Source organism: Salvelinus namaycush, chromosome 28 (assembly GCF_016432855.1).
Source record: "Salvelinus namaycush isolate Seneca chromosome 28, SaNama_1.0, whole genome shotgun sequence".
Taxonomy (NCBI): Eukaryota; Metazoa; Chordata; class Actinopteri; order Salmoniformes; family Salmonidae; genus Salvelinus; species Salvelinus namaycush.
This window is the reverse complement of record NC_052334.1, coordinates 22,278,418-22,350,506: the sequence shown is the minus strand read 5'-3', so window position 1 is coordinate 22,350,506 and position 72,089 is coordinate 22,278,418. Positions and strand designations below refer to the sequence as shown.

At 44.2% G+C, this 72,089-nt stretch overlaps 1 protein-coding gene and 1 long non-coding RNA gene across 5 annotated transcripts; both read left to right on the top strand.

Moving 5' to 3' along the window:
* Positions 1-40,170: 40,170 nt before the first annotated feature.
* Positions 40,171-47,418, top strand: LOC120023471 (zinc finger protein 770-like). 2 transcript variants are annotated; one of them, XM_038967497.1, is made up of 2 exons: positions 40,171-40,282; positions 43,525-47,418. In XM_038967497.1, the coding sequence occupies exon 2, from the start codon at positions 43,588-43,590 to the stop codon at positions 47,104-47,106; it is 3,519 nt and encodes a 1,172-aa protein (XP_038823425.1). In that variant the 5' UTR covers positions 40,171-40,282; positions 43,525-43,587; the 3' UTR covers positions 47,107-47,418. The 2 variants fall into 2 exon arrangements, with proteins under 2 accessions (XP_038823425.1, XP_038823423.1); XM_038967495.1 differs by lacking the exon at positions 40,171-40,282 and adding an exon at positions 42,894-43,083.
* A 9,364-nt stretch (positions 47,419-56,782) lies between these two features.
* On the top strand, positions 56,783-71,864 carry LOC120023774. 3 transcript variants are annotated; one of them, XR_005472747.1, is made up of 6 exons: positions 56,783-57,262; positions 63,520-63,576; positions 63,947-63,987; positions 64,101-64,222; positions 64,501-64,618; positions 71,823-71,864. It is a non-coding gene; the product is annotated as an uncharacterized LOC120023774 (long non-coding RNA). The 3 variants fall into 3 exon arrangements; XR_005472746.1 differs by lacking the exon at positions 71,823-71,864 and adding an exon at positions 71,772-71,820; XR_005472748.1 differs by lacking the exon at positions 71,823-71,864 and adding an exon at positions 66,694-66,736.
* Positions 71,865-72,089: the final 225 nt, after the last annotated feature.

Below are 72,089 nucleotides of genomic sequence, written 5' to 3'. Positions count from 1 at the left end.
CTCACAGGCATGACTTGCCTCCATGATGGAGATAGTAGACTAGATACCCTATTAAAGCATATATGCTCCACAGAAGAGTCTAGTGAAGTCTCATTGATAGAGTTGGGACATAGTGACAAAGTGGGGACTCATAACTATTGTGAGGAATGTTGTAAGAATTAATTAAAACTGCTCCCTGGCCCAAAACTGGCCTCCCAACATGAGTGAAATAAACTTTCCCAATTACAAAACAGTGAATGATAGGAAGTAGCATGTTTTAAGTTTAAAGTTGTAATGTCATGTGCACAAGTACAGTAAAATGTCTTGCAATCTCTAAACCCAACAATGCAGTTATCAATATCAATGTAGTACTAAAAATAAGGTCTTCTGACTGGCACTTGAATTAACCCCTCCACAGATTGACAGTTCTGTGTGTTTCCCCCTTGAACAGGCTATTTAATTATTTCTCAGCTCTTAGTGGCTACTACAGGGGGCTAGGTGGTAAAGGTTACTAAACTCCCACCTTCCCCTGTGAGGAATCTTCTGAGGAGCTATAGATCTTAGTTAGTTCCCAGCTATTCCATATCTCCTCCCCTCCCTCCCCTTTCTCAGCACAGCTAGGGAGGGAAGAGAGGAGATGATCCAGGGGAGAGGGAGAGACTGTGGCAGGGGCCTGCCTGCGTTTCATTCTGGGCCAGGTGAAACGGCTCTGTCCCTGGGGTGGGGATTAGACAAAGCGCCGGTGCTCATTTGAAGTGATTGTAATGAGAATATTTAACACAGGTCAAATACAGATAACACAGCTCCTGCAGAGACTGAGGAATAACTCACCCTCTCCTTCACTCACTTTACTCAGTCAGGGCTCAGAACTGGCTAAGGTCACCGGCTAGATACGGGATCTTTATGTTCTTGGCTACTGTATTTTACTGTGTATTTTTTTACCTGGATTAATTTAGAAATTCCACTTAGAAATTCCATGGTAAAGTGGTAATTATAGACATCTTTGCAACATAATGTCGTAAACTAGAAACTGTAAATCTCCAGGTCCTGTTTTTAGATGTGGATCGTCTTCTTGATTGTCTTTGTCAGTAGCTATTGATCTACACTAGAAACACCTGGTGAGGTGGCTCTTCACAGAAACAACATCTTCAACCATGTAATTAGCTACATAGGAAACCAAATAGACCCTGAATCCCTGAATAAAACCAGGCTCACTTTGAATAAATGTGTCTTCTCTTGTTAGTTCTAACAACTTGACTACCAGGACTCACTCACTCTTACCCGGCTAGCTCCTGCAAGCAACACTAAAACCTTCTTGTTATTTATTTTTGGCTCCACGAATAATAACGGACAAAAATATTTATCACGTTCACCACCAGTGCCGCTAACAAACATAACCAGCAATCAGAGCTGTGTTGAGGTGGGAGATATCAGACTGCTGAGGCAGAAGGAAACAATGGTGCGTGGCTCCTCTCCTCAGATACGCCGAGTGGCCATGTTGTTGTTGTGCGTTGATAATTTCTCTAATCAGGTGGACGGGGAAGCTTGCAGGGTTAATTGGGAGCATGCCGGAGCCGCCTCGCGTGTGAAATCGTATTTATGGGGCGTCGAACCGTGAGGTCAGCGTGTGTGTGGGAGGAATAAGGAGGTGTTCATGCAATACGTCAATAATTGTTAGCCAGAATTCTCTGTCACTAGAGACAAAAGCTCTGCAAAACATGGCAACGTCTTTGTGTTGATGCCAATGATTTTCTCCTAGTTATTAGTTAGGCTAAATGTTTTGTATTCATTAATGCACATTATGTGATGTGTGATCCAATGGCAATTTCCATGATAAGAAGTTACACAGGATCGCAATGCAAAGTCAAGTGCCATGCTATGGTCGTTTTCTGTGTTTACCTGAATCCCGGCTTGAGTGTTCTGTAGTAGTCCCTCTTTATGGTATCCATCAACCTCCACACACCTAAACATATAGGCCTTTATATAAGAAGGGTTCCTCTCACTCCCTCCTGTATATCCCCTCTCCTCCCTTTAACCCTGTTCTGTCCCCAGGAGGGAGCTGTTAGTGTTAGCTAACCTAACGCACCTCCAGAACCACAGCTGCAGTAGACTGGCTTTGGTTTACACACGTGGCCCCAGGGCTACAGCTAGCCAGCCTGCAGAGGAAACAGAGAGAGGAGAGGGGGGATATTGTAGGGACTGGAGGCCCACTGCTACACCCAGCCTGTAAAGGAAACAAAGAGAGATAGAGGGGGATATTGTAGGGACTGGCTGCCCACTGCTACACCCAGCCTGTAAAGGAAACAGAGAGAGGGGGGATACTGTAGGGACTGGAGGCCCACTGCTACACCCAGCCTGTAAAGGAAACAGAGAGAGGGGGGATACTGTAGGGACTGGAGGCCCACTGCTACACCCAGCCTGTAAAGGAAACAAAGAGAGATAGAGGGGGATATTGTAGGGACTGGCTGCCCACTGCTACACCCAGCCTGTAAAGGAAACAGAGAGAGGGGGGATACTGTAGGGACTGGAGGCCCACTGCTACACCCAGCCTGTAAAGGAAACAGAGAGAGGGGGGATACTGTAGGGACTGGAGGCCCACTGCTACACCCAGCCTGTAAAGGCAACAAAGAGAGATAGACGGGGGATATTGTAGGGACTGGCGGCCCACTGCTACACCCAGCCTGTAAAGGAAACAGAGAGAGAGAGAGGAGAGGGCGAATAATGTGGGGACTGGTGGGCCAAGTATCTTAGGCAGCCACACAGAGGAGAGGAGAACCAGGCAGCCCCAGCCCCACACTGAAGGACCCCCGCTGGGCAGGAAATGTACGGGAACTGCCTAAGCGGCCAGGCCCCATCAGCTCCCCGCTGCTCGCCGGCTTTACACCACTTCCTTATTACGGTGTTTACCGTTCGCCTTTCACGCCTCTCGGGTCCCCAGCCTCGGCCCAGCCCTGCGCCAAGCGTTTATGAGAGAATGGAGAGGGGGAAGGGAAGGGGGTGGAAAGAAAATAAACATGGTGTAAAGCAGGTCACACCCTCCCTCCGACAGTGGCTGAGAGAGTTCTAGATTTCACTTGTTTGCCTGCTGGCCTGTAGAGGGAGAGTTAGTTAGTGAGCCAACTGAATGAAGGGATGAAGTTACGTGGTGCATGGCATTAAGGAGCACCCACTATCAAAGAGCAGGACCCTCCAATCTCACACACACTCTCTCACACACACACACACACACACACACACACACACACACACACACACACACACACACACACACACACACACACACACACACACACACACACACACACACACACACACACACACACACCCTCTACTGCAGGCACTCAGCAAAGCCATAATATCAGAATGTGTCACCTCTTTATTTTATTGCATTCATTAAATAAATGATTTCTCGCCAGGAGGGCAGAGTGCTTTCACTCCCGACAACAGGGAGACACACTACATACATGAAGTACTGACTGACTACAGACACAGTCTGAAATCACAGGAAAGGAAAAAATAAAATCAGACCAAATGTACATTTGGAGAGATAAATAAATAAAAGGAGTTGTTTAATGACCTCAGACAAGTTTGGCAGGAAAAACAAAGTATGGAAGTTTAGGTTTGTCAGAATATCTGCAGTAACCTGCCAGAGGCTAGTGTACCGTAGCTTAGCGTAGCATTAACATCGAGGGTCTCTGTCGTCTCGTTGGGTACGGAACGGTACCTCAGCCCCATGGGCCAGCAGGATGGCCTTTAAGCTTGGTTAAGCAGGGCTCTTGTCCCCTTCACCACCCCATCCCTCCCCCTCCCAGAGCATAGAGTATTGACAAGTGTAGGCCTAGGCCCCTCCAGGAGAATACTTAGCCGTGCGCTAAATACTAATCTAACATTTATCAAAGCAGAGGCCACGTATTTGTATTCTGTCACACCACTCAACACCACACAGGTCTGCCCTGTCTGATACACTCTTCTGTTGTCTGCTGCTGTTGTTATTATACACCATCACCACTAGCTAGGCCACTCTCCAAGGCGAGAGGTTGGTTGTTGATACACAATCAGGCCTTAGCTAAAGTTTAATCTGGAGGTAAGTGGGGCGGGCGTTTGTGTAGCTGGCGGATTGGGTTCCGGCGGGTTCGTCCGTCGGGTGGACAAAGAGGCCGCTCATCTGCACTCGTCAAAGATTTTTGTGTGAGTGAATTTCAAAATAAAGTGTATGTAACCTGTTATTATTCTGCACTTACGAAGTGGGGTGTAAGTGCATGAAAATTGATCCAGCAAATTGAAAAGGGGGTTAAGTGTTTTTGCCCTATCGACTCCAGCCAAAATGAATGTTGTATAAAACACTCATTTCTCACCCATTAGCAGATGAGGGTCGCAGCCAAGTATTATCAGAGGGCTACATTGAGCTGGCAGAAGACATTTTGTAGCTGATAATGGCACACTGACACCGTCTGGAGGGGGAAAACAGATTTTAACTCTGAAGATTTAATCATTTGTAGCCATCATGGCAGTTTTCTGCTAAATGTGTGTGGGGTGATTGGTGAAAGTGTGAAATCGCCACAACATGTCTGGAATCATGATATTCTTTGAAACTGTGAAAAAGGATTCTCTGAAAGAAGCGGTCATGTGATCAGATAAACATCAAACATTTTATACAGTATGTGCTATTGTTGATGGACTGCTGTGTAGGCAGCATTTATTTATTTGGACAGTGAAGCTAAAACGTTTCATTTGGCTCTATACTCCACCATTTTGGATTTGAGATCAAATGTTTTATAGGAGGCGAATGTACAGAATGTCACCTTTTATTTGAGGGTATTTTCATACATATCTGTTTTACCATTTAGAAATGTATGCACATAAAATATCTATATATACACTTATAGTGTATAACATTTTGTAAAAAGATTAGTATTTGGTCCCATATTCCCAACACAATGACTACATCATGTTTGTGACCCTACAAACTTGGATACAGTTGCAGTTTATTTTAGTTGTGTTTCAGATTGTTTTGTGTCCAATAGAAATGAATGGCAAATAATGTATTGTGTCATTTTGGAGTCACTGTTATTGTAAATAAAGTGCATCCATGGCAATTCCCCTCCATACCTCAAAGAACTGCTCATATCCCATAACCCCACCTGCAACCTCAGATCGAGCAACAGTCTGCTCCTCCATGTCCCCAGGACCAAGCTTTGCTCCATGGGGGATCAGGCTATCTGACATGCCATACTCTTTTTGGCGAGACATCATCAGATACATGGATTACACATACATGTCCTCTGCCTCGACGACGATGGCAGTATTATCAGCAGCACCTGTCTTTTTACTGAAGAAATGCGTTAACTTAGGTATTTTCTCTGCTCAGCTGAAAGCACCTCATTGCTGCAGTTTGCAATTATATCATGTCAAACAATGCACGGTAACTCTGTCAGGGTGGAATGGTCCATTATTATGAACCAGTCCATGGGGGATTAATGACACTTGTTGCCAATATTATGAAAAAACATATATCAGGGGGAGCATATTTTGTATATATTTTTTATCCAGTCGAATAAACACTCCAAACAGCCTACCCGACCGCTCGGAGGCGTCCACATGGTCCTAAAGCACACCGTTGCCTCGTTTTATATCACATTCCAATGATAAAACTGGGGGGGACAAAGACGCAATTTCAGAATGTGAAAGTTGCGCCCCTGGATTATATTACTATTCATATTAGTGTACAAAACATTAGGAACACCTGCTCTTTCCATGACATATACTGACCAGGTGAATCCAGATGAAATCTATGATCCCTTATTGATGCCACCTGGTAAATCCACTTCAATCAGTGTAGATGAAGGGGAGGAGACAGGTTAAAGGAGGATTTTTAAGCCTTGATACAATTGAGACATGGATTGTGTGTGTGTGTCATTCAGAGGGTGAATGGGCAAGACCAAATATTTAAGTGCCTTTGAACAGAGTATGGTAGTAGGTACCAGGCGCACCAGTTTGAGTGTGTCAATAACTGCAACGCTGCTGGGTTTTTTATGCTTAACAGTTTCCCATGTGTATCAAGAATGGTCCACCACCAAAGGACATCCAGCCAACTTGACACAAATGTTGGAAGTATTGTAGTCAACATGGCGCCGGCATCCCTTTAGAATGCTTTCAACACGTTTTAGGAAGGTGTTCCTAATGTTTTGTACACTCAGTGTATGTAGATGTTTTATGAATTGTATTCGGCTGTAAGGGTATGGGGTTGGGGGTGGGGGCTTCGAGCAGAGCATAGGAGGGTCTCAAGCTGAGAAATTATAAAAAACAAATTACTAGTATTATTATTTTGAATTATGCCCAGCTCACGAGGCTCCTTGATGGTATGATGCCTGAGACAATGGCCTCTTCTGCCTTATGGTAAGCCCGACGCTGATTCTGTACTGTCGCCTCATATGAAACATTTGATCTCAAATCCAAAATGCTGTAGTATAGAGCCAAATGTTTATATTTTGCTTTAACTGTCCAAATAAATACAGTTGAAGTCGGAAGTTTACATACACCTTAGCCAAATACATTTAAACTCAATTTTTCACAATTCCTGACATTTAATCCTAGTAAAAATTCCCTGTCTTAGGTCAGTAAGGATCACCACTTTATTTTAAGAATGTGAAAGGTCAGAATAATAGTAGAGAGAAGGATTTATTATTCATTTCAGCTTTTATGTCTTTCATCACATTCTCAGTGGGTCAGAAGTTTACATACACTTAATTAGTATTTGGTAGCATTGCCTTTAAATTGTTTACCTTGGGACAAACATTTCGGGTAGCCTTCCACAAGCTTCCGACAATAAGTTGGGTGAATTTTGGCCCATTCCTCCTGACAGAGCTGGTGTAACTGAGTCAGGTTTGTAGGCCTCCTTCCTCGCACACGCTTTTTCAGATCTGCTCACAAATTTTCTATAGGATTGAGGTCAGGACTTTGTGATGGCCACTTCAATACCTTGACTTTGTTGTCCTTAGGGCATTTTGCCACAACTTTGGAAGTATGCGTGGGGTCATTGTCCATTTGGAAGACCCATTTGCGACCAAGCTTTAACTTCCTGACTGATGTCTTGAAATGTTGCTTCAATATATCCACATAATTTTCCATCCTCATGACGCCATCTATTTTCTGAAGTGCACCAGTCCCTCCTGCAGCAAAGCACCCCCACATAATGATGCTGCCACCCCCCTGCTTTGCGGTTGGGATGGTGTTCTTCGGCTTGCAAGCCTCCCCCTTTTTCCTCCAAACATAACGATGGTCATTATGGCCAAACAGTTCTATTTTTGTTTCATCAGACCAGAGGACATTGCTCCAAAAAGTACGATCTTTGTCCCCATGTGCAGTTGCAAACCGTAGTCTGGCTTTTTTATGGCAGTTTTGGAGCAGTGGCTTCTTCCTTGCTGAGCGGCCTTTCAGGTTATGTCGATATAGGACTCGTTTTACTGTGGATATAGATACCTTTGCACCTGTTTCCTCCAGGTACTTCACAAGGTCTTTTGCTGTTGTTCTGGAATTGATATGCACTTTTCGCACCAAAGTATGTTCATCTCTAGGAGACAGAACGCATCTCCTTCCTGAGCGGTATGATGGCTGCATGGTCCTATGGTGTTTATACTTGCGTACTATTGTTTGTACAGATGAACGTTGTACCTTCAGGCGTTTGGAAATTGCTCCCAAGGATGAACCAGACTTGTGGAGGTCTTGGCTGATTTCTTTTGATTTTCCCACGATGCCAAGCATAGAGGCACTGAGTTTGAAGGTAGGCCTTGAAATACATCCACAGGTACACCTCCAACTGACCCTATCAGAAGCTTCTAAAGCCATGACATAATTTTCTGGAATTTTCCAAGCTGTTTAAAGGCACAGTCAACTTAGTGTATGTAAACTTCTGACCCACTGGAATTGTGATACAGTGAATTATAAGGGAAATAATCTGTGTGTAAACAATTGTTGGGAAAATGACTTGTGTCACGCACAAAGTAGATGTCCTACCCAACTTGCCAAAACTATAGTTTGTTAACAAGAAATTTGTGGAGTGGTTGAAAAACGAGTTTTAATGACTCCAACCTAAGTGTATGTAAACTTCAGAATTCAACTGTATACTGCGTGCCACCCTCCAGCATGCCATGCTGATGATGGGGGATGGTGCTGGGCTCTCTCCACTGTGTGCCAGGGTGTTCTACAAGTGTGACAACGCTCTGGCTGGACAGCTTGTAACAGGTAGATTTAACCACACACTTGCACGCTCCTGGTACACTCATAAAAATGTTGTAACTTTTTTAAATTCAAATTACATTTATTTGGTATAAAAGGGAAAGGGGGATACCTATTCAGTTGTACAACTGAATACATTCAACTGAAATGTGTCTTTTGCATTTAACCCAACCCCTCTGAATCAGAGAGGTGCAGGGGGCTGCTTTAATCGACGTCCACATCATCGGTGCCCGGGGAGCAGTTGTTGTTGGTGATTAACTGCCTTGCAAGTGATCTTTACCAAGAATTTACATGAAGTAACCAAGATTGGATAACTGCGTCCCTTAGAGCAGGGTTTCCCAAAACCGGACCTGGGGTTCCCCCCTGGGTGCACGTTTTGTTTTTTGTCCTAGCACTACACAGCGGATTCAAATAATCAAAGCTTGGTGATGAGCTGGTTATTTGAACCAGCTGTGTAGTGCTATGGCAAAAACCAACATGTGCACCCATGGGGGGCCCCAGGACCGAGTTTGGGGAAACCCTGCCCTAGATGAACTTTGGGGTGACATTGGTTAAGACATTACCATACATCAAGTTGTGAGATCAATGGTCTAGTAACCAATCTGTGAAGGGAATCTCATCTTCCTCTGTGTTTAATTATTGGGGAGACATTTGCTTCCTGTTGTAAAGAACAGCACTGGGACTGGCAGCATCCTCTGTCATCATTATACAGTTATATGCCACCATCTTCTTCTCTCAGCATTCTGGTTCCTTATCAAGACAAATATGGAATGGTATTTATGTTACCCTGCAAGACTTTTTCTCTCTTAAGAAAAGTGCTGACCAACACATTCATCAACCAGACACATTTGTCGCGTCCTCTGCAAAGCAATCAGTTAGCGTTTTGAATCCACGCCATACCCAAAACTTTTACTGTAATATCTCTGCCTTGACATAAATTGTTTTAATTGGGGAGTATGAAAGTATGATCACAAGTGATGAATAGGAATATACATAGTCAATTCACTTAACAAAAATATAAACATAACATGTAAAGTGTTGGTCCCATGCTTCATGAGCTGATTTTAAAGATCCCATAAATGTTCCATATGCACAAAAATCGTATTTCTCTCATATTTTGTGCACAAATTTGTTTACATCCCTGCTAGTGAGCATTTCTTCTTTGCCAAGATAATCCATCCACCTGACATGTGTGGCATACCAAGAAGCTGATTAAACAGCATGATCATTACAGGTGCAACTTGTGCTGAGGACAATAAAATGTGCAGTTTTGTCACAACACAATGCCACAGATGTCTCAAGTTGAGGGAGCGTGCAATTGGCATGCTGATTGCAGGACTGTCCACCAGAGCAGTTACCAGATAATTGAACATTATTTCTCTACCTTAAGCTGCCTCCAACGTCGTTTTTGAGAATTTGGCAGTACGTGTGGGCAATCGGTTTGCTGATGTCAACGTTGTGAACAGAGTACCCCATGGTGGCGATGGGGTTATGGTATGGGCAGGCATAACCTACGGACAAAGAACACAATTGCATTTTATCGATGCCAATTTGAATGCACAGAGATATCATGACGAGATTTTTTTTAAGGTATCTGTGACCAACAGATGCATATCTGTATTCCCAGTCATGTGAAATCCATAGATCCGGGCTTAATGAATTCATTTCAATTGACTGATTTCCTTATATGAACTGTAACTCAGTAACATCGTTGAAATTGTTGCATATTGCGTTTATATTTTTGTTCAGTATAGAACACGTGTCTGGAAAAAACATGGGTGTTTGTTTTGTCACAATTATATGATGATAATTCATGAAATGTCCTCTGCTCTTTTTCTGAACATCTTAGAGTAGTTTATTGCCGTGTTCATGTCACAAAATGTTCAACTTGCTAACCTAGGTGGAAGATTCGGATCCTGAGTTTCCCACTTGGGACGTATCAGAATCAACCAATTGGAAGCTCTACGTAAATAACTTACGTTCATTTTAACTCTATAGTCCAGAGTTTCCGACATGATGTGAACGTGGCATGAAACTACTCTGTTCACACAAAGTAGGGCTGAAATTAAAGGATGCTCTGACATTTTAGTACTCCATTTACGTTTGATGTGAATGTGGGCATTTAACACAATGTTGTGTTTAAAATTGCTGAATTTTAATCACCTTATTATTGAATCTCAAATATGTGAAATAACACAACACCCTTTTGGTATTTTATTGGTATATACTGTTTCACCAGAGCAGTTATAACAGAAGAACTGGGGGGAAAGTATTTTCACATAAAAATTCACTTTCACTTAAAAATACAACTAAAAAAGTCCACAGCTTACCACTCATTTCATATTTCTATGGTATGTGCTCAGACACTTTCCTGAAAGCCAGTTATCGACTCATCATTGAACTGGAATCTGTTACCTTTCTTCAGCACGCACAGCCCCAGCCATGCCCTAGGAGAGGGCCTGTGGCCAGGCAGCCTTCATTGGTCACAGCCCTAGCTCCCCTCCTTATGCCTCCTAAAAGTCAAAGGAGGAAAAGTAGCACCTCTGGCACTATCTGTCACAGCCACAAACTGCCACTGTCGGAGCGCAGTGCAAAGCCAGTGAAGAATTTGACTGCACACTTCCCACCAAGAGTCACTAGCATTGAGCTTCATGCTGATAGACAGACATATGCTCCAGATGGAACCTTTTACATGTTGTCTCAAGGTATTACTTACATTAGGCAGACTCAACAACTCCACATATGCCCTACTTTTGTCAGATGATTTGCACTTGTAATGAAATGACTTGTCTACTATTTCAGAATATTTTAGTTCTGCAAAAAATAGGAAAAGAAAAACAATTCCATTATTCCCCCCAAAAATTATGACGAAAGACATGAATTGTTTTATTTTGAAAATAATAATAAAAAAGAAAGAAATCCCCTTTTCAATCAAACACCCAAAATGGCCACCGTCTGACTGGGACTGGGTGACACTGCTATACGGGACACTGTTTGTAGACTAGAGCCCCTCTTCCCTCTCATCTTAGTGGGACATCTTCCCTTCACTAAAGAGGAGCCTGGCTGCACCCGCTTGCCCTCTCGGCCACGTTGTTCACTCACCTCAGCCTAAAATAACAGTTTTTATGAGCCGATGCCTGCTAATTACGTCCTCGTTTAGCGGTTAATTTGAATCATTTTGGGATGCAGTGTAGCACATCTAAAAACCATGGACGCAGCTTTGAGCTGTCTCTCTCCCCTGCTTAAAAGCCCTGCAAGTCCAGCAGGCATTGGCAATTTCACACAAAACACCCCTCTTTTCTCTCTCTCTCGCTGTGTCCCACCATAACTCTAATAATCTCCCAGCTATCCACGCATGTATATATGCATGATTTACGTATTGATTGTTAAAACTAAGAAAGGTGATGCTAATCGTTAATATGGTTGGCATTAATGATGGACCATTTTTGCTTTTGAAAACAGAGATTTAATGTAAGCACACAGGTGTTTGTTTTTTTACCCCATGTGTTGGATGTGAAGCAGAATAATGGCCGGTACCCTGGGGTAGATGGTTTAGTTCCAACCCATTGCTAATGTGATTGCTTTTAGGATCCTGCTTAATGGCCTCCATCCACTGTGCCTCGCAACCAGGCTCCTCACTTTGCTGGGGGGGTGGGTGGGTTCATAACACGAGAACTGCTGGACCTCAAGGGACCCCCCGTCAAGCTAATGAGCAGTCATTCTGACTGCAACACCTAACAGTGTAATTAATAAATTTTATCGCAAAAATAATCATTTGGTTGTGTTTATGAAAGTCTTAGAATACAATTATTATATTTTTTTTTATAACTCGATTGCATTTTCATTAGTTTATGTTACTGTAGGCTCAGTGGCGACCCGTCATTCAGGGCAGGTGGGGCTTGCTTATTTTGGCATTAATACGTGTCACATATCAATTTGCCAACAATGTAAAAAAAAATATATACATATCATTGAGTTAATAAAGTAGCATACAAACATGGTCTTTTTTTTGTTTTCTTGAGTAAGGCAGCGCCAAAATGCAGGTGTTTCAGCCTAGCTCAGTGCTTTCTGTGGTGGTGGGGCAAGCCAGCAGAAAATACGGAGCGTTGCGCCGTGATTGGCTAAGTGTTCTGTCACTTATGGGGACACTACGTCACTGCCAAGTCTAAGGGTAGACTTAGAAAATTCTAGCCCCTTGGGTGCTGCCATAGAGTTACATTAGAAGTGCCCATCCAAGAAGGCTCAAGGTCATTGGCCACAGATAAAATGACGTCAAAACATGTTATATGTACAGTAGCTTTGATTGGACTGATCATATCAACATCATACTTTCAAAATCTTAGCTAGCAGTCATCATCATCAATCAAGTCGACAATCTACTGGCAAATCCTTTTTAATCTTTCTCATATGAAGAGAAATACTAAAGAGAAATTATAGATAAAACGTATCGGTGCTCATCGGCCATTGGACATAAACATTACACAACAAGTTGGAAATCTCAAATTCAACAATGAGTGGTTTGGAATGAATCAGTGAGAGTGGCTTTGTGGTCCAAAATCTGGAATTAAGGGTCTATTTTCCAAGTTTAAAATTATAAACATTCAACATTAGCCATGATGTCAATGAAGCATGATTTGTGCCATGCTCAAAACAACTGGAAACTCGGGAACTGTGAAAACTTGACTTCACTGAGTTCAAGACAACTGGTAAGTAGGGAATAAATGAGCTCTGACTCGGAAAATACGTTTTGAACGGTCATCCAAACTTGGAATTGTAAATCCGGCCTCTTTCTAGAGCTACGACCTGAAGATGAATGACGTCATCATGATTCGACCTTGTTTTTTTCCGAGTTCCCAGTGGTTTTGAAGGCCCCATAAATCCAGATAATGCCAGATTTTGATGACAAAATTTGCCCACTAAGGACCGCCGTGCCACCTTCCTGTTCAAGTGAGCATGCACAACAAGGTCCAAAAATATATTGTATGCTGCTGCATAAATTATGTAATATGCCAAGGAGATAAGTATACCGTAGCTAAGAAAGTAATACTAAGTGTATGCTGTGTAGTAAGATGTTAGTAGCCCATATGCCTCACCCTAATAATTTGGTCTATTTACCCCTCTTAATTTCGCCTACTGTTCTGACTTGGTGGTAAACATGTAGCCTATAACCTGTTTTAGAGAAATGTCATCATCGAATATTGTCTGCTTACATGCCCCCTTTATTTATCCTACGATTCTGACTTGGTTTACACTGTAAGAACGGCCCATGTTCTGAATTCTGTCGCTGTACCTTTCAAAAGTGCTGAACAAATAGTTATATCGACTATGTCCGTCCTAGCTCGCTCATTAATGTCTGAATCGAAATTACAGATTGCTTGTCGTCCCCTTATGCCATTGTTTTTACATCTCAATTGTCATTAGAAACCACATTTGTTTAAGCAAGTCAGCCATATCAGCTAAGTTTTTTCAAAAGGCAGTAGATGAAGCTTAATTAACTGTTTTGCTGCCAGACAAGGCTCAGCTGATAGCCAGGTGTAGCAGTGGTAAGATATTGGGACTCTGCTGTTGGGACAGCTTTATGTAGGCCCTAACAGTTTGTGGGCACCATTTGTCACCGTTATAGTGCAATTAATGTATTGTTTAGTGTTGTGTAGTGGCTTTGCTGGCATGCATCACACGTATTTAATTTTTCCCCACCAAGATGTACATGCTAAAATTGCGACTGTGTAGGAAATATGTAAAAACAAAACAATCAAGTGTTCAATCAAACATTTTTGTGGAGTGCATTGGTTACAACTATGACACATATTTATCTGTTTTTAAAACAACATTTTGTTTTGTTTAATACCCCAACCACCAAGACACACGGTCAGCAAGATGTGCGGTCAAATTATGAAAACAGTAGCCTAAATCAATCAAGTTTATTTTATATAGCCCTTCGTACATCAGCTAATATCTCGAAGTGCTGTACAGAAACCCAGCCTAAAACCCCAAACAGCAAGCAATGCAGGTGTAGAAGCACGGTGGCTAGGAAAAACTCCCTAGAAAGGCCAAAACCTAGGAAGAAACCTAGAGAGGAACCAGGCTATGAGGGGTGGCCAGTCCTCTTCTGGCTGTGCCGGGTGGAGATTATAACAGAACTATGCCAAGATGTTCAAAATGTTCATAAGTGACAAGCATGGTCAAATAATAATCATGAATAATTTTCAGTTGGCTTCTCATTAAGAGTTGAAAACAGCAGGTCTGGGACAGGTGGCGGTTCCATAACCGCAGGCAGAACAGTTGAAACTGGAATAGCAGCAAGGCCAGGTGGACTGGGGACAGCAAGGAGTCATCATGCCCGGTAGTCCTGAAGTATGGTCCTAGGGCTCAGGTCCTCCGAGAGAGAGAAAGAAAGAGAGAAGGAGAAAATTAGAGAGAGCCAAGATTTTCAAAATGTTCATAAATGACAAGCATGGTCAAATAATAATCAGGAATAAATGTCAGTTGGCTTTTCATAGCCGATCATTAAGAGTTGAAAACAGCAGGTCTGGGACAGGTAGGGGTTCCGTAACCGCAGGCAGAACAGTTGAAACTGGAATAGGAGCAAGGCCAGGCGGACTGGGGACAGCAAGGAGTCATCATGCCCGGTAGTCCTGACGTATGCTCCTAGGGCTCAGGTCCTCCGAGAGAGAGAAAGAAAGAGAGAACGAGAGAATTAGAGAGAGCATACTTAAATTCACACAGGACACTGGATAAGACAGGAGAAGTACTCCAGGTATAACCAACTGACCCTAGCCCCCCGACACATAAACTACTGCAGCATAAATACTGGAGGCTGAGACAGGAGCGGTCAGGAGACATTGTGGCCCCATCCGAAGATACCCCCGGACAGGGCCAAACAGGAAGGATATAACCCCACCCACTTTGCCAAAGCACAGCCCCCGCACCACTAGAGGGATATCTTCAACCACCAACTTACAATCCTGAGACAAGGCCGAGTATAGCCCACAAAGATCTCCACCACAGCACAAACCAAGGGGGGGCGCCAACCCAGACAGGAAGATCACGTCAGTAACTCAACCCACTCAAGTGACGCACCCCTCCTAGGGACGGCATGAAAGAGCACCAGTAAGCCAGTGACTCAGCCCCTGTAATAGGGTTAGAGGCAGAGAATCCCAGTGGAGAGAGGGGAACCGGCCAGGCAGAGACAGCAAGGGCGGTTCGTTGCTCCAGAGCCTTTCCGTTCACCTTCACACTCCTGGGCCAGACTACACTCAATCATATGACCTACTGAAGAGATAAGTCTTCAGTAAAGACTTAAAGGTTGAGACCGAGTCTGCGTCTCTCACATGGGTAGGCAGACCGTTCCATAAAAATGGAGCTCTATAGGAGAAAGCCCTGCCTCCCGCTGTTTGCTTAGAAATTCTAGGGACAATTAGGAGGCCTGCGTCTTGTGACCGTAGCGTACGTATAGGTATGTACGGCAGGACCAACTCGGAAAGATAGGTAGGAGCAAGCCCATGTAACGCTTTATAGGTTAACAGTAAAACCTTGAAATCAGCCCTTGCCTTAACAGGAAGCCAGTGTAGGGAAGCTAGCACTGGAGTAATATGATCAAATTTCTTGGTTCTAGTCAGGATTCTAGCAGCCGTATTTAGCACTAACTGAAGTTTATTTAGTGCTTTATCCGGATAGCCGGAAAGTAGAGCATTGCAGTAGTCTAACCTAGAAGTAACAAATGCATGGATTAATTTTTATGCATCATTTTTGGACAGAAAATTTCAGATTTTTGCAATGTTACGTAGATGGAAAAAAGCTGTCCTTGAAACAGTCTTGATATGTTCGTCAAAAGAGAGATCAGGGTCAAGAGTAACGCCGAGGTCCTTCACAGTTTTATTTGAGACGACTTTACAACCATCAAGATTAATTGTCAGATATAACAGAAGATCTCTTTGTTTCTTGGGACCTAGAACAAGCATCTCTGTTTTGTCCGAGTTTAAAAGTAGAACGTTTTCAGCCATCCACTTCCTTATGTCTGAAACACAGGCTTCTAGCGAGGGCAATTTTGGGGCTTCACCATGTTTCATTGAAATGTACAGCTGTGTGTCATCCACATAGCAGTGAAAGTTAACATTATGTTTTCGAATAACATCCCCAAGAGGTAAAATATATAGTGAAAACAATAGTGGTCCTAAAACGGAACCTTGAGGAACACCGAAATGTACAGTTGATTTGTCAGAGGACAAACCATTCACAGAGACAAACTGATATCTTTCCGACAGGTAAGATCTAAACCAGGCCAGAACTTGTCCGTGTAGACCAATTTGGGTTTCCAGTCTCTCCAAAAGAATGTGGTGATCGATGGTGTCAAAGGCAGCACTAAGGTCTAGTAGCACGAGGACAGATGCAGAGCCTCGGTCTGACGCCATTAAAAGGTCATTTACCACCTTCACAAGTGCAGTCTCAGTGCTATGATGGGGTCTAAAACCAGACTGAAGCATTTCGTATACATTGTTTGTCTTCAGGAAGGCAGTGAGTTGCTGCGCAACAGATTTTTCTAAAATTTTTGAGAGGAATGGAAGATTCGATATAGGCCGATAGTTTTTTATATTTTCCGGGTCAAGGTTTGGCTTTTTCAAGAGAGGCTTTATTACTGCCACTTTTAGTGAGTTTGGTACACATCCGGTGGATAGAGAGCTGTTTATTATGTTCAACATAGGAGGGCCAAGCACAGGAAGCAGCTCTTTCAGTAGTTTAGTAGGAATAGGATCCAGTATGCAGCTTGAAGGTTTAGAGGCCATGATTATTTTCATCATTGTGTCAAGAGATATAGTACTAAAACACTTAAGTGTCTCTCCCGATCCCAGGCCCTGGCAGAGCTGTGCAGATCCAGGACAGCTAAGCCCTGGAGGAATACGCAGATTCAAAGAGGAGTCCGTAATTTGCTTTCTAATGGTCATGATCTTTTCCTCAAAGAAGTTCATGAATTTATTACTGCTGAAGTGAAAGCCATCCTCTCTTGGGGAATGCTGCTTTTTAGTTAGCTTTGCAACAGTATCAAAAAGACATTTTGGATTGTTCTTATTTTCCTCGATTAAGTTGGAAAAGTAGGATGATCGAGCAGCAGTGAGGGCTCTTCGGTACTGCACGGTACTGTCTTTCCAAGCTAGTCGGAAGACTTCCAGTTTGGTGTGGTGCCATTTCCGTTCCAATTTTCTGGAAGCTTGCTTCAAAGCTCGGGTATTTTCTGTATACCAGGGAGCTAGTTTCTTATGACAAATGTTTTTCGTTTTTAGGGGTGCAACTGCATCTAGGGTATTGCGCAAGGTTAAATTGAGTTCCTCAGTTAGGTGGTTAACTGATTTTTGTCCTCTGACGTCCTTGGGTAGGCAGAAGGAGTCTGGAAGGGCATCAAGGAATTTTTGTGTTGTCTGAGAATTTATAGCACGACTTTTGATGCTCCTTGGTTGGGGTCTGAGCAGATTATTTGTTGCGATTGCAAACGTAATAAAATGGTGGTCCGATAGTCCAGGATTATGTGGAAAAACATTAAGATCTACAACATTTATTCCATGGGACAAAACTAGGTCCAGAGTATGACTGTGGCAGTGAGTAGGTCCAGAGACATGTTGGACAAAACCCACTGAGTCGATGATGGCTCCGAAAGACTTTTGGAGTGGGTCTGTGGACTTCTCCATATGAATATTAAAATCACCAAAAATTTGAATATTATCTGCTATGACTACAAGGTCTGATAGGAATTCAGGGAACTCAGAGAGGAACGCTGTATATGGCCCAGGAGGCCTGTAAACAGTAGCTATAAAAAGTGATTGAGTAGGCTGCATAGATTTCATGACTAGAAGCTCAAAAGACAAAAACGTCTTTTTTTTTTTTGTAAATTGAAATTTGCTATCGTAAATGTTAGCAACACCTCCGCCTTTGCGGGATGCACGGGGGATATGGTCACTAGTGTAACCAGGATGTGAGGCCTCATTTAACACAGTAAATTCATCAGGCTTAAGCCATGTTTCAGTCAGGCCAATCACATCAAGATTATGATCAGTGATTAGTTCATTGACTATGACTGCTTTTGAAGTGAGGGATCTAACATTAAGTAACCCTATTTTGAGATGTGAGGTATCACGATCTCTTTCAATAATGGCAGGAATGGAGGAGGTCTTTATCCTAATGAGATTGCTAAGGCGAACACCGCCATGTTTAGTTTTGCCCAACCTAGGTCGAGGCACAGACACAGTCTCAATGGGGATGGCTGAGCTGACTACACTGACTGTGCTATTGGCAGACTCCACTAAGCTGGCAGGTTGGCTAACAGCCTGCTGCCTGGCCTGCACCCTATTTCATTGTGGAGCTAGAGGAGTTAGAGCCCTATCTATGTTAGTAGATAAGATGAGAGCACCCCTCCAGCTAGGATGGAGTCCGTCACTCCTCAGCAGGTCAGGCTTGGTCCTGTTTGTGGGTGAGTCCCAGAAAGAGGGCCAATTATCTACAAATTCTATCTTTTGGGAGGGGCAGAAAACAGTTTTCAACCAGCGATTGAGTTGTGAGACTCTGCTGTAGAGCTCGTCACTCCCCCTAACTGGGAGGGGGCCAGAGACAATTACTCGATGCCGACACATCTTTCTAGCTGATTTACACACTGAAGCTATGTTGCACTTGGTGACCTCTGACTGTTTCATCCTAACATCGTTGGTGCCGACGTGGATAACAATATCTCTATACTCTCTACACTCGCCAGATTTAGCTTTAGCCAGCACCATCTTTAGATTAGCCTTAACGTCGGTAGCCCTGCCCCCTGGTAAACAGTGTATGATCGCTGGGTGATTCGTTTTAAGTCTAATACTGCGTGTAATGGAGTCGCCAATGACTAGGGTTTTCAATTTGTCAGAGCTAATGGTTGGAGCCTTCGGCGTCTCAGACCCCGTAACGGGAGGAGTAGAGACAAGAGAAGACTCAGCCTCAGACTCCGACTCGCTACATAATGGGGAAAACCGGTTGAAAGTTTCTGTCGGCTGAATGAGCGACACCAGTTGAGCATTCCAACAGCATTTCCCTCCAGAAGCCATGAGAAAGTTGTCCGGCTGCGGGGACTGTGCGGGGGGTTTATACTAACGTTACTATCTGTACTTACTGGTGGCACAGACGCTGTTTCTTCCTTTCCTACACTGAAATTACCCTTGCCTAACGATTGCGTCTGAAGCTGGGCTTGCAGCACAGCTATCCTCGCCATAAGGCGATCGTTCTCCTGTATATTATGAGTACAGCGACTGCAATTAGAAGACATCATGTTAATGTTACTACTTAGCTTCGGCTGTTGAAGGTGCTGACGAACCATGTCCAGATAAAGCGTCCGGAGTGAAAAAGTTGAATGAGGGAAAAAAGTTGCGATGGAAAAACTAAAAATATAAACGGTAATTAAAAAGGAAAAAAAAAAAAAACGTAAAGTTGTCAGCTAGCAAAGTAAAGTTGGCAACAAAACGCACAGCAACAAAACGCACAGCAACACGTCTGCAAATTCAAGAGGAAGTGACGTTACTCAAATGATCTAACAGGTGTCATTATGCCTAAACATCATTAAAAGCGCCAACTGTGCTTGATAAGTAGTAGAAATCAGCACAAAAGCAATAATGGCATTATAATGAATGTGTCGCTATGACAGCAGTCAACAATAGTCAATTACTGTCAGCTTGTGCTACATGGTATGGCTTTTTGTGCTTAGGCCTAGGAGGAGGTGAGGTGTAGGTTCAGGCTGAGGCTCCGAATCAGAAGAATAATCATGAAAGATGTCATGATTAATTTCTTTCCCACCATCTGATTAACGCAGGATGTGCATCCATTCATCTTGGTCTTTTTGCCATTGTAAATTACACACGCTCTCACTGTGTACTCCAAGTAGGCCTAGTGTAGACTGAAAAGACAGCTTGGATTCAGTGGACTGATATAGGGTACACTGTTTTGAGATTATAATTAGAATAGATTAATACAATACAATGGCCCACCCTGTTCTTCATTCACAATTTATTCCCCTCACTCATCAACTCACCCATTCTCCCCATCATACTATTCTTCATGTATTTAATCTGTTGTCATATGTGTGAAATTAGTTTCGGTATAGTTTAGGTTCAGTTTCAAGGCAATTATCAGGGGGATTATGAACTGAGCATGGCATCTTCAACTGCCGGTATATTTTTCTGTAAAAGAATGTATGAGCAGTCCAAACGACTGCTTTAGCAGTTCTCGTGTTAAGGGTCTCTGAGGTTGAGAGACAGCAGCATCTGGCAAAGGGATTTCTTACAGCACGCACAGACACACAAATGGATGGTCACTCCATATCACATTCATCCCTCTCCCTGGTCCCAGTCATACAAAGATGAAGATGCCTGCCCTGTGAGCTCAAAGACTAAAACGTCCTGACATGAAACAGGCCTTGTTTCAGAGGTGTGATGAAGGCTGCGTCTCTTCTCCCCAAATATCAAAAGCAACATGTAACAATTTAAAATATTCTGCTTAGTTACTGTTCATCTAAGGAAATCCGTCAATTGAAATAAATAAATTAGGCACTAAAGGATTTCACATGACTAGGAATACAGATATGCATCTGTTGGTCACAGATACACTACATGACCAAAAGTATGTGGACACCTGCTTGTCGAACATCTCATTCCAGAAGCATGGGAATTAATATGGAGTTGGTCCCACTTTGCTGCTATAACAGCCTCCACTCTTCTAGGAAGGCTTTCCACTAGATGTTGGAATATTGCTGCGGGGACTTGCTTCCATTCAGCCACAAGAGCATTAGCAAGGTCAGGCACCACATGTTGGGCGATTAGGCCTGGCTCTGTCTGCGTTTCAATTCATCCCAAAGGAGGTCAGGGCTCTGTGCAGGCTAGTCAAGTTCTTCCACACCGATGTCAACAAACCATTTCGGTATGGACCTCGCTTTGTGTACGGGGGCATTGTGATGCAGAAACAGGAAAATACCTTCCCCAAACTGTTGCCACAAAGTTGGAAACACAGAATCGTCTAGAATGTCATTGTATGCTGTAGCGTTAAGATTTCCCTTCACTGGAACTAAGGGGCCTAACCCGAACCATAAAAAACAGCCACAGACCATTATTCCTCCTCCACCAAACTTTACAGTTGGCACTATGCATTCAGACAGGTAGCGTTCTCCTGGCATTCGCCAAACTCAGATGTGTCCGTCATACTGCCAGATGCTGAAGCGTGATTCCTCCCTCCAGAGAACACGTGCCCACGTGCCTACTTCAGCCGACGCTTGGCATTGCACATGGTGATCTTAGGCTTGTGTGCGGCTGCTCGGCAATGGAAACCCATTTCATGACGCTCCGGACAAACAGTTCAGGTGTTGACGTTGCTTCCAGAGGCAATTTGGAACTTGGTAGTGAGTGTCACAACCGAGGACAGACTACTTCAGCACTCAATATATATTCAGCAGCCAGTATTAGGTACACCACCCCGGTCACGAAAATGGTTTGCTTATATAGACAGCGAGTCACGTGACCGTGTCTTGGTATATAAATCAGGCAGACAGGCATCGAGGCATTCAGCTACAGTTCGATTGAACGTTAGAATGGGCAAAAACAGTGACTTAAGCAATTTTGAGTGTGGAATAATCGTTGATGCCAGGTGCGCCAGTTCCAGTATTTTAGCAACATAAAGCCTCCTGGGCTTTTCACGCACGATAGTGTCTAGGGTTTACCGAGAATGGTGCGGCAAACAAAACACACCCAGTCAGCGACAGTCCTGTGGGTGAAAGCAGATCCTTGATGAGAGAGGTCGAACGAGAATGGCAAGAATTGTGCAAGTTAACAGGCAGGCCACAAACAGACAAATAATGGCACAGTACAACAGTGGTGTGCAAAACGGCACCTTGGAATGCAAAAACTTGTCGGTCCTTGTCACGGATGGGCTATTGCAGCAGACGACCACATCGGGTACCACTCCTATCAGCTAAAAACAAGAAGAAGTGGCTCCAGTGGACACGCGATCACCAACGCTGGACAATTGAGAAGTGTAAAAAACATTTCCTAGTCCATCTTGGTTCCTGTTGGGTCATGCTGATTGCAGAGTCTGGATTTGGTGTAAGCAGCATGAGTCCACGGCCCCATCCTACCTGGTGTCAACGGTACAGGCGGGTGCCGGTGGTGTAATGGTGTGGGGAATGTTTTCCTGTCACATATTAAGTCCCTTGATATCAATTGAGCAAAATTTGAATGCCACAGCGTATCTGAACACTGTTGCTGATCTGGTATGTACCTTCATGGCTACAGGGGTTCCGACCCGGTACTAGATGGGTGTAACTAATAAACTGTGTAGATGTCTCTTTATATATTGTTTTGAAAGTAAATGCAGTGAACGTAACCACAGATTGGCAATTGTGATAGTGACATGGCATCTTTCAGAATAGCTTTGATATGATGATATGGTCATTTAGCAGACACTTATCTGAAGTGACAAAATAATACTCTATTTAAATGCTACAGTAGGTCTACACTGAGTGTACAAAACATTAGGAACACCTGCTCTTTCCATGACAGACTGACCAGGTGAATCCAGGAAGGCTAGGATCTCTTATTTATGTAATTTGTTAAATCCACTTCAATCAGTGTAAATGAAGGGGAGGACACAGGTTAAAGGATGATCATTTAAACCTTGAGACAATAGAGACATGGATTGTGTATGTGTGCCATTCAGAGGGTGAATGGGCAAGACAAAAGGTTTAAGTGCCTTTGAATGGGGTATGGTAGTAGGTGCCAGGCGCACCGGTTTGTGTCAAGAACTGCACCGCTGCTCTGTTTTTTACACCCAACAGTTTCCTGTGTGTATCAAGAATGGTCCACCACCCAAATACACATCCAGACAATTTGACACAACTGTGGGAAGCATTGGAGTCAACATGGGCCAGCATCCCTGTGGAATGCTTTCAACACCTTGTAGAGTCCATTTCCCTGACGAATTGAGGCTGTTCTGAGGGCAAAAGAGGGGGGGAGCAACTAAATATTATGAAGGTGTTCCAAATGTTTGGTATACTCAGTGTATATGTGGTCCATTAAGGATTCAAACCCACATCCAAGCACCGTACTCCTACCAAGATTGAATCGTACTACACCGGCTTGGATGCTCGTCGGATGTGGCAGGGCTAGCAAACCATTACAGACTACAAAGGGAAGCACAGTCGAGAGCTGCCCAGAGACACGAGCCTACCAGACGAGCAAAACTACTTATATGCTCGCTTCGAGGCAAATAACACTGAAACATGCATGAGAGCACCAGCTGTTCCGGAAGACTGTGTGATCACGCTCTCCACAGCCGATGTGAGTAAGACCTTTAACCTGTTTGGGCTGCAGCCCGACACCGGTACACTTATGACAACATCCAGCTCAAGTGCAGGGCGCGAAATTCAAAAGATATTTTTTTTTAAATATTTAACTTTCACACATTAAGTCCAATACAGCATATGAAAGGTACACATCTTGTGAATCAAGCCAACATGTCCGATTTTTAAAATGTTTTACAGGGAAGACACAATATGTAAATCTATTAGCTAACCACGTTAGCAAAAGACACCACTTTTCTTACTCCATCAGTTTTTTACTCCATCAGTAGCTATCACAAATTCGACCAAATAAAGATATAAATAGCCACTAACCAAGAAACAACTTCATCAGATGACAGTCTGATAACATATTCATTGTATAGCATATGTTTTGTTAGAAAAATGTGCATATTTCAGGTATAAATCATAGTTTACATTGCAGCTACAGTCAGAAATTGCACCGAAAGCAGACAGAAAAATTACAGACACCAACGCCAAATAACTAAATACTCATCATAAAACATTTCTGAAAAATACATAGTGTACAGCAATTGAAAGACAGGCATCTTGTGATTCCAGACAATATTTCCGATTTATCAAGTGTTTTACAGCGAAAACACAATATAGCGTTATATTAGCGTAGCCACAATAGCCAGAAACACTTGGGCGCCGACGTCCAGTTCACATGCACGACAGATATTAGAAATAGCATCATAAAATGTTTCTTACTTTTGGTGATCTTCCGTCAGAATGTTGGACAAGGTGTCCTTTGTCCAGAACAGTCGTTGTTTGGATCTGGAATGGCAAATTTCCCTCTTGATTTAGCTAGGTACTTGCCAAGTGGCACGGATCTCTCCAACGTCAACAAAGTCAGAGAACGGAACACGGCAAAACTCCCGAAAAAATTTCAATAATCTGATTAAACTATATTGAAAAAACATACTTTACGATGATATGGTCACATGTATCAAATAAAATCTAAACCGGAGATGTTAGTCGTCCATAACGACAGCTAAACAGAAGGCAAATCCATGTCCCCTTTCGCGCGCTCCAGAAACAGGAAATGGACGGTCACGTCATACAAAGAGCTTTAATTCCACCTCAGACCAAGATAAACACGAAATTTCTTCTCTCACCGCCTCTTGACAACCAGGGGAAGGTGTATGAAGTGTACGTAGACTCTTACGTATCATGCCCATGTATAGGCAGGAAGTTGAACAGAGCATCTATTTCTGACATTCCACTTCCTGGTCAGGAAATGTGCTGCAGAATGAGTTCTGTTTCACTCAGAGAAATAATTCAAACGGTTTTAGAAACTAGAGAGTGTTTTCTATCCAATAGTAATAATAATATGCATATTGTACGAGCAAGAATTGAGTACGAGGCCGTTTGAAATGGGCACGATTTAACTGGCTACTCAATACTGCCCCTTGCAGCCATAAGAAGTTAAACATGTCATCATTCACAAGGCCACAGGGCCTGACTGATTACCAAGACGTGTACTGCGAGCATGCGCTGACCAACAGGCAAGTGTCTCCACTGACATTTTCAAACATTTTCCCTGTCCGAGTCTGTAATACCAACATGTTTTAAGCAGACCATCATAGTCCCTGTGCCCATGAACACTAAGGTAACCTGCCTAAATTACTACCAACCCGTAGCACTCACGTCTGTAGCCATGAAGTGCTTTGAAAATCTGGTCATGGCTCACATCAACACCATCATCCCAGAAACACTGGACCCACTCCAATTTGTATACTGCCCCAACAGATCCACAGATGATGCAATCTCTATTGCACTCCACACTGCCCTTTCCCACCTGGACAAAAGGAACACCTATGTGAGAAGGCTATTAATTTACTACAGCTCAGCGTTCAACACCATAGTGCCCTCAAAGCTCATCACTAAGCTAAGGACCGTGGGACTATGGGACTAAACACCTAGCTCTGCAACTGGATCCTGGCGGACTGCCCCCAGGTGGTAAGGGTAGGTAACAACACATCCGCCACACTGATCCTCAACACAGGGGCCCCTCAGGGGTGCATGCTCAGTCCCCTCCTGTACTCCCTGTTCACTCATGACTGTACGGCCAAGCACGATTCCAACACCATCATTAAATTTGCCGATGACACAACAGTGGTAGGCCGACAACGACAAGACATCCCATAGAGAGGAGATCAGAGACATGGCCGTGTGGTGCCAGGACAACAACCTCTCTCTCAATGTGATCAAGACATAAGAGATGATTGTGGACTACAAGAAAAGGAGGACAGAGCACGCCCCCATTCTCATCGACGGGGCTGTAGTGGAGCAGGTTGAGAGCTTCAAGTTCCTTGATGTCCACATCACCAACAAACTAACATGGTCCATGCACACCAAGACAGTTGTGAAGAGGGCAAGACAAAAACTATTCCCCCTCAGGGGACTGAAGATTTGGCATGGGTCCTCAGATCCTCAAAAGGTTCTACAGCTGCACCATCGAGAGCATCCTGACTGGTTGCATCACTGCCTGGTATGGCAATTGCTCGGCCTCCGACCGCAAGGCACTACAGAGGGTGGTGTGAAAGACTCAGTACATCACAGCTTTCTGCCACCCAGGACCTCTATACCAGGCCGTGTCAGAGGAAGGCCCTAAAAATTATCAAGGACTCCAGCCACTCTAGTCATAATCTGTTCTCTCTGCTACCACATGGCAAGCGGTACCGGAGCGCAGGTCTAGGTCCAAGAGGCTTCTAAACAGCTTCTACCCCCAAGCCATAAGACTCCTGAACTTCTAGTCAAATGGCTACCGAGACTATTTGCAGTGCCCCCCCCCGCCCCCAATCTATGCATAGTCACTTGAATAACTCTGCCTACATGTACTGTACATACTACCTTACCTAACCGGTGCCCCCGCACACTGACTCTGTATTATTATTTTATTTTACTGTTGCTCTAATTACCTGTTACTTTTATATCTTATTCTTATTCGTATTTTTTTTAACTGCATTGTTGGTTAGGGGGCTCGTAAGTAAGCATTTTACTGTAAGGTCTACACCTGTTGTATTTGGCGCATGTGACGAATAAAATTTGATTTAATTTGAACTGAAACATTGGTTCCAAACTACTGAGCTCTAGATGCACTAGTAGCTACCACATCCGACAACATATCACATCCCAGTTACCACACCATGACACACTCACCACACTGTTAGACCTATGGAACTAACAAGCCCACATCAGCCAACCATGAGAGGCCAGGGGAACACTTGTGACCAATTAGAGGCTGAGGAGCAGGAGTGGACGTGGCGAAATCATCCCACTGGGCTGCTGCTAAATGGACAGGCTGTCAGCAAGGAGACGGCCAGAGACACTCAATGAATTCTCACACTGTAGTACACACACACGTTTACACACACACACACACCCTCTTGAACAATCTCTGAGCTCCACTCAAGCTGAGAGTGGACCGTCCCAACACAGCTTCCTTACATCCCAACACGACAGGGGGTGCAGGATCTATTCCACTGGATCCCACCACAACAAGCTGGTGCTCATTTGTCCAAACGGGTTTGGACATTGGTTTACGTGTGTGTGGGGAGTTGGGGGGTGGGATTGTGTGTGTGTGAGTGTATGCTTGTGTGTCCGTATGTGTGTGTGTTAGCGTGCCTGTGTGTATTATGTGTGTGTTCAGAAGGGGGTGTATGGTTTCAGTAGCTTAGAGTCCAGCCCTTGCTGACCATATGTCTGCACTGCAGGGAGTTGAATGGGGGGCTATACAATCTGCCAGGGAATTGAGAACGTCAATACTCAGTGAATAGGCCTGTGTTCCGTGGTCGAAGGGTTAAGTGCAGCCTCTGTCCCGGGGCAGCCCCACCGGGACGGACATCTTAGGGCCTCGTGCCTGATCCTGAGGTACAAGCAACTTTACAGCTTTTCAATGGGGAAGTCTAATAATATTCCCTATTTTCTCTCTCTCTCTCCTTCTCCCCTGCCTCTCTCACTCACCTACTCCCCCCCACTCTCTCTCTCCCAGGACTTGAGGAATGTTTAAGGACCACTCTAGGCCAGGCCAGTCTATCTGTTGCCTTATAGAGGGTGCCAAATCTCATGTCAGGGTTTTGTTTGTTGACTTTTCTTCTGCCTTCAACACAATCCACCCTTAAATTCTGGCACAGAGACTCATTAGGGACTTCTCCTTAGATGGGGGGCTGGTTTTGTGGCTGTTAGACTCCCTGAGCCAGAGGTCACAGCGGGTTAAAGTAGGTCCCCACGTGTGGGACATACGCACCACCAAAACAGGCTGTCCTCAGGGATGTGTTTTCTCCCCACTCCTGTACATCTTGTACAATAATAGTTGTACTAGTTCCCATCCTGACAGACACCTCGTTAAGTTCGCTGATGACACTGCCTTGATAAGCCTGTTACATGATGACGGGGAACACCATGGCCTGGTCCCAAATGACTTTGTAGAATGGTGTGACAAATTACACTTGGTCCTCAATACCAACAAGACCAAAGAGATGTGCATAGACTTCAGGAAGCGTACAACACCTACCTCTGCAACATCTATCAGAGGTCAGAATTTTTTTTAACCAGGTAGGCCAATTGAGAACAAGTTCTCATTTACAACTGCGACTTGGCCAAGATAAAGCAAAGCAGTGCGACACAAACAACAACACAGAGTTACAGATGGAATAGCCAAATGTACAGTCAGTAACACAATAGAAAAAAATCTATATACACTGTGTGCAAATGAGGTAAGATTAGGGAGGTAACGCAACAAATAGGCCGTAGTGGCGAAGTAATTACAATGTATCAATTAAACACTGGAGTGATAGATGTGCAGAAGATGAATGTGCAGGTTGAGATACTGGGGTGCAAAGGAGCAAAACTAATAATAATAATAACATTATGGGGATGAGGTAGATGGATGGGCTATTTACAGATGGGCTATGTACAGGTGCAATAATCTGTGAGCTGCTCTGACAGCTGATGCTTAAAGGTAGTGAGGGAGATATGAGTCTCCAGCTTCAGTGATTTTCGCAATTCGTTCCAGTCATTGGCAGCAGAGAACTGGAAGGAAAGGCGGCCAAAGGAGGAATAGGCTTTGGGGGTGACCTGTGAAATATACCTGCTGGAGCGCGTGCTACGGGTGGGTGCTGCTATGGTTACCAGTGAGCTGAGATAAGGCGGGGCTTTACCTAGCAAAGACTTATAGATGACCTGGAGCCAGTGGGTTTGGCGACGAATATGAAGCGAGGGCCAGCCAACGAGAATATACAGGTCGCAGTGGTGGGTACTATATGGGGATTTTGTGACAAAACGGATGGCACTGTGATAGACCGCATCAAATTTGCTAAGTAGAGTGTTGAAGGCTATTTTGTAAATGACATCGCCGAAGTCAAGTATTGGTAGAATAGTCAGTTTTACTAGAGTATGTTTGGCAGCATGAGTGAAGGATGCATTGTTGCGAAATAGGAAGCCGATTCTAGATTTAATTTTGGATTGGAGATGCTTAATGTGGGTCTGGAATGAGAGTTTACAGTCTAACCAGACACCTAGGTATTTGTAATTGTCCACATATTCTAAGTCAGAACCATCCAGAGTAGTGATGCTGGACAGGCGGGCAGGTGCGGGCAGCGATCGGTTGAAGAGCATGCATTTAGTTTTACTTGCATTTAAGAGCAGTTGGAGGCCACGGAAGGAGAGTTGTATGGCATTGAAGCTCGTCTGGAGGTTTGTTAACACAGTGTCCAAAGAAGGGCCAGAAGTATACAGAGTGGTGTCATCTGCATAGAGGTGGATCAGAGAATCACCAGCAGCAAGAGCGACATCATTGATGTTTACAGAGAAAAGAGTCGGCCCGAAATTGAACCTTGTGGCACCCCAATAGAGACTGCCAGAGGTCCGGACAACAGGCCCTCCGATCTGACACACTGAACTCTGTCTGAGAAGTAGTTGGTGAACCAGGCTGTCACGACTTCAACCGAGGCAGGCTCTCCTTCCCGTTCGGGTGGCGCTCGGCGGTCGTCGTCACCGGCCTACTAGCTGCTACTGACTCTTTTTCCTCCCCCTCCTTATGTGTTTATGTGTATCACCTGGTTTGAGGGAATTGGCAATCAGGGTGGCTTTATTAGTCAGCCAGCCTGTCTGCTTCTTTGTGCGGGATTGTTCGTCTGTTTCTTTGGATTTCGGGAGTGGTTCGTGTTTGTGTACTGGTTTTGTCTTCATGTTTGAAGACAGGTGTTTATTTGACACCCAGTAGTCCGGTTTGGACAATTTTGGTTTACGGGTTGGGAATTAAACTCAACGTATTGAAGCTCTGCTGTTCCTGCGTCTGATTCCACTACACCCCGACACCTAGAGCGTTACAGAATCCCGCACCATCATGGAGTCAGCAGGAGCAGCAGCTAACCCTCTCCCATCGATGGAGGAACGGGTTCTCCACCACACCACCGTCCTCCATCGGATCGGATCCGCCATGGACCAAATGATGGAGAGAATGGAGCGATGGGAGAGGAGTGGGCTCCTCTCTCCACCTTCGGCTCCCCCTCCCCAGGATTCTCCATCCCCCGGCTCCAGCGCGCTCCGTCTTACGCTCCCGAGGGATTATGATGGAACAGCGGCAGGTTGTCAGGGGTTTTTACTCCAACTGGAGCTATACCTGGCCACTGTTCGCCCCACTCCCTCGGGAGCGGAGAGGGTGAGTGTCCTCGTCTCCTGCCTAACGGGTCGTGCTCTGGAGTGGGCCAACGCAGTCTGGAATGGCCCGGACTCCGCGAAGGAGTACTACCCGGAGTTTACCCGTCGTTTTCGTGCCGTGTTCGACCACCCCACAGACGGCCGAGCGGCGGGTGAGAGACTATTTCATCTAAGGCAGGAGAGGAGGAGCGCACAGGATTTCGCGCTGGAGTTCCGGACCTTGGCCGCGGGATCAGGGTGGAACGACAGGGCCCTTATTGACCACTACCGGTGTAGTCTCCGGGAGGACGTCCGTAGGGAGCTAGCGTGTCGGGACATCGCTCTGTCGTTGGATGAGCTTATCGACATGTCCATCCGACTGGACAATCTGCTGGCTGCCCGCGGGCGTTCGGAGAGGGTCCTGTGCGTTCCACCACCCAGCGCCCCGGCTCCCATCCCGATGGAGTTGGGAGGGGCCGCGCCTAGGGGTATCGGAGGACGAGGCCTCCCCTGCACCAACTGTGGTCGGAGAGGACACACGGCCGATCGGTGCTGGGGGGGTCTGTCTGGGAGTCGAGATGTCAGGCGGGACGCTTCTCGATCACCCCAGGTGAGTCAGCACCAAACTCACTCAGAACCTCCTGTCGGTCACATGTTTGTCTCAATTTTTTTCCTTGATTTTTTCCCCTCTTCTCAGCATAGGGCACTAGTCGATTCAGGTGCAGCTGGGAACTTTATGGATCGCGGACTCGCCCGAGAGTTGGGCGTTCCGCTTGTGCCGATAGATTCTCCCTTTCCCGTGCACTCCCTAGATAGCCGGCCATTAGGGTCAGGGGTGGTCAGGGAGGCCACAGTTCCCCTGGACATGGTGACGCAGGGGAATCATAGGGAACGTATCAGTCTATACATTATCGATTCGCCTGCGTTTCCAGTGGTGCTGGGTATTCCCTGGTTGGCCCGGCACAATCCCAATATTTCGTGGAGACAGGGGGTTCTCCAGGGGTGGTCAGAGGAGTGTTCTGGAAGGTGTCTGGGAGTTTCCATTGGTGCCACGTCGGTGGAGAGTCCAGACCAGGGTTCCACGGTGCGCATTCCCCCCGAGTATGCCGATTTGGCAATCGCTTTCTGTAAAAAGAAAGCGACGAAATTACCACCACATCGACCGGGTAGGGATTGTGCGATAGATCTCCAGGTTAACGCTGCGCTTCCTAAGAGTCACGTGTACCCTTTGTCCCAAGAGGAGACGTTGGCTATGGAGACATATGTCACGGAATCTCTGGGACAGGGGTACATTCGGCCCTCCATCTCACCCGTCTCCTCGAGTTTCTTTTTTGTGAAGAAAAAGGAGGGAGGTTTGCGTCTGTGTATTGATTATAGAGGTCTAAATGCCATCACGGTGGGGTTTAGTTACCCACTACCTCTCATCGCTTCGGCGGTGGAATCATTTCACGGAGCGCAGTTCTTTACAAAACTGGACCTCAGGAGCGCGTACAGCCTGGTGCGTATTCGGGAGGGAGACGAGTGGAAAACCGCATTTAGTACCACATCGGGCCACTATGAGTACTGCGTCATGCCGTATGGGTTAAAGAATGCTCCAGCCGTGTTCCAATCCTTTGTAGACGACATTCTCAGGGACCTGCACGGGCAGGGGGTAGTTGTGTATATCGATGACATTCTGATCTACTCAACTACTCACGCCGCGCATGTATCTCTAGTGCGCAAAGTGCTTGGCAGACTGCTGGAGCATGACTTATACGTCAAGGCTGAGAAGTGTGTGTTTTCCAAACAAGCCGTCTCCTTCCTGGGTTATCGCATTTCCACCTCGGGGGTGGTGGTGGAGAGTGACCGCATAAAGGCCGTGCGTAATTGGCCGACTCCGACCACGGTAAAAGAGGTGCAGCGGTTTTTGGGTTTTGCCAACTACTACCGGAGATTTATCCGGGGTTTTGGCCAGGTAGCGGCTCCCATTACCTCACTGCTGAGGGGGGGTCCGGTGAGGTTGCGGTGGTCAGCGCCGGCGGACGGAGCTTTCAACAGGTTGAAGGCTCTGTTCACGGAGGCTCCCGTGTTGGCGCATCCGGATCCCTCTTTAGCATTCATAGTGGAGGTGGACGCTTCCGAGGCTGGGGTGGGTGCCGTGCTATCACAGCGCTCGGGTGCGCCACCAAAACTCCGCCCCTGCGCTTTCTTCTCTAGTAAGCTCAGTGCAGCGGAGCGTAACTATGATGTGGGGGATCGGGAGTTGTTAGCGGTGGTCAGGGCTCTGAAGGTGTGGAGACACTGGCTTGAGGGGGCTAAGCACCCTTTTCTCATCTGGACCGACCACCAGAATCTGGAGTATATTCGGGCAGCTCGGAGACTGAACCCACGTCAGGCAAGGTGGGCCATGTTTTTCACCCGGTTTAGGTACACGTTGTCCTATAGACCCGGTTCAAAAAACGTAAAGGCAGACGCACTGTCCCGCCTTTACGACACGGAGGAGAGGACCACTGAACCCACTCCCATCATCCCCGCCTCGAGGCTGATCGCGCCAGTGGTATGGGAGGTGGACTCGGACATCGAGCGGGCGCTACGGGCGGAACCCGCGCCTCCTCAGTGTCCGGCGGGCCGTAAGTACGTACCGCTTGGTGTTCGGGACCGCCTGATTCGGTGGGCTCATGTCCTACCCTCCTCGGGTCACCCTGGGGTGACGAGGACAGTGGGGAGCCTTCGGGGGAGGTATTGGTGGCCTACCTTAGCTCGAGACGTTAGGGTTTATGTCTCCTCCTGTTCGGTATGCGCTCAGAGTAAGGCTCCTAGGCACCTTCCTCGAGGGAAGTTGCAACCCCTCCCCGTTCCACAACGGCCATGGTCTCATCTGTCTGTAGACTTCCTGACCGATCTGCCTCCCTCTCAGGGAAACACTACGGTTCTGGTAATTGTGGATCGGTTTTCTAAGTCCTGCCGTCTCCTCCCGTTGCCCGGTATCCCTACTGCCCTACAGACTGCGGAGGCCTTATTCACTCACGTCTTCCGGCACTACGGGGTGCCGGAGGATATTGTTTCTGATCGGGGCCCCCAGTTCACGTCCCGAGTGTGGAGGGCGTTCATGGAGCGTCTGGGGGTCACGGTCAGCCTGACTTCCGGGTATCACCCCGAGAGTAATGGGCAGGTGGAGAGAGTGAACCAGGAGGTGGGTAGGTTTCTGCGGTCGTATTGTCAGGACCGGCCAGGGGAGTGGGCGAGATACATTCCCTGGGCTGAGATGGCCCAGAACTCACTACGCCACTCCTCTACTAATGTGTCCCCCTTTCAGTGTGTGTTGGGGTACCAGCCGGTCCTGGCACCATGGCATCCGAGCCAGACCGAGGCTCCTGCGGTGGAGGAGTGGGTACAGCGCTCCAAGGAGACCTGGAGGGCCGTCCGGGAGTCCCTTCAACAAGCTACTGGAAGGCAGAAGAGGAGCGCTGACCGCCACCGCAGTGAGGCCCCCGTGTTTGTACCGGGGGAAAGGGTCTGGCTCTCGACCCGAAACCTACCCCTCCGCTTGCCCTGCCGGAAGCTGAGGCCGCAGTGTGTAGGGCCATTCAAAGTCCTGAGGAGAATAAACGAGGTGTGTTATCGATTAAAACTCCCTTCCTATTATCGTATTAACCCCTCGTTTCATGTGTCTCTCCTCAGGCCGGTGGTAGCTGGTCCCCTGCAGGACGGTGAGGTACCGGAGGTCCCTCCTCCCCCTCTGGACATCGAGGGGTCCCCGGCGTACACGATACGGGCCATTCTGGACTCGAGACGCCGGGCGAGGGGCCTGCAGTACCGCGTGGACTGGGAGGGGTACGGTCCGGAGGAGAGGTGCTGGGTACCAGTGGAGGACATGTTGGATCCATCTATGGTAAAGGATTTCCATCGCCTCCATCCGGAGCGCCCTGCGCCTCGTCCTCCGGGTCGACCTCGAGGCTGGTGTCGGCGCGCTGCGGGAGCCGCGCGTCAGAGGGGGGGTACTGTCACGACTTCAACCGAGGCAGGCTCTCCTTCCCGTTCGGGTGGCGCTCGGCGGTCGTCGTCACCGGCCTACTAGCTGCTACTGACTCTTTTTCCTCCCCCTCCTTATGTGTTTATGTGTATCACCTGGTTTGAGGGAATTGGCAATCAGGGTGGCTTTATTAGTCAGCCAGCCTGTCTGCTTCTTTGTGCGGGATTGTTCGTCTGTTTCTTTGGATTTCGGGAGTGGTTCGTGTTTGTGTACTGGTTTTGTCTTCATGTTTGAAGACAGGTGTTTATTTGACACCCAGTAGTCCGGTTTGGACAATTTTGGTTTACGGGTTGGGAATTAAACTCAACGTATTGAAGCTCTGCTGTTCCTGCGTCTGATTCCACTACACCCCGACACCTAGAGCGTTACACAGGCGAGGCAGTCATTTGAGAAACCAAGGCTGTTGAGTCTGCCGATAAGAATGTGGTGATTGACAAGAGTCGAAAGCCTTGGACAGATCGATGAATACGGCTGCACAGTATTGTCTTTTATCGATGGCGGTTATAAAATAGTTTATTACCTTGAGCGTGGCTGAGGTAAACCCATGACCAGCTCGGAAACCAGATTGCATAGTGGAGAAGGTACGGTGGGATTCAAAATGGTCGGTGATATGTTTGTTAACTTGGCTTTCGAAGACCTTAGAAAGGCAGGGTAGAATAGATATAGGTCTGTAACAGTTTGGGTCTAGAGTGTTTCCCCCTTTGAAGAGGGGGATGACCGAGGCAGCTTTCCAATCTTTGGGGATCTCAGACGATACGAAAGAGAGGTTGAACAGGCTAGTAATAGTGGGTGCAAAAATTGCGGCGGATAATTTTAGAAAGAGAGGGTCCAGATTGTCTAGCCCAGCTGATTTGTAGGGGTTCAGATTTTGCAACTCTTTCAAAACATCAGCTATCTGGATTTGGGTGAAGGAGAAATGGGGGAGGTTTGGGCGAGTTGCTGTGGGGGGTGCATGGCTGTTGACCGGGGTAGGGGTAGCCAGGACAGCATAGCCAGCTGTAGAAAAATGCTTATTGAAATTCTCAATTATCATGGATTTATCGGTGGTGACAGTGTTTCCTAGCCTCAGTGCAGTGGGCAGCTGGGAGGAGAGGCTCTTATTCTCCATGGACTTTACAGTGTCCAAGAAGTTTTGGGAGTTTGTGCTACAGGATGCAAATTTCTGTTTGAAAAAGGTAGCCTTTGCTTTCCTAAATGCCTGTGTATATTGGTTCCTAACTTCCCTGAAAAGTTGCATATCGCGGGGGGTTATTCGATGCTAATTCAGTACGCCACAGGATGTTTTTGTGCTGGTCAAGGGCAGTCAGGTCTGGAGTGAACCAAGGGCTATATCTGTTCCTGGTTCTACATTTTTTGAATGGGGCATGCTTATTTAAGATGGTGAGGAACCACTTTTAAAGAATAACCAGGCATCCTATACTGACGGAATGACGTCAATATCCTTCTAGGATACCCGGGCCAGGTCTATTAGAAAGACCTGCTCGCTGAAGTGTTTTAGGGAGCGTAGAGATTGTAGAGGAATACAAATATCTGGGTGTCCTCTTGAAAGTTGTATTGTCACTTTGTTTTGTTTTGTATTTAAACACCACCTTAAGTGTGTACATGACACTGCAACAAAATTTCACCATGGGGACAATAAAGTCAGTAAAGTCAAATAAAGTTAGTTCCTGTCCTGGACTTGCCTGACTCTGCTGGCCATCCACTTGTCCTGCTGGCTCAGTCTGTAGAGAGAGAGACCTATCTTGACAAGAGAAACTATTCTCTCCCATCCACTGCATGGAGCTACAACTCCAGAACAATGCTGAAGGAAGGTCCATCCTGGGATCAGTTAGATCCACGCAGAAAAGAAGAGGAACTTGACTGTTCATACCGGCTACATCTGGACGCACACCAACCCTTTAGTTGATGGCTTTACTATTTGTCATTGTGTGTTGTGTGAATGTGCTGATGTAGTACATTTCTGTAAATATGTGTATAATTGTGTACATGAGTATGGGGGCTTCCTCAAGACACCAGGCCAGTAATCCACTGTATCCTCCACCCAAGCCTTCCAGCAGCTGTCACTCTGAAACAGAGAGAGCCTTTATGAGACAAATCTACTGTTCAGTACAGGACAGTACAGCCCACATGCCAGAGCACCAGAGCCCATTAAAGACCAGCAGTCAGTGTATCACGGACTACAAGCTAAGAGCTACTATATATCCATGGATCTCCTGCTGTTAGCGATAGAGTTACGCTTAGCACGCTAACACCCATAATAAAAGCTTTGTGTGACAGAAAAGCTATACATTGATTTGTTTTTAGGGTGTTATGTTTTGTTTTTCTCCCTCATGCTTGGCGGGCCAGAAACGTGTTATTATTGTGTAATAGGCAATCAGAACCAAGCACCTGAAAAGATGAAGCCTCTTTACGTTGCCCATCGATTCTAACTCAGTCTGGTTAATAGGAGACGGTCGTTTCCCTAGCCTACACAGGTGTCCACACAGAGAGAGTGTGTGTGTGTTTGATGGGTCTGGCAACAAGTCTATATCTGGTGTTTGTGTGTGTGGCGTATGAAGAAAACTATGCCATGGTTTTGCTCCTGGAACATTTATTTTCTCAAAGATCCTGAACTATATCGAAGAGCTCAATTGGAATGCATATTTACTCAGGCTATAATCTCTCCGTTGTGCTTGTGATGGAGGGAGCAGAGTGGGCTATTGATCTCAACCCATCTATCTGTGGTTTTCATTGTGCTTATCAAAAATTTGACAATAGAAGCAACTGACAGATCCTGAAGGTCCCAAAAACAAACAAGCAATTATCTATGAGGCTGAGCAAAACAACACACCAATAAAATACTGTACATGTTAAGATTAACCATGTGGGTTTAGCCTACCTAAAGGAAATGCAAGGGAACAAATATGGAATAACAGCAGCACTCAATTTAGAAATGTGTAATAAGATCCTTACTAAAATGCTGAACACGTGTTAGAAGTTTTGACTCTTCTCAGTTTATTGTTTAACTGTGAGTCCAAAGCATTCCTTTGTCTTACTGAAATACCAAGCAGATCTTTGGGTAGGCATCCCGAGGTAGGAATCTTGTGGTCTGTACAATACTACATCTTTTTTTACACACCCTTTAATCTGAATGTGGTAGGCCTACGGGGGATGGTGTCAGCATTTCAGAATGCCCCAGCCACAACATTTGGTGCCACACACACACAGACAGACAGACAGACAGACAGACAGACTTGTCGATCACCACAGAAAACAATTATGTCTCAGACATGCAGACAGACAAGCAGAGACAGCAGACATGTTGTCACTTCCCTGGACATGGCTGTACACATACTGTAGGGCTACAGTTCGGGCTGCAAAATTACAGGAACTTTCAATAAATTCACTGGTTTTCCAGAAATCCTGGTTGGACGAATCTGGATTTCCTGCTTATTCCCTCCTGATCCGGGCTACGTCGAACCGGGATATCGGGAAAACCAGGGAATTTAGTGAAAGTTCCTGGAGTTTTGCAACCTTATCTACAGACTGTGGTGTTTGTTGATGTTAACTGCTCAAAGTTATGACCATTGTATCTTCAGAAAAATGTATAAAGACATGGTGACATTGAATTTTTTATGTTAAAAAAAACATCCTCTACTCAAGAAACCTGCAGCCAGCCCACACACAAACTAGTAGTTGTTGTGGCTAACATTGTCCTTTGTGTGCAGTGTACCACCCTGCGGCCCTTGTCATTGTGGCCAGGCACATGGACTTTGACTGTGTGCTAGCTCCTTCAGGCTACCCAGGCTGGCTTCGCAGTTTTCCTTCCCCCTGGCAGTTTTATACAGTGGGGGAGACCGTGTCAGGATGTCTCTGGGGCTTCCGACACTGTGGCCTCTAGTTTAAAATCCAGGGTGGCTGATACGATTATCATGTTTTGAATCTTTTTGAAAGTGTTCTTATTTGTGTTTCTTCAAAAAAACATGTTTATTTTATTTTTATAACTGTGAATACTAGCAACCATCATATAAGACATGTATCACTGACATGTTGGTGCTTCCATGTATTCCTTTATGTAGCCTCTACGACTCTGAGAATGGAATACATCTCTCTGGTCTTTAACATGTAGGCTCACTTTTTGTGAACAGTCCCATCACAAGTCAGACTGTTGAATAAACTTTGAACGTACTTTAGCTGTTGTCTGCTGATTTTGTTCTTATATATATCCACAGATAATTGTTTATTAACCCAACCTTCAGTACACTGGTTGTATTTTCAATGCTAACGCAAGCAACTTGCGTATGTCAACAATGGCTGAGTTTAACCGAAGCACAGACCAAACTTTGTCCAATGCAATCAGCTGGAAAATTTCACAAGCACTTCCATCTGATTGCGAGGGAGTGCACTTTGGTCGACAACATTCGGTTACATTCGGCTATTGTTTAGATATTGTGCGTCACGTGAAATGCATCAAGAGATGGAAACCAGTGCTCCAGCACATTGGCTAACCGGGCTATCTGCATTGTGTCCCGCCACCCACTACCCGCCAACCCCTCTTTTAAGCTACTGCTACTCTCTGTTCATCATATATGCATAGTCACTTTAACCATATCTACCTGCACATACTACCTCAATCAGCCTGACTAACCGGTGTCTCTATGTAGCCTCGCTACTTTTATAGCCTCGCTACTGTATATAGCCTGTCTTTTTACTGTTGTTTTATTTATTTACTTACCTATTGTTCACCTAATACATTTTTTGCACTATTGGTTACCGCCTGTAAGTAAGCATTTCACTGTAAGGTCTACACCTGTTGTATTCGGCGCACGTGACAAATAAACTTTGATTTGATTTGAATACAAGCAACAGAACCTACCGGTGCCGTAAAAAGTTGAGTAAGCAACACTTTCCTGTGGTTACCCTATCTCCACTTCCACTTGGCTTGTAGAGACTATTGCATATTTTTTTACAGTGACTTCTTTAAGACTGATATCATGGAGTAACCATGGCAACAGTCTGATTTATAGACAATGCTTTATAAGGCTTCATGATGAAGCAAGTTATTGTGTGGTGTATGCAGCCCTCTTATGGCTGATTGTATGAATTGCAGCCAAATAGCAGCTCTGGTAGAGCTCACTGGAGGCCTTCTTGTTAATTCCATTAAAAGTTTGTTTGTCCATTCATTTGTGTATTTTTGCATCTCTTAAAGTATTTAGTCAAACATCTAATCCGAGGGTGACTGAGTGCAGGCAGTAAACAGTAAGCTTCTAGAAAGCTCCAGCGCTAGAAAGCCACTAGGTTAATTTGTTAATCTTTAATTACACTATAGGATGTGGGACATCTAAGTTGAGGCAGGGACAGACTGGTCCATTTTTAGCCCAGTAGGCCTGTCTAACTTGGGGGTTTTGTGCAAAATGATAATTATCTGGCTAATAATAGGGCCCTCAAGGAACAAAATGGGCCGGTGTGGGATCCTGGAGGAAGAAAATGGACCGGTGTGGGGTCCTGGAGGAAGAAAATGGGCGGGTGTTGGGTCCCGGAGGAAGAAAATGGACCGTGTGGGGGCCTCAAGGGGAAAAATGGGCTGCTGTGTTTGAAATGCCAAGGCCGATCTCCAGTCCAAGTCTGACCCTGGGCTGAGGTAAACATATACTTCTATAATTGTATTTCCAATAAAACTTGGCAACCCTTTCTCCTTTTCTGACTAACTATACCTCTGACAGACAGGTATTTCTTATACAACTTTTACCTTTATTTCAACAGGGAGCCTTGCATTTGACAATTGACAAATTTGATAGAATACAAGCAACAGTTAGAATACACAAACATCTGAAATACAATCATTGATAAATTCTGCATCTCTCAGCTACCAGGTTTTCAATCAATACCCTAAACTGCCTGAGCAGCACCAGAACATCCAATTTCAACGAGATCTGCAGATTGTTCCAGCAGTGGGGCACATCAAAACTAAAAGCGGATCTACACAATTCGGTGGAGTCCCGAGGAACCTCAAGACTTAACCAACCCTGTCAACGTGTTTAGTAACTCATGTCTTTATACTTAAACAACGAAGTGAGGTATGTTGGAAGCTTGTCCAGTAGAGTTTTGTAACAAAGGAAAATAAGTAATAATGTGACCAACGGGACTTTAATAAGGACTAGCCAACCTTCTGATACAGGATGCAGTGATGCATATTAAAACTATCACCAGAGATAGGGCGCTATGATAGACAGCATCCAAAGGTTTAAGAGTAGTGGCTGCTGCATTCCAATAAATGGTGTCGCCATATTCAAGAACTGGCAGGGAAATTGTCAAAGACCCCAGTCACCTGAGTGGCTCCAGACTGACGTAGCGGTCTAAGGCACTGCATCTCAGTGCAAGAGGCATCACTACAGTCCCTGGTTCAAATCCAGGCTGTATCACATTTGGCTGTGATTGGGAGTCATATAGGGTGGCGCACAATTGGCCCAGTGTCGTCTGAGTTTGGCTGGGGTAAGCCGTCAATGTAAATAAGAATTAAACAACGAAGTGAGGTATGTTGGAAGCTTGTCCAGTAGAGTTTTGTAACAAAGGAAAATAAGTAATAATGTGACCAACGGGACTTTAATAAGGACCAGCCAACCTTCTGATACAGGATGCAGTGATGCATATTAAAACTATCACCAGAGATAGGGCGCTATGATAGACAGCATCCAAAGGTTTAAGAGTAGTGGCTGCTGCATTCCGATAAATGGTGTCGCCATATTCAAGAACTGGCAGGGAAATTGTCAAAGACCCCAGTCACCTGAGTGGCTCCAAACTGACGTAGCGGTCTAAGGCACTGCATCTCAGTGCAAGAGGCATCACTACAGTCCCTGGTTCAAATCCAGGCTGTATCACATTCGGCTGTGATTGGGAGTCATATAGGGTGGCGCACAATTGGCCCAGTGTCGTCTGAGTTTGGCTGGGGTAAGCCGTCAATGTAAATAAGAATTTGTTCTTAACTGACATGCCTAGTTAAATAAAGGTTAAATAAAAAACACTGTCCTCCCTGCTACCGCACGGCAAGTGGTACCGGAGCGCCAAGTCTAGGTCCAAAAGGTTCCTAACAGTTCCTACACCCAAGCCATAAGACTACTGAACAATTCATCAAATGGCAACCCGGATTATTTACATTGACCCCCCCCCCCACACCCCCCATTTGTTTTCTACACTGCTGCTACTCGCTGTTTATTATCTATGCATAGACACTTTACCCCTACCGACGTGTACAAATTATCTCGATTAACCTGTACCCCTGCACATTGACTCGGTACCGGTACCACCGGCATATAGCCTCGTTATTGTGATTTTATTGTGTTACTTTAAAAAAATATATATTACTTTACTTTATTTAGTAAATATTTTCTGGGCTCTATTTCTTGAACTGCATTGTTGGTTAAGGGCTTGTAAGTAAGCATTTCACAGTAAGGTCTACACTTCTTGTATTTGGGACATTTGGGCTCCAGGATGGCACAGCGGTCTAAGGCACTGCATCTCAGTGCTAGAGGCGTCACCCTGGTTCGATCCCGGACTGTATCACAACCGGACGTGATTGGGAGTCCCATAGGGCAGCTCACAATTGGCCCAGTGTCATCCGGGTTAGGGAAGGGTTTGGCCGAGGTAGGCTGTCATTGTAAAATAATAATTTGTTCTTAACTGACTTGCCTAGTTAAATACATTTGACTATGCTTCCTGCTACTTAGGGAGAGGCAAGTTATATTTCTAAAAAAACAAACCACTTGAAATTTTTTCTTTTCAACAAGCTCATCCATATGTTTTTTAAAGATTAAGTCTTTGTCAATCCAAATGCTCAGATATTTGTAGGTGGGAATCCGATCAATGGGAGAACCATCCAATGAATACATTTGTAATTAATCTTAAATATTCTTGCGAGAACTAGAGAACAACATGTATTTAGTCTTGCCTGCATTGAGTACAAGTTTTAAACAAACCAGTGCTTTTTGTAAATTAACAAGGTCAGATTGCAGCTCTAACGCATATGGCTGATTTTGTCAGTGTACAGTGTCCTGATGTACAGGTTAGTTCAATGAGTTCGGAGCAGATTTGGATTGTGGATAGAATCTTAAATTTGCACTAAAATTAAGTCCAGAGACGAGGCTGTATAATTAGAGTTCGTGTCACAATTGGCGTGCTAAGCCAACCATAATCCTATTACAAATAACATCTTCAAAGAGTGTTTCTTGGGTTTTCAAATGTGAATCCATGTCCAAACAAATGGATTTGATGGATGTGTCTGAATGTCCCCACTAACTGGGTCTGTGAAGGGAAATACCGGAAGAGTTTGGACGCTGTTCCTGCACATTTGGTTATTCTTTTATATAAAAATGACTTTCTAGGCTGTAAGTAATTGGGCTACTAAATTAGCACATACACATGAAATACATAATCACATCATCTATAACACTTTTAATTTTGAAAACGTTTTTAGGTATTCAAAACTAATATAAAACAATTTGCTGTGCACTTCATTGACTACAATACACCACAAACTGGGAGTGGAATTCCGCAAAGTTTATGTATGTATGTATTTATTTTACTATCGCCTCGGATAAAACTCATAGATAGATACTGCCACTACGGTAGACGTCAGTTCAGCAGTGTGGGAACCTGAAATAAGTAATATTGATTCCATCCGAGCGTTATTGAGAGACGGACACAGTTGGTGTGTATTTTGAACATTGTTTTCACGTAATCGACATTTTTTCGTCGTTTTTTGAACCGCACAAGCATCAATTTTACTTGTATTTCTTATTCTTGAGAATTACCATCAACTGGACTCGTGCATGGTGACTATTTTAAACATTTATCCTGGTGAAACTGGCAAATTAAAAATTAGGTAAGGTTAGCTAGCTAAGCTAGCTAGTAGCGCTATCCTTTTCAGTTTGTCATTCTAGCTTGAATGTTACGTTAGCTAGCTAACTCAGTCCTAATATGTGTTGACTACAAGTTAGGCCTATTTTATGTTACATAGGAGTTTGATGTATATATAGCTATGAATGTAACGTTAGCTAGCTATCTCGTAATATGTAGCTAGCTACGTCTCAACTTAGGCCTATTTTATGTTACTTACTGTAAGGGAGCTTTATTGATCAGGTGAAATATTTTATTACAAAATCGCGCTAAAAGAGCCATGAATGGATTTGCAACATATTTTTTTGTTGCTCATACTAGGTTGAAGAATGCCGTTTTTGATTCAATTAATTATACATTACTACTTTTCTATGTGTATTTACCCACATCAATATTGTATTTAAACATATTTGATATTTTTTCCTAGATTGCTCAATGAAGGAGAATCATCAAGCATTTGTCGAACATCACAGGAACGAAGAAGACGACAATGCATCAGTGCAGCGTTTGTTGTAAAGGTTTCCCGAGTGCCTCTAAGCTCCAGAGACACTATCTCATACACACAGGCCAAAAGCCATTTACCTGTTTGGTTTGTGGCAAAGCCTTTAGACAATCTGTACATTTAAAGAAGCACTCCGAGACACACACAGGGAATTACCACAATTGGAGTCCACCCACAGACAGTTGGCAACATACTATACCAGTACCTACAAGCCCTGATCCATCTCTTGAGAAATCTGGACATGATTTAATTACAGACACCCCACTGTTGCCTGCAGCATATTTTCGAAGAGTTGGGACCATGGAGAGGACACCACCAGAGTTGTACACTACAGCCTCAGAGATCAAACCGCGACCTGAACTTATCCCACCTGCTGATAATGGTTTATTTAGCAGCCAACAAAACACCCAGCCAGGAGGCCATTTCTTCACCGATTTACTGCAAGATAACATGATCGGTTCTGATGGAATGGAGAACAGTGCATGGCACACAGACGATGTCTACACATGTACAGTGTGCCTGATGTGTTTTAGTTCCTCTCACCAGCTTCAGAGGCACTTACCAGTTCACAGTCAGCCAAAACCTTTTGAGTGTAACATTTGTGGGAAGGCCTTCAGACTAAGGGCCCATTTGAAAATGCACTCTCAAATACATGAACGCAGGCCTACTGGATTTTCTAAGACTATCCCCATGCTTGGGTCTCAGCAAAGCTCTTTCAGAGGTAGAATGAGGGTGAACCACGAATGTCCAACCTGCTCAAAAACATTCTGTTCTCCATCCAAACTAAAGCGTCATTTTCTTACTCACACTGGCCAGAAGCCTTTTTCCTGTGAGGACTGCGGGAAAACATTCAGGCAGGTGTCACACCTGAAAACCCACCTATATGCCTCGCATAATAAATCAAATCTCCAAAATGTGTGTACCAAACAAAAAGAAAAGCGAATAGATGCTAGGAACACAAATGTAGATATGGAACTACAGTGTGAAATAAGCGTCGGTGCCCCGCAGCACCTGGACAAGTTAGAAAGGTCTTCGCTTCCTGTCAAAGTAGAGCCGAATGCTAGTGGTACCAGTCAATTTGAGTGTAGCATTTGCTCAAAAACATTCAGCAGTTCAATTAGACACAGGCAGCATTACATGATGCATAAAGAAGTAAGACCCTTTCAGTGCCGTGTCTGCGGCAGACCCTTCCGTCTTTCGACCCATTTAAAGAGGCACCAAGTCAGTCATAAGAACCAAGATGAATCTCAGAACACAAGTCAGGTGGATGATCCAAGGGTTGCCGTGTCTGTGTCGAAGACTGAACATGCTTCCCAAAATTCAGACAAAGAGATGACTTCTCCAGAGCTTAATGAATCGAAAGCTCTTGAACTCAATATTATTGTGAAACCAGAGCACTGGAAGCTGAATGTGAAAGATGATAAAGACTTTCCAGTTTCCACTCTGCAGGAACCTGAATCAACTGCAACATCTCACCTGAAGACGCCAGTATTTGGTCAAACCAGCAGCCAACGTAAGATCAGCCAGAAAGCAAAGAATCAGCAACTGAACCATCAGTGTCTTGCATGCCTTAAATGTTTCCCTTCTCCATCCAAACTGCAGAGGCATATGTTGACCCATACTGGTCAAAGACCCTTTGGGTGCTACACGTGTGGGAAGCGATTTCGCCAGCCAACACATTTGAGGATCCACTCCCACACTCATCTGTGGTCCAAAAATGGAAAGCAAAGATATGCTCCACGTTCTAGACCTCCATCACGTCGAATTACTGAACACCGAGAGTCTCCAGTGGGTGTCCAATTTCAGGAAAAGCTTCCTGAAAAGCACAATTCTGATAGGAACGTTCACCTCAAGTCCCCTACAGAGAAACAGTCAGGTCAAGGCAGTACTTTTGCTTGTGGACACAATGAAAGCAATAGAAAAATGCATTGGTTTCAGCATTCAACATCCTCCCTATCCAAGCCTCAGCTCCCTCTCCAAATGCCACCAGAAACAACACTGAATCAAAGTGGCCACTTGCAATTGAAAATTCAAGCAATGCCTTCAACAGGAAAAGTCAATGATGCCCCTTTCCTGAGTACAGGTCCAGAATTGGCTTTGAAAGGCGCTGACGCCATCTCTGTGGGGAGTACAAACCATACGAAACACCAGTGTTTAATATGTTTCAAATATTTCCCATCTGCCTCTAAACTACAAAGACATAACCTTGTACACACTGGCTTGAGACCATTCCAATGCCTGGCATGTGGAAAAACATTCAGACAGGCCACACACCTGAAAGTCCATGAGGGAACTCACAAGTGGAGACCCTTCAGACCTGCCTCTCGACAGGGAAATAGAATGAAAGTAAGAAGGCCGCAACAACTTCAGTACCCTAAAGTCTGTGTTCAAGTTCCTGTGACAAGTTCTATGAAAGCAGAGCCATTCCATTCAAATGGTGTGAATGAATGGAGACCATTCCAGGACAATTTTGAGGATACCTGTAATAATCAACCAAAGGCACAACAGGACAACAACATTAACAGCACTTCTAAACTGTCCATACCAAACAAGGTGACCTGTGCTAAAAGAAAAGCACACCTGTGCACGATTTGTCAGAAGGGCTTTGACACGCCATCGAAACTATCTAGACACTTTCTCATACACACTGGGATAAGACCATTCAAATGCAGTTTATGTACTAAAACTTTCAGACAGCCTTGCCACTTGAGAAGTCATGAACGACGAACACATGAGATTAAAACATGTAGTGATATCCAGGATAACAGCACATTTAGGGACCCTGACCATGAAACTCTTGCCTCTGCTCACGGAAAGAAACTGAGAGACATGCCACAGTCCTACAAAGACAGTTCTGATCACAGCTCAGTCACTGATGAGGGTTTAGGTAATTCTTCAGAGGCAAGAGACCCAAGCTTTGTGGCAATACAAGACATAAGCCTACCAGATGATAACATGGAATCTGGGAGTAGACAAAGCGAGGACTATTGGTGCACTGAGTGTCACAGTAATTTCTTGTCCCCATCTGAACTTGCTACTCATCTTATTGTTCACAGACATGCCCTAAACAATGAGATGACAGGTCATAATTCATTGCAACAGGAAATGGGGGGTCACATGCATTCTATGCAAATGGAATTTCAAACCAATCAAGTCATAGCAGATGCAGACAGTCATAATGTTATCCAAAATGAGAGGCTTGATCATTACTGGCGTGAACCAATTCACATGTCATTTCAGTGTGACAAATGCATCACATCTTTTGAAACAGAAAGGGATCTTCAGCTCCATAAATGTGCCCTAAGAAATCAAATTGAGGTTACTCAGTCAAGTACATATCGGTGTGCAATTTGTTTCAAGGATTTCAAGACTCCTTCCAAACTCCAGAGGCATTATGTCACCCACACAGGCGAGAGGCCATTCCAGTGTAAAGTGTGTGAGAAGACTTTCACACAAGCGTCTCATCTAAAAACCCACCAGCGCACACACAAATCAGACATGGCCTAAACAGATATTTCTGTTTTTATTGACCTATATCTAATATGATTTCTTTTATCTTTTCTCCGTTTAGTTTAATATGCCCACATCACTATTCAGAAAGGACAAAATTACCATATTAATGATTTAATAAACTGCCTTGTGTTGTAATTGAAATTATTGTGAAATTACTGTTGTGAAGCCAAGCCATTTGTGGAATCGTATAACAATGTGCTTGTTATTTATCACCTGTATACCTGCCATAATTTGCTGTTATTAATCCAAGTTTTAGATCACATATTCAGAACAAATAAATGTATAAATAAAAGTATTTCTCTGCGATTTTATCTTGATTAGTCAATTGAGTTATGCAAAACTCTACTTGACATCATAACTGGTTACTTGAATCATTAACATGCCATCTTGATACTCTAAAAAGTAAGGGTTCAACAAGGGTTCTTATTTGAAGAACCTTAGGGTTCTTGTCACTGAAAATGGCACCCAAAAGGTTCTTCCAAGAACCCCATAGGTGGGGTTTATCGATGAACCTCCTTAGTTGGTGGGGGTTCATGTAGGAACCTAAGTCCCCAACTGAAACATTTGGATTTGAAAGGGCAGCAGGTGCAGGCACTTAACTGAAAAATGTAAAGATCTCATCTTAAGGGAAGGTTTGTCCCTTGTATGATCTAAATTGATATTGTTTTATGATGATCTATTTTTTCATATTTATGCAAATCTTTCTAAAAACAGAAAATGGACACAATTCAATGGATATCAATCAACAAAGAGGTAAGAATATGTAGGCTATAAGAATATGTTGAAGGCTTGGGTGTAGATGACTGAACTGCTCACATTTGTGTCTGCAGGTATACAGAAAATGAGGCATACAAAGGTATGTCAATAGGTATGTTATGCAGATCACATTACCTCGTCAATGAATATCCCATCCCATGGACAAGGTATGTGAATGAAAACCATTATCAAAACAGTTTTTTTCATTCACATTCACCACAAAAACCAAGGTACGAATACGGTCAGGTGCATGTTTTTTAACCATCTGTACAATTACTATTTTTTTGATTCACAGACTTCCCCTTCCTTATACCTCTGATGAATATAACAGGAAACCTGTTTGATCACCATGCACTGCAAAATCATTCTGCTATGGATACAGAGAACACATTAGCATCAACACGCCAGAGGATATACTCTAATCATTTATTGTCAAACCGCAAACGAACTTGCATTTTTAGTGCAACAGTTCCACATTTTAAAGTAGTTACAAGGCACAACAGTCCTTTATTTATACGCCTCTAATTTAACAGCAAAAAGGCCCCTTCCAATCATTTTCTATTTTGGCTTTGTTGAAGTCCTTCATCCCCAGACAAGCTGAATGGTATCTCTGGCACACAGAGCATTCTATCTGCAGTATTAAAAACATAAAACAGGGTTATGTTTATTTACATCTAAAAACAGGGTTATGTTTATTTACATCTAAATTACAGTTCTGAAATACCCAAATTCTGTTACATGCTTTTGCAATTAGGAACATTTTCAAATTGGATTGGATTTTTGTTCAATTGCTAAATTGACTTTAAATGACATGCATTTGACCACAACCCTGACAGAAGCACACATAACTGAGGTGTTAATCATCATTGAGTTTTCAGGCAATATAAATCATATAGTAATAAAGGCATGCATTTGCAAAAAACGTATGTTTTGATAAAAAAGATATCCCACATCAATGTTGTTATATCAAACGTTACAATAATGGCAGTTTTTGAAATCCAAATCAGTTTAATCGTCACTTGTGCCAGATACAACGTGTGTACCTATTACAGTGAATTGCTGTCATAGTATGTACAGTTGAAGTTGGAAGTTTACATACAGTCGTGGCCAAAAGTTTTGAGAATGACACAAATATTAATTTCCACAAAGTTTGCTGCTTCAGTGTCTAGATATTTTTGTTCACCCTTCTTTTTCAAGACCTCTGCAATCCGCCCTGGCATGCTGTCAATTAACTTCTGGGCCACATCCTGACTGATGGCAGCCCATTCTTGCATAATCAATGCTTGGAGTTTGTCAGAATTTGTGGGTTTTTGTTTGTCCACCCGCCTTTTGAGGATTGGCCACAAGTTCTTAATGGGATTAAGGTCTGGGGAGTTTCCTGGCCATGGACCCAAAATATTGAAGTTTTGTTCCCCGAGCCACTTAGTTATCACTTTTGCCTTATGGCAATGTGCTCCATCATGCTGGAAAAGGCATTGTTCGTCACCAAACTCTTCCTGGATGGTTGTGAGAAGTTGCTCTCGGAGGATGTGTTGGTACCATTCTTTGTCATGGCTGTGTTCTTAGGCAAAATTGTGAGTGAGCCCACTCCCTTGGCTGAGAAGCAACCCCACACATGAATGGTCTCAGGATCCTTTACTGTTGGTATGACACAGGACTGATGGGAGCGCTCACCTTGTCTTCTCTGGACAAGCTTTTTTTCGGATGCCCCAAACAATCGGAAAGGGAATTCATCAGAGAAAATGACTTTACCCCAGTCCTCAGCAGTCCAATCGCTGTACCTTTTGCAGAATATCAGTCTGTCCCTGATGTTTTTCCTGGAGAGAAGTGACTTCTTTGCTGCCCTTCTTGACACCAGGCCATCCTCCAAAAGTCTTCGCCTCACTGTGCGTGCACATGCACTCACACCTGCCTGATGCCATTCCTGAGCAAGCTCTGTACTGGTGGTGCCCGGATCCCGCAGCTGAATCAACTTTAGGAGACGGTCCTGGCGCTTGCTGGACTTTCTTGGGCGCCCTGAAGCCTTCTTCACAATAATTGAACCGCTCTCCTCGAAGTTCTTGATAATCCGATAAATGGTTGATTTAGGCGCAATCTTACTGTCAGCAATATCCTTGCCTGTGAAGCCATTTTTGTGCAAAGCAATGATAACGGCACGTGTTTCCTTGCAGGTAACCATGATTGACAGAGGAAGAACAATGATTCCAAGCACCACCCTCCTTTTGAAGCTTCCAGTCTGTTATTCGAACTCAATCAGCATGACACAGTGATCTCCAGCCTTGTCCTCGTCAACACTCACACCTGTGTTAACAAGAGAATCATTGACATGATGTCAGCTGGTCCTTTTGTGGCAGGGTTGAAATGCAGTGGAAATGCTTTTTGGGGATTCAATTCATTTGCATGGCAAAGAGGGACTTTGCAATTCATCTGATCACTCTCCATAACATTCTGGAGTATATGCAAATTGCCATCATACAAACTGAGGCAGCAGACTTTGAAAATTAATATTTGTGTCATTCTCAAAACTTTTGGCGACGACTGTACACCTTAGCCAAATAGATTTAAATTCAGTTTCTCTGTTGCTGACATTTAATCCTAGTAAAAATTCCATGTCTTAGGTCAGTTATGATCGCCACTTTATTTTAAGAATGTGAAATGTCAGAATAATAGTAGAGAGAGTGATTTATTTCAGCTTTTATTTCTTTCATCACATTCCCAGTTGGTCAGAAGTTTACATAAACTTAATTAGTATTTGGTAGCATTGCCTTTAAGTTGTTTAACTTGGGTCAAACGTTTCGGGTAGCCTTCCACAAGCTTCCCACAATAAGTTGGGTGAATTTTGGCCCATTCTTCCTGACAGAGCTGGTGTAACTGAGTCAGGTTTGTAGGCATCCTTGCTCGCACACGCTTTTTCAGTTCTGCCCACACATTTTTTATAGGTTTGAGGTCAGTGCTTTGATGGCCACTCCAATACCTTGATTTTGTTGTCCTTAAGACATTTTGCCACAACTTTGGAAGTATGCTTGAGGTCATTGTCCAGTTGGAAAACCCATTTGCGACCAAGCTTTAACTTCTTGACTGATGTCTTGAGATGTTGCTTCAATATATCCACATCATTTTCCATCCTCATGACGCCATCTATTTTGTAAAGTGCACCAGTACCTCCTGCAGCAAAGCACCCCCACAACATGATGCTGCCACCCCAATGCTTCACGGTTGGGATGGTGTTCTTCGGCTTGCAAGCATCACAGCTTCAGTGGCTTCTTCCTTGCTAGGGGGCCTTTCAGGTTATGTCGACATAGGACTTGTTTTACTGTGGAAATAGATACTTTTGTACCTGTTTCCTCCAGCATCTTCACAGGGTCCTTTGCTGTTGTTCTGGGATTGATTTGCACTTTTCGCACCAAAGTACGTTCATCTCTAGGAGACACAACGCGTCTCCTTCCTGAGTGGTATGACGGCTGCGTGGTCCCATGGTGTTTATACTTGTGTACTATTATTTGTACAGATGAACGCGGTACCTTCAGGCGTTTGGAAATTGCTCCCAAGGATGAACCAGACTTGTGGAGGTCTACATTTTTCCCCCCTGAGGTCTTGGCTGATTTCTTTTGATTTTCCCATGATGTCAAGCAAAGAGGCACTGAGTTTGAAGGTAGGCCTTGAAATACATCCACAGGTATACCTCCAATTGACTCAAATTATGTCAATTAGCCTATCAGAGGCTTCTAAAGCCATGACATAATTTTCTGGAATTTTCCAAGCTTTTTAAAGGCAGTCAACTTAGTGTATGTCAACTTCTGACCCACTGGAATTGTGATACAGTGAATTATAAGTGAAATAATCTCGTTACAAAGGAGTTGTTTAATCTAACTGCTTAACTATTTATCTGTACATGGAATTGTATTTGTTGTTCTTTTTACTCATTTTCAAGAGCACAGACACCAGGGACAACATACACACTGGTCTCTACCTTGCAGATGAGCTGAAGGCAGTCATCAATGACCTTAGACCACAGAAGATATTTGCACTGGTGACAGACAATGCTGCGAACATGAAGGCTGCTTGGTCTAAAGTGGAGGAGTCCTACCCTCACATCACACCCATTGGCTGTGCTGCTCATGCATTGAATCTGCTCCTCAAGGACATCATGGCACTGAAAACAATGGATACACTACAAGAGAGCCAAGGAAATGGTTAGGTATGTGAAGGGTCATCAAGTTTTAGCACCAATCTACCTCACCAAGCAAAGTGAGAAGAATAAGAGCGCCTCATTGAAGCTGCCCAGCAACACTGGTGTTGTCATCATGTTTGACAGTCTCCTGGAGGGGAAGAATTCTCTCCAAGAAATGGCCATATCACTGTCTGCCGATATGGACAGCCCCATCAAGAGGATCCTCCTGGATGATGTATTTTGGGAGAGAGTGGTAAGCAGCCTGAAACTCCTGAAATCTATAGCAGGAGCCAGTGCATGGATTGAGGGAGACAATGCCATATTGTCTGATGTTCAGACTGCTTGCAGATGTAAGAGAAGAAATCCGTACTGCAGTTCTGAAATACATCAAAAAGCGTGAAGACTTCTGCCTGAAGCCCATACATGTTGGACCCCAAATATGCTAGCAAGAGCATCCTGTCTGGTGCAGAGAAGGCCTATGGTGTCATCACTACCATGTCTCGCCACCTTGGTCTGGATGAGGGCAAGGTTCTTGGCAGTCTGGCGAAGTACACTTCCAAGCAAGGGCTTTGGGATGGAGATGCAATATGGCAGTCGTGCCAACATATCTCATTAGCCACCACTTTGTGGATTTGAGGCTCTCCCCTGTTGCCTCCATCATCCTCCAAATCCCACCAACATCAGCCGCCTCAGAGCGCAACTGGTCCTAGTTTGGGAACACACACACCAAATCACGTAACAGGCTGACCAATACAAGGGTTGAAAAATTGGTGGCCATCCAGGCAAATGTGAGGCTTTTTGAGCCTGACAATGAGCCATCCTCATTAAGGTTGGAAAGTGTTAGTAAAGATGAGGCCTCAGAGTCTGATGTTCAAGAGGTGGATATTGAGGAGGTCCAGGGGGAAGACATGGAAGCCTGAGAGGAAGACAACCAAAGCTTTAGTTTCAAGACTATCATTTTACAGATGTATGTTGAAAATGTTTTTGGGAGATGCGAAGGATCATTTAATATTCCCTTTTGTTGTTCAGTGAAATCATCCCATGTGAAGAGTCAACTCATTTAATTAAAGTTCAATTCGTAACAATAATTTTTTTTCTATTGGAAGGATTTAATAATTTGCAATTTGTCTACTTATGAGAAGGTAAAAGGTTTATGTTTCTGTCTCCATATGATATGGTAAATATATCCAATGCAAAAAACATCTACATTTAAATGGTATTAATATTAATTTGCATATATTTCCGTTCATTCTCAAATATATCCGTTAATTCCCACAGAAAGTTTCTACCTCTGAATATTCCCCAAAATGTGCAACCCTAGCAATAACAGAAGGATAACCCTGATAAAAAAGTTTCAAAACAAAGTTTCATACTTCTAAATGTCTTGAAGGATCAAACTACATGAGTTTTCAGAGTCTACTGTTATATTACACAAATACAAACCCAGTTGGTCAGATTATCATCAGTTTTCTCTGGATGATGCAAAGCACACATTGAGCAGTATTGCTTCGCGTTGAAGACTGTAAAAAAAAAAGGAGGACCACATTTTTATGCATTGTTGACACATTTAAAGACACTTTCTGGAACCCATAGTTCTAAAGGTTGTGCTTCAAAGACAATCTGTCCCTTACAGTTAGATACATTGTTCTCTCACTGTCTGTGCTTTGCCCCCTTCCCACACCCTGTAGCAAAGGGTTCCCCCAAAGATCGTCTTTCTGCTTTACACGACCCATTGGAGCCAAAAGTTTACCTCAAACACCTTGTCAACCCTGTTGTAATCTACTGTTAAGTCTGAGATTTTCCCTCCCTTTTTCCTTATTTCCTGTTAGCCTAATGCAGAATAAAAACAACACCTCCCCCTAATGGCTAAAACATAAAAGCAGCAAGGTTCCATGAGATCACCATGTCGGATTTAGAAATATATGTAACATGAATTACAATAACTACAGTAGGTACATCAAACCTACATCAAAGTACATTAAACCTCCAGAAATGTATTTTCCAGTATCAGTAGTTCCTTTTTCAGGCTTTTTTCCTGAGGTAATAGATGCAACTGTTCAACACTTACAGCCAAAGGAGATAGACTGTTCAAGTTTTTAAGTCCAGTTGGAGTTTATTATAGGCAGTACAAGCTGAGTGTTGGAATTATAAAAATTAAAAAAAACAGTTTTTCTGAGATACAAAAGACCATCACAGACTGTGCTGTCATTTTGCACATTCTAAAGTTCAAACAAACAGTAACAGAATACCTGAATACTTCTCTGCATGCTTTAGTGTCTAGCAAGCCAAGACCACTGGACTTGGTGTATGTAGGAGCAATTTATTTTCGTGAATAGGGTGGTGAACCTAATAAAGTGGCAACTGAGTGTAGATATCACAAACAACTCCTTTTGAGCAGTGTTTGTCTGTTATACGTTTGATCAAAGGGTATAATGGTAATTCTGATCCCCAAGGTCTCATACTGTAGGCTCACTCGGATATATAGAGTTGGAGGTAAAGAAAAAAAGATGAAACTAGGACATTAAAACACTGGCAGAATTATTTCATTCACATCCATTCACATAAAATATGTATTTTAAAGTATAAATACCCTTCTAAGACAACTGTCTTTCTGGACGTTTTAAAAGGTTTGCAAATTATTCTTTCTGCAAGGAATGTGAACTGAAAGGGATTTGGTAATACCTATGTAGGTGACGTAGTTTCTACACTGGTGTAATGGGTATAATGTGTGGTAGTTGCACACCTCCCTGCTGAATTATGTAGAGCTGATTTGGGCCAGTTGATCTTTTTTTTCATGATCTTTTGTGAAAAACCTAATTTTCACATAGGCTTTGTACTATCAGTTTAAGAGAGCAAATAGCATAGGGACAGCCTGGTTGAAGTCCTAGTTTTTAATGGTTAGTGCCAGTAGATTGCAGAGGAGTTCACATACAGTTCAGAGGCAGATCAAAATGTATACATTCAGCCCAAAAACCAAACATGTACCATCTACTTCTTATATTAGTGCTTTTTTTGTTATCCACCCTCTGGTATCTTTCAATACCCATACTAATATATGGTTATGTTTCACTCTTAGTTTTCTTTATCATCTCCACTGTGGAATGTTGTCCATGTTAATCCTCTTGGTTATCTTGGTCCTCTTGATCCATCCACCTGTCTTCTTTGTTAGTCAGGCCTGACCCCTTCATCATGTAGTTTTTTCCTGTAATCTAATTTAATATGACTGAAGATGCAAAATTTCTAATAGGGTATAACAGACTCATTAGAACTTTGACCACGCCCTCTAGACAGACTACATGCCCTCTATCAAATCAAAACTGGAATTTTTCCTCAAAACAAAGGTTGTAAAAGTATGCTAGACATTTATAGAATACATCATATATAGTTTGATGTTTCTGTGACAAACAGTGAATTAGTTATTTATATCACTTTAAATGGCATTTTACAGATTGTATGTATTTCTATCAAGTCAAAACTGGAATTTCTACTCAAAAAAAGGTTGTAAAAGTATGCTAGACATTTATAGAATAAATCATATCTAGCTTGATTCTGTGACAAACGGTGAATTAGTTATTGATTTTTAAATGGCTTTTGGCGAATGTCTGATGAATGTCTGTTGAATGTCCTTATGTGTGAATATAAAACCAACTTTACCTCAGTCGAATTTGTATAGAGCCTCACAATCTCCCCCCTGACAGAATTCTCCCCTCCCTCTTCGCGTTCTTCATTGCTGCGGCTTGCATGCTAGTTGAGATTTCTCTTCTTCACTTCATTGTCAGTTTAGCCTACATTTCACTGATCTTAGTAGCAGAAAGCATTTTAGTCTGCAGTTTTCGGTTTGGCTATTTGTTTCAATATGGCGCGCTGGGCGAACCCCCCCTTCAGCGCCCGCACGCACTCGTGGGCGCCCCATGCCGCCCCCGGCAAGGTGCCGCCCTGTACCTAAATCCGCTACTGATTTGTATTAGTCTATAAATAAATATCTTTGCCAAAATTCGTCATCTCTCCCATGTTTTATTCGACTAGTATTTTTGAAAGTGTAAGGATAATAATTCAGCCATAGTTGTTCTGAAATGTTTATTGCTTGCCAATATTTTACTCCCTCTATGTTTAATATAATACATATACATGAATTATTAATTTCGGTTGCCTATCTTGAGGCGAAGGTTGTTCTATAGAAAGTATTTGACTCAAGCCACAAAATTAAGGAAATTAGAAGGGGGGTAAGAATTCGGGCAGGGGGAGATTTTCGACACAACACCTGTCCGGCACTGCTATCATCCTTTTACCACTTAAAAAATATATATATTTTCCAAACATTACTTTTCTGACACTTCCTTCTCTTTATTTTCAACTCTCTTTCGCAGCTTTTGTCGTATTGAATTAAACTTCGACAATGTCACTTTTGCCTCCGTGGATTGACGTACATTTTTTCTGCGGATTGGCTGTGTATGCTATTTGGCGCGCGTACAGTTAAGTCCTAAAATTTAGGCTAATGCAGTAATACCAGATAGCCTACGGTAATGAAAGAAGAACCTCAATGTAGCCCATATCAATTGCTGAATAATAATACATTTATGGATTGTTACGGTATTGTGTGTGTGTCTTTGTTCAACCCGCCTTTGAGCCACACAATGTTTAATGACCTTAACCCCGTCTGCGGGTATCGGTCAACCTGCGCATTACTAGTAGGAGCCATTACGTTACACCCCTTGTTTCACTAGGAATCTAAACATGGCGAACCGGAAATGTGTCGCACATAACGTGTTTCCTTGTGTACATGCGTAGCGGGAATTACACAGATGTTGTGAAAAACCAATTTTGGTTTCCACAATTATTTCGCCTTTTTGATAGCCATTTACTAAATAATCAAGTCATTTATTGTTTTATTAGCTAATATTAGTTGCTGCCATAGCCAGCTAGTTGGCTACTACTGTAGCTAACGTTAGCATTGGATTACTATTTGCCAACTAGCTGACGTTACTTAGCTGTAGTGTGAAGTCAACTTCAGTTGCCACTTTGCCAATGTAGCTAACATGCTGGTGTGTTAAAAGGAGCAATGTCAGTGGAATAGGTAGTTTTCCATCGTATTGTTAACATACAGCTACCATTTTTACTTAGGAAAGTAAGCTAGCCAACTACAGACAGACATGGAGAGTCAAACCCATGCGCGGAAAGCGTCTGCGCCCATTGTGTCCCAAATCAACGCAGAATATGTCACAGGTAACTAAACTCAGCAAAAAAAATAAACGTCATCGCACTGTCAACAGTGTTTATTTTCAGAAAACTTAACATGTGTAAATATTTGTATGAACATAACAAGTAGCCTAGTGGTTAGAGCTTTGGACTAGTAACCGAAAGGTTGCAAGATCGAATCCCAGAGCTGACAAGGTAAACATCTGTCATTCTGCCCCTGAACAAGGCAGTTAGCCCACTGTTCCTAGGCCGTCATTGATTATAAGAATTTCTTCTTAAAACTGACTTGCCTAGTTAAATAAAGGTTCAAACATTTTTTTTTAAACAGACATAAACTGAACAAGTTCCACAGACATGTGACTAACAGAAATGGAATAATGTGTCCCGAACAAAGGGGGTCAAAATCAAAAGTAAGAGTCAGTATCTGGTGTGGCCACCAGCTGCATTAAGTACTGCAGTGCATCTCCTCATGGACTGCAACAGATTTGCTAGTTCTTGCTGTGAGACGTTACCCCATTCTTCCACCAAGGCACCTGCAAGTTCCCGGACATTTCTGGGGGGGAATGGCCCTAACCCTCTGATCCAACAGGTCCCAGACGTGCTAAATGGGATTGAGATCCGGGCTCTTTGCTGGCTATGGCAGAACACTGACATTCCTGTCTTGCAGGAAATCATGCACAGAATGAGCAGTATGGCTGGTGGCATTGTCATGCTGGAGGGTCATGTCAGGATGAGCCTGCAGGAAGGGTACCACATGAGGGAGGAGGATGTCTCCCCTGTAACGCACAGCATTGAGATTGCCTGCAATGACAACAAGCTCAATCCGATGATGCTGTGACACACGGCCCCAGACCATGACTGACCCTCCACCTCCAAATCGATCCTGCTCCAGAGTACAGGCCTCGGTGTAACGCTCATTCCTTTGACGATAACTGCGAATCCGACCATCACCCCTGGTGAGACAAAACTGCAACCCGTCAGTGAAGAGCACTTTTTGCCAGTCCTGTCTGGTCCAGCGACGGTGGGTTTGTGCCCATAGGCGACGTTGTTGCCGGTGATGTCTGGTGAGGACCTGCCTTACAACAGGCCTACAAGCTCTCAGTCCAGCCTCTCTCACCCTATTGCGGACAGTCTGAGCACTGATGGAGGAATTGTGCGTTCCTGGTGTAACTCGGGTAGTTGTTGTTGCCATCCTGTACCTGTCCCGCAGGTGTGATGTTCAGATGTACTGATCCTGTGCAGGTGTTGTTACACGTGGTCTGCCACTGTGAGGATGATCAGCTGTCCGTCCTGTCTCCCTGTAGCGCTGTCTTAGGCGTCTCACATTACGGACATTACAATTTATTGGCCACATCTGCAGTCCTCATGCCTAAGGCACATTCACGCAGATGAGCAGGGATCCTGGGCATCTTTCTTTTGGTGTTTTTCAGAGTCAGTAGAAAGGCCTCTTTAGTGTCCTAAGTTTTCATAACTGTGACCTTAATTGCCTATCGTCTGTAAGCTGTTAGTGTCTTAACGACCGTTCCACAGGTGCATGTTCAGTAATTGTTTATGGTTCATTGAACAAGCATGGGAAACAGTGTTTAAACCCTTTACAATGAAGATCTGTGTAGTTATTTGGATTTTACGAATTATCTTTGAAAGACAGGATTCTGAAAAAGGGCCGTTATTTTTTTTGATGAGTTTATAAGAAAATTATATTTTTTATTGCTTTATATGAGTGTCTCAAGCGATCGATCTGGAAGCACTCTGAATCCAGTCCAGCCATCCTGCACTCTGAGTTTGATCTTGTTCAGAACAGCCAACCTGTACCGCCTTTCAATGAAAAAGAGGTGGATGTATATTTTACTCTGTTTGAACGGATTGCTAACGTTTCATCCCTAAAATGGCTGCGAGATATTTGGTAACTGCTCCACCAAAGTGGTGTTGTGGGAAAGGCTCAAGTGTAGGCAGCTTTATCTCTTGACCAGAGTTCAGATTATGACACTTAAAGCTTCTTGTTGGGGAACGTAACAAATTGGGAATCGTTCGGGTTCTTGTTTACCATGAGTATGGTAATTACTCTAATCACCTACTCTAAAGCTCTGCTGTGTCCAGATATTTGAGTGTTCAGAAGACACTTTTGTGGCAGAGTTTCTGTCATTGATATCCACCTGAGGGGTTCTAAGCTTGGGGGAATCATTTTGAGAGTTTCATAAACACACAGGCTAATAAAACAAAGCCATGGACTTAGATGCATTTGTGTTAAACCTTACATGGGAGATGCTAGATAAATGTACAACAGCAAATCTGCTCATCGCAAAGCATTATGACATCAAGGTGATATCTGGCAATCCAAAAGCAGAAGTCAAAGGAGGAAATCCTTCCAGAGAGGGAGGTTGATGAAAAGGGTCCTATGGGTAGTAGGGTGAGTCCTGTAGATGTGCAACTGCGAGAGTTAGAACTAAAGGCAAAATGGGAACAGAAGTTAGAACTTGAGCACAAGGAAAAGGAAAGAGAAAGTGAGGAAAGTTTGGAGCAACAGAAATTAGAGCTTGAGCACAAGGAAAGGGAAGAGGAATGTGAGCATGCCATTCAATGAAGAACGATAGATCTGGAAGCACTCTGAATCCAGTCCAGCTATCCTACACAGCAAACTTGTACCGCCTTTCAATTAAAAATTGTTGGATGTATATTTGACTCTGTTTGAGCGGATCACTACATCACTAAAATGGCTGCAAGATATTTGGTCACTGCTCCACCAAAGTGGTGTTGTGGGAAAGGCTCAAGAAGTGTAGGCAGCTTTATCTCTTGACCAGAGTTCAGATTATGACACTTAAAGCTTCTATTCTTTGGGCTTACGAGTTCGTCCCAGAGGCATACAGACAACATTTCTGTAAATTACGAAAGACAGAATCACAAAGGCATGTTGAGTTTGCAAGGGAACAGCATGTCTTTTTAATTAGTGGTATGGTTCTCAAGAGATCAAGGACCTTGAAGATTTAAAGACACTAATACTTCTCGAGCAGTTCAAGAATTGCCTTCACGAAAGGGTTGCTACCTACATTTATGAGCACACGGATCTCACTCTTGAGAAGGCTGCAGTTGTTGCAGATGAGTTTGTGTTGACACACAAAACTACCTTCAAACATAGCACCTAGTAGTTATCCCCACGAAAAAGTCACCACCTACTGCAAGGTTTGTCCATTTCTACAGTGCCCAAAGATAAAGATCGGCTGAACAGATTTTTCACATCCGCCAGTTTGTCATTACTGCCATGAGAAAGGACACATTGTCTCTGTTGAAACAGAAACATTTGAGAGATAAAAGGACGTTTTTTCGTGTGGGAGCACTCCAGCCAGTCTCTGGTTGGGATTGGCGTATCTCCTAAACAAGATTTTGGATCAGATGTGTATGAACCCTTTGTTTCATACAGGTTTGTGTCTCTGCAGAGTGGCGATGCTGTTATGCAGCCGGCGAAGATACTGCGAGACACTGGGGCAGCCCAGTCCTTCATTTTGGAGGGTGTTTTTCCTTTGTCTAACATTTCAGCAACTGGTTACAGTGTGTTAGTACAAGGCGTAATAAGCACAGACAATTTAACCAACCTTAGCGATGCAGTCTTCGTTCTCGATTCGGGGAAACAGGAGTCTCGTAAAATGTCCATGCCCAGTTGCAGGGGGTCAGTTTCAATTTTAAAAAATGCTCCGTTACAACATTCTTGTTGAATAACCAGTTCTCTTGAGTTAGCTTTAAATAGTGTATACTCCCCTGTATTTTTGAATTTGACAAACATTATTTGGATATCTAAATGTCTGAAACTACAGAGCCCTGTACAGTTTATAGAAATATCTTCTGCGAATCCATAAGGGCAGACAAATTTAAAAGATTGATAGAAAATATCCATATTTTTTTCTGGTGGTTCTACATCAATTGAACCCGGTTCGTGAAGAGCTACCGTTCTCTAGGTTTTCGTGCCCAGGTATGGGCGAGCAGACAGAGGTAAGGAAGCTATATTGTTACACTGATGCTGTTAACCCGGATCACTGGTTGCTGCGGAAAAGGAGGAGGTCAAAAGGGGAGTGAGTGTAACCGATGTGAAATGGCTAGCTAGTTAGCGGGGTGCGCTAACTGAGACCTTGAAGTAATTGTTCCCCTTGCAGAGGGGCGGCTTTTGTGGAGTGATGGGTAACAATGCTTCGAGGGTGGCTGTTGTTGATGTGTGCAGAGGGTCCCTGGTTCGAGGCAAGGAGAGGGACGGAAGCTATACTGTTACACCAGGTTAGTTACAACTGGGGTTGGAGTGAAAACCTACAGGAGGGTAGCTCTCCAGGAACAGGGTTGGAGTCTACAGTGCATTCGGAAAGTATTAAGACCCCTTGACTTTGTCCACATTTTGTTACGTTACAGCCTTAATCTACAATTGATTAAATTAAATATTTTCCGGGCCTCCCGAGTGGCGCAGTGGTGTAAGGCACTGCCTCGCAGTGCTAGAGGCGTTACTACAGACCCTGGTTCATTCTTAGGCTGTACCACAAACGGCCGTGGCCGGGAGGCCTATAGGAAGGCGCACAATTGGCCCAGCGTCGTCCGGTTAGGGGAGGGTTAGGCCGGTGGGGCTTTACTTGGCTCATCGCGGTCTAGCGATTCCTTGTGGCGGGCCGGGTGCCTGCAGGCTGTCCCCGGTCGCCAGTTGGACTGTGTTTCCTCCGACACATTGGTGCGGCTGGCTTCCGGGTTAGGCTGGCGGGTGTTGTTTAGGAGGACGCATGACTCCACCTTCGCCTCTCCCGAGCCCGTTGGGGAGTTGTAGCGATGACACAAAATTGGCATAAAATACAACAAAAAAATATATATATTGATAAGTCACCTAGTCCTAGAGAGATTTACACGGTTATCAAAACGTCATACACGAAACACAGCCCTTATTTGAAGTGTTTAAAAAAAATCGAAGATTAATGGTGAAAAAACTATTGGAACTATTTCCTTGTTTAACCGCTAGGTGTTATGGCTCATACTGTGGTACTCTATTCTACAGGTGTGCGTTTTTTACGTCACTGATTAGTTGAACGAATTCACGATTTGGCGGGGTGTCCAGTCACCGGGGTATACCTACACTTGTGGTGCGTTCAGTTCACTTCAACATTTGCAAGGTTGCGAGACGGTTTGTGCTGAACAACACGTTTTTGGTGCACACTGTTCTTAAACAGCCTTTGAGGTACGTTAGCCAGCAGATCCAACCCGCTTGCTTACAGTTGCAATGTGATAGGACAGGCTTCCTGTGTTGATTAACACACAGCAGAGGCGTTGTGAGATATGGCTTGGAAATTGTACTGCAATCCCAGGATGAGAAATGCGTTGTACCCAAATTGTCCCATTATCCCAACTGTTACACCGAGAAGTTTTAACGACTGCTAGTTTAAGTTAACTGACGTTTTTGTCCTCATGCTAGCTAGCAGTAGCCACAGCAGCCATTATGGAATGGCACGCAGTGTTGAACAACTAAGGAGCTGATTGGCTGACACTGCCATTCCAAAATGGCTGCTGTGGCTTCTGCGACCTAGCATGAGGACAAAAAGGTCAGTTTTCCGGAGGAACAATCTTCCTGGTGTAACAGTTGGGATAATGTGACAATTCATGGGAAGTATATTGCATTTCTCATTTCTGGATTGAGGTACATTTTCTGAGCCATATCTCGCGCCAGCTATGCAGTGTCTAAATCTACAGACTGAACACTGTCCGACCCTAGTGCAGCTGTTAGCAAGCGGGTCGGATCTGCTGGCTAGAGGTACATTTGGTGGGTGTGGCCTGATCAATATGGGTGTGACCATCTGAAATCGCAAAACTTGTGCAGCACACCAGGTCATTGCCCTCTGGGCCACCATAATCACAAAGTTTTCCAACTGGTTTTTCAATACAGTTCTTTTTCGCTGTTGGAGCTAGAAACAAGCATTTTGATGCACCTGCGATAACCTCTGCAAATATGTGAATGCGACCAGTGAACTTTGAATTTATTTGAGTTCAATTTCTGTTGAATTCCACATTGCACACCGTTCTGTTGTACTGAATGCAACCCTGGCTGGCATCTTTTGAATTTCGGGAGGGGTTAATTTCCCCCATTGACTTGGCCAAGATGATTTCAGAGGAGCTGGTGTTCTCTACCAAAGCAAATCCCTCCTCACTCTGGGACAGACATCTTATCATCACCCCCAGAACAAAATCTAGTGCACTCACACAAAATTTGCTTATGGGATGCCGAGATTAAAGATTTTGTTATAATAACCTCTCTCACTTTCTTTTTTAAGTTGGCTAATAGATACTGGGCGCCCCATGTCAAGAATAAACTACCATTAGACCCAAAGGTGAGCCTCCTACTTAGATATATAATTGATTATAATTGATTACATAACTCATCTCATATGTATATACTGTACTCTATACCATCTACTGCATCTTGCCTATGCCGTTCTGTACCATCACTCATTCATATCTTTATGTACATATTCTTTATCCCTTTACACTTGTGTGTATAAGGTAGTAGTTGTGGAATTGTTAGGTTAGATTACTCGTTGGTTATTACTGCATTGTCGGAACTAGAAGCACAAGCATTTCGCTACACTCGCATTAACATCTGCTAACCATGTGTATGTGACAAATAAAATTTGATTTGATTTATGAATATAGTGGAGACGGTCTGCTTGCTCTAACAAACGGTATTTGTCACCCGCTCAGGTCTTGGAGGATGTCTATGAGAAAGTGATTCTAAAGTCCGTGTGAGTGAACTCAACTCTTGAATAGCATCAGTATTTTGTAATGTTAAATCTTCTTACCACAAGTCAAATAAATGGTTTAACCAAGTCCTCCACGTCTGCTATTTTATCTTCAGTTTCGCCATGAGGAAGATCATGTTACTGGAGTTCAGGTGGATTTTTGAGCCTTTTTATTGTGGCCTCAATACATAATCAATGATAATAATTTATCATCAGAGAGAACGTCCGTGCCTGTGAGGTAAGAATTAATACCCTGGCCTGTCAAACAGAAATGTTGATCCTTGGTTGTAGATTTTTGTTTCACATAGCAAATACTTAGCTGTGTTAACAATCAGTGAGTGTGTTGTTGAACATGCTATGTTGTTGTGAATGTGGGTGTTGCGTGTTGGCTGTACATGGACAGCCCCAGCAATACATCTACTTAGGGCAAATGTCTCCAGCGAGCATTGATCAATGTCTTCTATATCAATGTCCTCTAATGTTGTTTTTAACCCTTGGTTTATTATGTGTATCCAGGTGTTTAAGAAGGTGCCAAGCCACTTCCCCTACTTATTTAAGTGTGTGATGGAGGACGTGTCTCTGAAGGAACAGACTGTACTGTTAGTCTTCCTCCACCACTGATTGGTACAGCCTGGTATGTCACACACCAACCAATTTCTACCTCTCTGGAAATGTGGAATTTGTTATTGGCTGAATTACCACATATTATATAAGCATCTTGGGTATAGGAGGTTGTTTTATAGCAGAAAGTATGTTGGTAAAAACCATGAATGAAGAGTCCCTTCCCTCTTCCCTTGTTCACACCCTTCCTGGACCTGATGGAACTGTATCGGTGGAAGCAATATAGCTGAAGTATATAGTACCAGTCAAAAGTTTGGACACACCTACTCATTCCAGGGTTTTTCTTTATTTGTACTTTTTTCTACATTTATAGAATAATAGTGAAGACATCACAACTATGACATAACACACATGGAATCATGTAGTAACCAAAAAAGTGTTAAACAAATCAAAATACACTGCTCAAAAAAATAAAGGGAACACTTAAACAACACAATGTAACTCCAAGTCAATCACACTTCTGTGAAATCAAACTGTCCACTTAGGAAGCAACACTGATTGACAATAAATTTCACATGCTGTTGTGCAAATGGAATAGACAAAAGGTGGAAATTATAGGCAATTAGCAAGACACCCCCAATAAAGGAATGGTTCTGCAGGTGGTGACCACAGACCACTTCTCAGTTCCTATGCTTCCTGGCTGATGTTTTGGTCACTTTTGAATGCTGGCGATGCTTTCACTCTAGTGGTAGCATGAGACGGAGTCTACAACCCACACAAGTGGCTCAGGTAGTGCAGTTCATCCAGGATGGCACATCAATGCGAGCTGTGGCAAAAAGGTTTGCTGTGTCTGTCAGCGTAGTGTCCAGAGCATGGAGGCGCTACCAGGAGACAGGCCAGTACATCAGGAGACGTGGAGGAGGCCGTAGGAGGGAAACAACCCAGCAGCAGGACCGCTACCTCCGCCTTTGTGCAAGGAGGTGCACTGCCAGAACGCTGCAAAATGACCTCCAGCAGGCCACAAATGTGCATGTGTCAGCATATGGTCTCACAAGGGGTCTGAGGATCTCATCTCGGTACCTAATGGCAGTCAGGCTACCTCTGGCGAGCACATGGAGGGCTGTGCGGCCCCACAAAGAAATGCCACCCCACACCATGACTGACCCACCGCCAAACCGGTCATGCTGGAGAATGTTGCAGGCAGCAGAACGTTCTCCACGGCGTCTCCAGACTCTGTCACGTCTGTCACATGTGCTCATGTGCTCAGTGTGAACCTGCTTTCATCTGTGAAGAGCACAGGGCGCCAGTGGCGAATTTGCCAATCTTGGTGTTCTCTGGCAAATGCCAAACGTCCTGCACGGTGTTGGGCTGTAAGCACAACCCCCACCTGTGGACGTCGGGCCCTCATACCACCCTCATGGAGTCTGTTTCTGACCGTTTGAGCAGACACATGCACATTTGTGGCCTGCTGGAGGTCATTTTGCAGGGCTCTGGCAGTGCACCTCCTTGCACAAAGGCGGAGGTAGCGGTCCTGCTGCTGGGTTGTTGCCCTCCTACGGCCTCCTCCACGTCTCCTGATGTACTGGCCTGTCTCCTGGTAGCGCCTCCATGCTCTGGACACTACGCTGACAGACACAGCAAACCTTTTTGCCACAGCTCGCATTGATGTGCCATCCTGGATGAACTGCACTACCTGAGCCACTTGTGTGGGTTGTAGACTCCGTCTCATGCTACCACTAGAGTGAAAGCACCGCCAGCATTCAAAAGTGACCAAAACATCAGCCAGGAAGCATAGGAACTGAGAAGTGGTCTGTGGTCACCACCTGCAGAACCATTCCTTTATTGGGGGTGTCTTGCTAATTGCCTATAATTTCCACCTTTTGTCTATTCCATTTGCACAACAGCATGTGAAATTTATTGTCAATCAGTGTTGCTTCCTAAGTGGACAGTTTGATTTCACAGAAGTGTGATTGACTTGGAGTTACATTGTGTTGTTTAAGTGTTCCCTTTATTTTTTTGAGCAGTGTATATTTTATATTGTAAATTCTTCAAAGTAGCCACCCTTTGCCTTGATGACAGCTTTGCACACTCTTGGCATTCTCAACCAGCTTCATGAGGTAGTCACCTGAAATGCATTTCAATTAACAGGTGTGCCTTGTTAAATGTTAATTTGTGGAATTCAAGAACTTTGAAAGTTTCTTCAAGTGCAGTCGCAAAAACCATCAAGTGCTATGATGAAACTGGCTCTCATGAGGACCGCCACAGGAAAGGAAGACCCAGAGTTACCTCTGCTACAGAGGATAAGTTCATTAGAGTTAACTGTGTTAGTAGAACAGTGCAACAGTATCAGGAGTAACGTCACTTCCTCTTGAATTTGCAGACGTGTTGCTGTGCGTTTTGTTGCTGTGCGTTTTGTTGCCAACTTTACTTTGCTAGCTGACAACTTTACGTTTTTTTTTTTTTTCCTTTTTAATTACCGTTTATATTTTTAGTTTTTCCATCGCAACTTTTTTCCCTCATTCAACTTTTTCACTCCGGACGCTTTATCTGGACATGGTTCGTCAGCACCTTCAACAGCCGAAGCTAAGTAGTAACATTAACATGATGTCTTCTAATTGCAGTCGCTGTACTCATAATATACAGGAGAACGATCGCCTTATGGCGAGGATAGCTGTGCTGCAAGCCCAGCTTCAGACGCAATCGTTAGGCAAGGGTAATTTCAGTGTAGGAAAGGAAGAAACAGCGTCTGTGCCACCAGTAAGTACAGATAGTAACGTTAGTATAAACCCCCCGCACAGTCCCCGCAGCCGGACAACTTTCTCATGGCTTCTGGAGGGAAATGCTGTTGGAATGCTCAACTGGTGTCGCTCATTCAGCCGACAGAAACTTTCAACCGGTTTTCCCCATTATGTAGCGAGTCGGAGTCTGAGGCTGAGTCTTCTCTTGTCTCTACTCCTCCCGTTACGGGGTCTGAGACGCCGAAGGCTCCAACCATTAGCTCTGACAAATTGAAAACCCTAGTCATTGGCGACTCCATTACACGCAGTATTAGACTTAAAACGAATCACCCAGCGATCATACACTGTTTACCAGGGGGCAGGGCTACCGACGTTAAGGCTAATCTAAAGATGGTGCTGGCTAAAGCTAAATCTGGCGAGTGTAGAGAGTATAGAGATATTGTTATCCACGTCGGCACCAACGATGTTAGGATGAAACAGTCAGAGGTCACCAAGTGCAACATAGCTTCAGTGTGTAAATCAGCTAGAAAGATGTGTCGGCATCGAGTAATTGTCTCTGGCCCCCTCCCAGTTAGGGGGAGTGACGAGCTCTACAGCAGAGTCTCACAACTCAATCGCTGGTTGAAAACTGTTTTCTGCCCCTCCCAAAAGATAGAATTTGTAGATAATTGGCCCTCTTTCTGGGACTCACCCACAAACAGGACCAAGCCTGACCTGCTGAGGAGTGACGGACTCCATCCTAGCTGGAGGGGTGCTCTCATCTTATCTACTAACATAGATAGGGCTCTAACTCCTCTAGCTCCACAATGAAATAGGGTGCAGGCCAGGCAGCAGGCTGTTAGCCAACCTGCCAGCTTAGTGGAGTCTGCCAATAGCACAGTCAGTGTAGTCAGCTCAGCCATCCCCATTGAGACTGTGTCTGTGCCTCGACCTAGGTTGGGCAAAACTAAACATGGCGGTGTTCGCCTTAGCAATCTCATTAGGATAAAGACCTCCTCCATTCCTGCCATTATTGAAAGAGATCGTGATACCTCACATCTCAAAATAGGGTTACTTAATGTTAGATCCCTCACTTCAAAAGCAGTCATAGTCAATGAACTAATCACTGATCATAATCTTGATGTGATTGGCCTGACTGAAACATGGCTTAAGCCTGATGAATTTACTGTGTTAAATGAGGCCTCACATCCTGGTTACACTAGTGACCATATCCCCCGTGCATCCCGCAAAGGCGGAGGTGTTGCTAACATTTACGATAGCAAATTTCAATTTACAAAAAAAAAAATGACGTTTTTGTCTTTTGAGCTTCTAGTCATGAAATCTATGCAGCCTACTCAATCACTTTTTATAGCTACTGTTTACAGGCCTCCTGGGCCATATACAGCGTTCCTCTCTGAGTTCCCTGAATTCCTATCAGACCTTGTAGTCATAGCAGATAATATTCAAATTTTTGGTGATTTTAATATTCATATGGAGAAGTCCACAGACCCACTCCAAAAGTCTTTCGGAGCCATCATCGACTCAGTGGGTTTTGTCCAACATGTCTCTGGACCTACTCACTGCCACAGTCATACTCTGGACCTAGTTTTGTCCCATGGAATAAATGTTGTAGATCTTAATGTTTTTCCACATAATCCTGGACTATCGGACCACCATTTTATTACGTTTGCAATCGCAACAAATAATCTGCTCAGACCCCAACCAAGGAGCATCAAAAGTCGTGCTATAAATTCTCAGACAACACAAAAATTCCTTGATGCCCTTCCAGACTCCTTCTGCCTACCCAAGGACGTCAGAGGACAAAAATCAGTTAACCACCTAACTGAGGAACTCAATTTAACCTTGCGCAATACCCTAGATGCAGTTGCACCCCTAAAAACGAAAAACATTTGTCATAAGAAACTAGCTCCCTGGTATACAGAAAATACCCGAGCTTTGAAGCAAGCTTCCAGAAAATTGGAACGGAAATGGCACCACACCAAACTGGAAGTCTTCCGACTAGCTTGGAAAGACAGTACCGTGCAGTACCGAAGAGCCCTCACTGCTGCTCGATCATCCTACTTTTCCAACTTAATCGAGGAAAATAAGAACAATCCAAAATGTCTTTTTGATACTGTTGCAAAGCTAACTAAAAAGCAGCATTCCCCAAGAGAGGATGGCTTTCACTTCAGCAGTAATAAATTCATGAACTTCTTTGAGGAAAAGATCATGACCATTAGAAAGCAAATTACGGACTCCTCTTTGAATCTGCGTATTCCTCCAGGGCTTAGCTGTCCTGGATCTGCACAGCTCTGCCAGGGCCTGGGATCGGGAGAGACACTTAAGTGTTTTAGTACTATATCTCTTGACACAATGATGAAAATAATCATGGCCTCTAAACCTTCAAGCTGCATACTGGATCCTATTCCTACTAAACTACTGAAAGAGCTGCTTCCTGTGCTTGGCCCTCCTATGTTGAACATAATAAACAGCTCTCTATCCACCGGATGTGTACCAAACTCACTAAAAGTGGCAGTAATAAAGCCTCTCTTGAAAAAGCCAAACCTTGACCCGGAAAATATAAAAAACTATCGGCCTATATCGAATCTTCCATTCCTCTCAAAAATTTTAGAAAAATCTGTTGCGCAGCAACTCACTGCCTTCCTGAAGACAAACAATGTATACGAAATGCTTCAGTCTGGTTTTAGACCCCATCATAGCACTGAGACTGCACTTGTGAAGGTGGTAAATGACCTTTTAATGGCGTCAGACCGAGGCTCTGCATCTGTCCTCGTGCTACTAGACCTTAGTGCTGCCTTTGACACCATCGATCACCACATTCTTTTGGAGAGACTGGAAACCCAAATTGGTCTACACGGACAAGTTCTGGCCTGGTTTAGATCTTACCTGTCGGAAAGATATCAGTTTGTCTCTGTGAATGGTTTGTCCTCTGACAAATCAACTGTACATTTCGGTGTTCCTCAAGGTTCCGTTTTAGGACCACTATTGTTTTCACTATATATTTTACCTCTTGGGGATGTTATTCGAAAACATAATGTTAACTTTCACTGCTATGTGGATGACACACAGCTGTACATTTCAATGAAACATGGTGAAGCCCCAAAATTGCCCTCGCTAGAAGCCTGTGTTTCAGACATAAGGAAGTGGATGGCTGAAAACGTTCTACTTTTAAACTCGGACAAAACAGAGATGCTTGTTCTAGGTCCCAAGAAACAAAGAGATCTTCTGTTATATCTGACAATTAATCTTGATGGTTGTAAAGTCGTCTCAAATAAAACTGTGAAGGACCTCGGCGTTACTCTTGACCCTGATCTCTCTTTTGACGAACATATCAAGACTGTTTCAAGGACAGCTTTTTTCCATCTACGTAACATTGCAAAAATCTGAAATTTTCTGTCCAAAAATGATGCATAAAAATTAATCCATGCATTTGTTACTTCTAGGTTAGACTACTGCAATGCTCTACTTTCCGGCTATCCGGATAAAGCACTAAATAAACTTCAGTTAGTGCTAAATACGGCTGCTAGAATCCTGACTAGAACCAAGAAATTTGATCATATTACTCCAGTGCTAGCTTCCCTACACTGGCTTCCTGTTAAGGCAAGGGCTGATTTCAAGGTTTTACTGTTAACCTATAAAGCGTTACATGGGCTTGCTCCTACCTATCTTTCCGAGTTGGTCCTGCCGTACATACCTATACGTACGCTACGGTCACAAGACGCAGGCCTCCTAATTGTCCCTAGAATTTCTGAGCAAACAGCGGGAGGCAGGGCTTTCTCCTATAGAGCTCCATTTTTATGGAACGGTCTGCCTACCCATGTGAGAGACGCAGACTCGGTCTCAACCTTTAAGTCTTTACTGAAGACTTATCTCTTCAGTAGGTCATATGATTGAGTGTAGTCTGGCCCAGGAGTGTGAAGGTGAACGGAAAGGCTCTGGAGCAACGAACCGCCCTTGCTGTCTCTGCCTGGCCGGTTCCCCTCTCTCCACTGGGATTCTCTGCCTCTAACCCTATTACAGGGGCTGAGTCACTGGCTTACTGGTGCTCTTTCATGCCGTCCCTAGGAGGGGTGCGTCACTTGAGTGGGTTGAGTTACTGACGTGATCTTCCTGTCTGGGTTGGCGCCCCCCCTTGGTTTGTGCTGTGGTGGAGATCTTTGTGGGCTATACTCGGCCTTGTCTCAGGATTGTAAGTTGGTGGTTGAAGATATCCCTCTAGTGGTGCGGGGGCTGTGCTTTGGCAAAGTGGGTGGGGTTATATCCTTCCTGTTTGGCCCTGTCCGGGGGTATCTTCGGATGGGGCCACAATGTCTCCTGACCGCTCCTGTCTCAGCCTCCAGTATTTATGCTGCAGTAGTTTATGTGTCGGGGGGCTAGGGTCAGTTGGTTATACCTGGAGTACTTCTCCTGTCTTATCCAGTGTCCTGTGTGAATTTAAGTATGCTCTCTCTAATTCTCTCGTTCTCTCTTTCTTTCTCTCTCTCTGAGAACCTGAGCCGTCACGGCAAACCGGGCATGATGACTCCTTGCTGTCCCCAGTCCGCCTGGCCTTGCTCCTATTCCAGTTTCAACTGTTCTGCCTGCGGTTACGGAACCCCTACCTGTCCCAGACCTGCTGTTTTCAACTCTTAATGATCGGCTATGAAAAGCCAACTGACATTTATTCCTGATTATTATTTGACCATGCTTGTCATTTATGAACATTTTGAAAATCTTGGCTCTCTCTAATTTTCTCCTTCTCTCTTTCTTTCTCTCTCTCGGAGGACCTGAGCCCTAGGACCATACGTCAGGACTACCGGGCATGAT

Excerpts from the sequence above, each read along its gene's own strand:
- LOC120023471 (XM_038967497.1), top strand. The coding sequence starts at position 43,588 with ATGCATCAGTGCAGCGTTTGTTGTAAAGGTTTCCCGAGTGCCTCTAAG.